Here is a 64,226-nt window from a genome sequence, read left to right as displayed (position 1 = left end):
TTCCATTCCACGCGCCGTTCCGGCTCGTGGAATGGAACAATCCATCTTTCACCTCGTGATTATATTTCGACCATCACACTCATAGACAGTTAATATTTGTATACTGATCTCTGGCTCCGAGTTTTGAGCTTTATGATAATTCATTTTAAATTGTATATTAAAAGGGAATCGGAGTCCAGAGTTATCGCGCTCTTTTTAATTATCGTATAATAATTTGCTATAAATAAAGAGTACAATATTACGGTATGATTATCTCAATCGTGCGTCGTTCCCCTACACCTGATATAACTTTGATAACACGATTACATTTCCATTTTTACCGATAAATGTCGAATTACATGCATTAAGTCAATATGTAAACCGAGATAAAGAATTACAAACGCTGTTAAATTCTTCACTTTCAACATATTCAAAGATTTGATCTTGCAATGATAAACTATCGATGTGCTGTTTCTGTTTCGATTTCAACTTTTTTTGTCTCTCTTTCCCAATTCAAGCGCTACAAATGAAACTCATTACGTCAAATATAGCTCTGTAACCATTTGCAAAATTGTATTTGGTATAGAAATTGGTACAGTAAGCGAATAAATAAGCCATCTATGATTGGCTCTAAATATTCCTATAATATGCATATAATCTGAAGTCATGGCGACCGCTGTGACAAACGGTTATTCGCTGCGATTTTCGGGTCTCCGCAGCGATTTTCGGTGCTCGGCTGCGATTTTCGCTTCTCGGCTGCGATTTTCGCTTCCCGCCAGCGATTTTCGCTTCTCAGCTGCGATTTTCGCTTCTCGGCTGCGATTTTTGCTTCTCGGCTGCTATTTTCGGTTCTCGGCTGCGATTTTCGGTTCTCGGCTGCCATTTTTGGTTCTCGGCTGCCATTTTCGGTTCTCGGCTGCCATTTTCGGTTCTCGGCTGCCATTTTCGGGCTGCCATTTTCGGTTCTCGGCTGCCATTTTCGGTTCTCGGCTGCCATTTTCGGTTCTCGGCTGCCATTTTTGGTTCTCGGCTGCCATTCTCGGTTCTCGGCTGCCATTCTCGGTTCTCGGCTGCCATTTTCGGTTCTCGGCTGCCATTTTCGGTTCTCGTCTGCCATTTTTGATTGTCGGCGGCTTTTTTCGGTTCTCGGCTGCCATTTTCGGTTGTCGGCTGCTATTTTCGGTTGCCGGCTGCCATTTTCGGGTCTCGGCTGACATTTTCGGTTCTCGTCTGCCATTTTTGATTGTCGGCTGCCATTTTCGGTTCTCGGCTGCCATTTTCGGTTGTCGGCTGCTATTTTCGGTTGTCGGCTGCTATTTTCGGTTCTCGGCTGCGATTTTCCGTTCTCAGCTGCGATTTTCGGTTCTCGTCTGCGATTTTTGATTGTCGGCTGCTTTTTTCGGTTCTCGGCTGTCATTTTTGGTTCTCGGCTGCTATTTTCGGTTGTCGGCTGCTATTTTCGGTTCTCGGCTGCCATTTTCGGTTCTCGGCTGCCATTTTCGGTTCTCGGCTGCCATTTTCGGTTCTCGGCTGCCATTTTCGGTTGTCGGCTGCCATTTTCGGTTCTCGGCTGCCATTTTCGGTTCTCGGCTGCTATTTTCGGTTGTCGGCTGCTATTTTCGGTTGTCGGCTGCCATTTTGGTTCTCGGCTGTCATTTTCGGTTCTCGGCTGCTATTTTCGGTTGTCGGCTATAGCGGCTGCAATTTACGGTTCTCGGCTGTCATTTCCGGTTCTCGGCTGCCATTTTCGGTTCTGCTGCCATTTTCGGTTCTCGGCTGTCATTTTCGGTTCTCGGCTGCCATTTTCGGTTCTCGGCTGCCATTTTCGGTTCTCGGCTGCCATTTTCGGTTCTCGGCTGCCATTTTCGGTTCTCGGCTGCCATTTTCGGTTCTCGGCTGCCATTTTCGGTTCTCGGCTGTCATTTTCGGTTCTCGGCTGCCATTTTCGGTTCTCGGCTGCCATTTTCGGTTCTCGGCTGCCATTTTCGGTTCTCGGCTGCCATTTTCGGTTCTCGGCTGCCATTTTCGGTTCTCGGCTGCCATTTTCCGGCTCAAATGGTCAGCTTTGTAATAACTCTGATCTTCTACGTTTGGAAAATATTTGCCGCAGCAGAAAACATCTTATTCTTCATTACTGAACATTCTTGTTAACATAGGCGTGCGTAGATCCCGGGAGCATGGGCCCCCAATGTTTTGCCAAGGGGGTGGTCCATACAATCACACCCCCCCCAATGTTGAAGCCTGAATATTGGTTTCTGACCAAATCAACACCATATTTGCCCATTTTAGTCCACTGTTGTACCATATTTAATCAGTTTAGCTTCAAAATAGCAAAATTTGTACAGAAACTTATTCTGTCGCCAAAAGGTGCTGGATTAACATTCACTATACTTCAAGAATTTTTTCCAACCTCACCCCCCCTATGTCTAAAAAGAAATCTACGCCACTGTTCTTGTAGATGAGTTAAGACAAGTCAAAGTAAAAAAGACAGGTCCAAAAAAGTTCGCATACTAAGTAAGTTGTCTTTGTATCGTAAAAACTACATGTAGACAATGTTCAGTTGTTTAACTCTTCCGTAAACTAATTTATAATGAATCAAACTAATGTAGAATTCACTACCAATGATTACAAATTATTTTGTAATAAGTATGTGCTTTACATATCATTGAATGTTGGCAAATATTAATCTAAATCTGGAAAGTGTAGTTGTATATCTCAATAAAGCCGATAACAAGCGCTGGTCGGTTTGTGTTCAGTGTGTGAAGGGTCATGTTCGGTGTTCAGGTAAACGTACTTTTAATTGGTAAAATACATTATTAATGAAATGAACAAACAATCACACAAATAAAAAAAAACTTTAAAAAAAAGACATTGGCGCGCGCACGGTTTCTGACATTTAGTGCTAAATTTGAATTCAACAACGGATATATTGCCAACAATTTTGCACCTTTTTTTTACTGATTTTATCAAAATATGGCAGAATTCGGCACACGTATATTTCGGCTGCATGTGATTTCGCAAAGTTTAGCACAATTTTTAATCTGCTGCGATTTACCACAATTCTCTCCTGTAGTGATTTGCACTATCTTTTGTAATTTACAGCGATTTTGTGGATTTGATTTAGCGGGATCAGGTTGCATTGGCAAATTGCAATCTTTCAATTCCACTTTTCAATCGAAAAATACCAGTGAATGCTAGAAGACGCAAGTCCGATATACTGGTCAGTGGTCATTCTAAGTCTGAGCAAGCAATCCAAGATACCTTAATAACAAAGTCAATGGCTCTTTAATCATGTCCTGTGATTGCTTCCATGAGCTATACCCAGTGGTCATGGTGGTGGCACCAGCAACAGAAAGTTTGTACACAATGGAGGCAAAGTGAAATGGGGGAGGGGGAGGGGGAGGGGGTTGAATCTCACAAATTTGGTATTTTTGCCCCCAGACGGCTTTTGATGGGCGCCACGTTTTGAGGTGGCACAGATGCCCCCCACACCACCCCCCCCCCACCCCACCCCACACACACCACTTGGTGCCACCACAGAGGAGTAACAGTGTCCATCTTTGCTGGGTCACAATATAAAGTTATGAACATTGGTGCAGCCCGTGCCGAATTTGGGCAAGATTACAACATTACTTGACATGGGTTCTATTTTAGGCCTAATAGTTGGTGGTTTTTTGTTTTTGTTTTATTATTATTTTGGGGTTTTTTGGTTGTTGTTTTGGTGTTTTTTTATCATTTAATCATTAAAGTCAGTAAGGTTCAATCCTAAAATAAATACAATATTTGAAATGAAATCATTCAAAGACTATAAAATAGGAATATCATGTATTTGCCAAAATTCGGCACGGGTAGGACGCAGGTCTCTATCGTGTCTATCGCCTAAATTTGGGATATACTTCTGTATTGCTCTGGTATTTGATTGGATTTTCACGATGTTTTATTAAAGATTTTGCAAAAAGGTACAAAGCAAAGTTCCAATGGTTGATCCATGATGACATTGAATTGATAACCATGATCTGATGATAACACACTGACAGTTTGCCAAACAATATATCTAGAAACGCCGTGTTCCGTTTGATACTGATAAACCGCCCAATCCCTGACTTTCCGACTCAGTGAGTCTGCGCATTAAAGGCAGACGTTTTATTTACCTATTGTTGTAACAAAACTATCAGTAAAGTGTCAATACTCGAGTAACCCTACAAACGTACAACAGTTTCAATACTTACACGATAATTGCTTCATCGAAAGCAATTGTAGTGGTTTTTATTGCTTTAATAGCTCTTAAATTGCAGTTTTATATTTTTAGTGGACCAAGAATGGATGGAAATAGTTCAGCTTATTACAATACCCGACCTACGGCGTATCATCATTTTGCGAGCGACCAATTTACAAGGGCCCCAATAACTGTAGGGGGTGCCGAGGGAGCCCCGGTAACTACAGCCCACCCCCGCCGGCTTGTATCTATGCGGAAAAGGCGGCGGCGGCAGCGGCAGCAGCTCAACACCAGAATGGATACGGTGGATCCCCTATGGCAGTTGTTGAATCCAGACTGGAAGACGTTGGGCTTACAGCAGGACAATATACAAGAATGCATTCGAACGTTAACATGATGGCACTTGCCAACATGACATTACCACAGGAAGGTGCAGGAAGCATGTGCAGCCCTTCGTGTGCTCAGGTATCTGCGGCAGTGTCCATGCCACAATGCGGCTCTGCTGGTGTGGTTAGTGCGGGCATGGTTACAGGAACAGGTCTCCCACACCATCCGCATTCAAGACATCTGCATCATCAACAAAGTATGGGACATCATCTGAATGGCATGAATGGGGCGTGTACAGCACAGGATATTAAACCAAAACTTGAGGATGATGAGGGGAAAGATTTACCTTTTCCCTGGATGAAAACCACCAAATCGCATGCACACATGTGGAAGGCAAACTGGCCAGGTAAATGCTCAGATAGTTATTGTATAAGCCTACATGTATACCTGCGGGTAGACATAAACTATTACGAATAAGAATGTCGATTATGTATCCATAAAGAATAAAGAATAACAGATTTTCAATATCTCCATAAAAGCATTAGACAATTCAAGATATTGCCAACAGAGAGCTCGTCACTTTTGCAATTGAAATACGTAGTTCCAAATCAAAATATACATTTTAAAATGAAACGTAACAGAAATCCACAAACATGACAAAGAAGTAAATTGCAAGCAACTTATCATCGAAAAGTTGCCATCCAGTTAGTATAGTGATGAGTTGCATGTAAATTCTTTTTATTGCCAAGAGTTTCGATTTAGAACCCCTTTCAAACTTTGCCCCTAGTGGTATTACCAATAATAATGCACTTATTTCTTCTTCGGTGTTCCCTTTTTTTTTTATAGCTTTTGCATCTGATGGTTAGATCAGATATGAGACTATTCTCATCTTCTCTGATTAGACTAACAAAAGTCCTTTTATACATGTATATTAAGTATATTTGGATTGTTTTATTGTTAAATCAATTGGGATTGGTCTTTAATATAATATGAAGGGAATACTATATGTTGAATCAATTTTAATTTTATGACCATCTCCAGTGACCAAATACATTTCCTGCTTCAATATCCCATGATAAGGTTTTAGCCACAATCAACTGATGTCCAAAATTCGTTTTGATAGCTTAATGTTGCAATTTGCGGCTATCATTTCCGTGTTGTTCCGTAACATCGACACCATTTACCCTGGCCATTGAAACCATCGTGATGATCATGATATTAGTTTCAGGCCCTTGATCCTTGATCTTTTTTGTCAGTTTGATTAAATTGCTCATCTAGTCTTGCTGTTAAAATACATAGAGTTAATTTCAAGAGTCTATCATACGTTACTCATTAAAAATAGTATACCGACACGTTACTTTTAGTGGTTACAGATTGCCGTGTTGTCAGCCGTTGTGGTATTAAATGATATTAAATCTGGCATGCAATTTGACCAAAAAAATCTATTTATGAGATGTACGGAATCAGTCGAATTTTATCGTTAAAGCTCAAAATGTTTACCTTGTTTTGTTTTGTTATACCAAGACGACGTGTATTGTTTTGATGCTAATTATTCCGACCCAGCATTGGCCCTTAATCTTAATTTTTATTGGCAACTATAGAATTCACGCAGTTGTGTCATTATTGGTATCATCATGTTTATAGACAGGCCTACCTCAAATTTGTATTTTACTCCAACTTGTTTGTCTATGTCTTAGAATATGTTTTTATGTGTTCATCCAGGTATAATAATGTTTTGCTCTAGTGGTGAAGAATACATATCACATGTAAATTCTAGATTATTATGGGTCATAAATCATGAAATTATATTTGAATTGGTCAGGCGTTTGATTGAAGGAACTCCCTTAACCCGAACTTTATTTTGTTGTTTTTATGTACTAATGATAATTTGCCAGATATCCTTGGTTTTCGATAGATGAACCAATCTGGCAATGTGCTGCATCGACTATAACAAATTTATTAATTAACTTAAAACTTAGGACATCCTTGTACAATTTTGTACAACTGCATTGACCGAGCTGCACTTGTCCCCTATCGATATTGCCGACGAAGAGATAGCAGGGATGCTCTGCGTCTTGTTCTCGGCACAGCAGCCGAGCCATTCCGTTGCACAAACACCACAATGCTAAGTATTGTGTGCAATTATGAAAAAAATATAATGAATAAGTTCACAAGCAGGCATAAATTGTTTTGAAATACCGGTATTCAAAATTAACTGTAAACACAAACAAAATCTTTTAAATTTTTTATAAAAATCAGTTATAGTGTCATGTTTGTTTTTGAGCAAAAATAATGCTTCCAATTGTTTTAATGACACCCAATACTCAAAATTAGTTTGCGCTATAATCCCTTATCATTTTTACATATTGCAAAATATTATTTTCGATTTCTGTGTCACTTTAGATAATACTAAATTATGAAAATAATTGTATAGGCCTGTAAGTTAAACCAGGCGCATGTTTATTATTTTCCGATAAATTTTGTATTCGTTTACATTGCAAAATATTGTTTTCGATTTCTATGTCACTTTTAGAGAATGCTATGAAAATAGTACAAGTTAAACCAGGCGCATGTATATTATTAGGCTCAATTTTCCGATAAATTTTGTATTCATCACGGTTTTAAATAACAGATGCGGTGGCCCTGTGCTCACCTCCCCTGGGATTTCCCTATTGTGTTTCTGATGATACAATTAGACTTTAAATCGCCTTCTTTAAATGTATTGTCGATTTCTTACGGAGATAGTCCCCCAAATAAAGGCAGTCTAGAATTCGGCAAGATATGAAAACCTCATAAAGCTATTATGTAGATTGTAAAGTGAGCAACAAAAGATGCAACACAATTGGATTTTATGTTTTGTATGTTCTTGTAAATGCTGGAGTATTTATCTGGTGCTTGCGAAAGATGTTTACCGTAAAAATACTTTTAAGAGGAATAATTATCTTTCTTTGACCATGTCGTGTCATAATTATATGAGAGGTGGGAGATCTATTTTATGTGTTGGAAAGGTTGAATTTCTCATGAATTTTGTGAATATACATTCAGCAAAAAGTTTTATGTTCTGGATGGAGTGGGAAACTATAATCACATCCCTTAAAAGAAGACAAATACAAAATTGTGAATTGGGAACTCCCAAACCATAATGTGAGTAAAAACTTTTAAAACAATTCCCATGTCTTCTTTATTACTAGGTTTATGGCTCACCAGATGGAAAGCATTGGGAATTCCCACTATAATTGAAGACCGTATTAAAAAGACTTTGCATCTGACGCAAGGCGCGGCGTGATTGGTTGCTGATCTGCGCAGTACAGCATTTTTGGTTTAGTTGACAGGACGTCATACACAAAATAGTATTTTAATTCGGTCTTCAATTATAAGAAACGATTTCTTTGCCCCATCATAAAATGGTTCAAAAATGGGAATCCCGTAGCCCATTGTGTTCTGATTCGGAGTATCTATGGCAATTGCTGGACGTAAGTGATGAACATGAACACAACATAAAATATCATATTTGATATAATTGCCAGTGGTAGCATCACGGGGGGGATTTGCCTTGACTCTCTCAACCCCACCCCTCCCTCAGTCAGGACAAAAAGATCACAGAAACTGAACTGTTTTGGGTCAAAATCGCCCTATTTTGAACAATTTTCATGACAGAAACATGGGTATGTCCGTGCTGTCAATGAACGAACTGTGTATTTTCTTTCTTTCTTCCTTCTTTCCTTCCTTCCTTCCTTCCTTCCTTCCTTCCTTTCTTTCTTTCTTTCTTTCTTTCTTTCTTTCTTTCTTTCTTTCTTTCTTTCTTTCTTTCTTTCTTTCTTTCTTTCTTTCTTTCTTTCTTTTGTGGGGGGGGGGCATACTTAAAGTTGACGCTGTCGGTAGGCCTAAGTGGGGCCTAAGTCAAAGGTTTTAGGATCTTGCTTTTTGAAAATTAACATTGGGCTATTCCAGTTGAAATCTATACACCCCTATGGAAGACATAACCTTAATCTTCCGCACAGAGGTTTAATATTTCAAATGAAGTCACCCAGGTATTTTAACCTTAAAATGTCATGTTTTCCATATAGAGGGTGTATGGATCGAAACTGGAATAGCTCATACCATAATAACGTGAAAAGTATATTCAAATAATGCAATTTAATAATAATAATAATAATAATACATTAATAATATTAATTTCCACTTAATATGTCTTGTGGTAAAAATATATGCGTCGAAATATGAAGAAAAACTTACTTCACCTTAAAACTGGATCCGCAAGACCTGCAGATACGCAGAAACTTGACATTTAAATTATTAAATGTTATAAATGTTAAAGTTTTCGTCAATGGTTTGCATGATTTGAGTTATACAAATAAACACAAACTAAGGATAATAATCCAAGAAAGGTTGCTCAACCAAGAAGGGAGCTAAATACATGATAAAACTTAGATTACCCTGCTACATTAGTTTTACAGAACTGTTTCGTAAGGGCCGTAGCCCTCACTCCTCAGAAACTTTGTGCAGAAATGTTTGTGCAAACTAAGGATATCCTGAATTAAAGCAATACCGCATGTTAATGACCATCCAATTTGTTATACATACATTTTAAAACACATTCCAATTTCAAATACGTCACTTTTATGATTTAAATATATAGGGCACTTTTGTCTTCTTATTCTCAAATGTCACTTCCTGTGATTTATTGTATTCTAGCATTCATTACCCAAGAACGTCAAAATTTTAAAGACAACATTCAGTAATTCAGTTGATTATTTTGAACCACATTAACAACATTCTTTAATTATGATATCTTTGTCAGAAATAAATCACATTTCATGTCCAACTTCGTTATTTCATTTCCATGCATCGCCGATTCACCTTTACAGCTTTACCGCCCACAACATTGAGCCCAACTCATTGGCCTTGTTCGGTGTTTCTTCATTTAAGTCACAAGCGCCATATATCTTAAGGACTAAGCAAAAGTCAGGTCATTAAGACACGTTAAGCTTTTCGATAATCCAATAAATGATTTTAAAGCTATTTAAAGTATTTCACGTTTTCATCTATAAGATGACCTTTCCTTGATTTGTTTATAAGTTGACTTATTAAAGCCTTAATGTACGATCTTTTTAAATTTTTACAGTTTTCTCTTTTTCTCCCAAAATGATAAAAATAGTTAATATGCAATCATTATGAAAGTTCCCAATACGTTTGGACGCGTAAAACATTGGAAATTTGCAAAGAAGCAACATTATAAACTTCACCTCTATCACTCAAAATATCTCGCCGAGTGCGGCCTCAGAGTTAGTCGCCTACACAAACAGTTTGGTAACGCTCCCTCCACTCATTGCATGTGGAGGGTACGTAACCAAACTGGCTTCGTAGGAGACTAAGATTTGCGATAGTTCCGACATATTATCATAATCTGAATATTATGATGAAAATCATCCCGTTTTACTACAAATATATAGGGCGAATTTGACAGTTTTTCTCATATAGTTGGAACATGCCAAAAAATCGGTTTTGAAAAAAATAAAGGTATATTCTGAAAAAAAGATCGTACATTAAGGCTTTAACATTTGAATTTTAAAAAATCGTTTAAGCTGTTTAAGTTGAGCTTCGATAGATACGAAGATGATCCAAGTTATCTCCAGTGACGACACCACGGGGGGACATGGGGGAATTAATTTCCCCTCCCCAAAACTTGGGCTTCCCGCGGTTGCCATAGGAAGAATTTTTTACATGGGGGACGTTCCCCGGCCCTAAAAATCACAACAGAAGAAAAGAAAAGCAATAATTGCATAACTTCCTTTTATATAGCTCGCAAAATGATAGGGTAAAATTGCATGTACACTGGCCCATCAAATACCAAAGTTCACCTTCATTTTGGGCTCAATAACTCTGAAATTTATTTTTGTTCATCAGCACTGATCAGAACTAAAATATCACACACAAATAAATCTAAAAATGTTTTGGGCAAAAATGCAAAAATTTTAGGCAAATTTTCTGATCATCTCTTCCCCCACACATTTTACATCCCCCATACCCTTGTGAAAAGCCTGTTGCCGCCTTTTTTTTTAACGCAATCAACTTTCCCCATCACGGTAAACCACTCTCTACTAGCTGTCTATGGGTAAACCCAACTTATTTCATGCCTCTTTAGCTAACAAAATAATATTAACTCAATATCACTAAATTGCGGTTGACTGGTCATTTTAGAATACTACTCGTATAATAACTGATTGGGATACATTCTATTTCCCTTGAGGTTTATATAGTCGCGACAAATCAATATTTTGAGCACAAAACTTAAATTTAGTCTGCTATTTGTTGGGCTATAGTCTGTTGTGACATCAAAATAATAATTTAAAAAAAACCAGAAACTTGTAGAAATATTGATAGTTTCCACATACCCCTGCTTTTTATTTTAATTTAGGGCAATATTGCATAATTTAGTCAGATTATGTAATTCATCCCCATAGGTTTATTAATAAAACAAATATATTAGCGCTGATCAATATGCAAAGTGAAAACGTTTTACTTACCGCCGGCCGGCAAAGCCAGAAATATTGATATTGAATCGATGTAAATAAATTCAAATAGAGGTATACACAATATGGTGTTTGTTGTCAAAATTATTTATACATATAAATAGGGAGCAAGAAACAAAATCACAGGAAGGAGTATAAAGTGTTCATATTGCAAATAAAATTCTTACAAAATACTTCTTATAACATATCTCACATAGTTTTGCTTGTGTTTCGTCATAGATATTCGCTTATGTGTTTCAGTTATTTTCAAAATTCCATATATTATATTATTTACTTTTTGGGTAAAAAAAAAACCCCTTTTAGGGTAAAAAGGTAAAAAAAATACTATGTTTAAGGGTTATTTGATCATGTTGATTATTGGAGATGCTAAAATGGGGACGATAAAGAAAATGACCCATGGGTCGAAAATGACTGCACTTATCGTTGGAATATTAAACTTTTAAAACTATCACTACTTTACCGATGCAAAAAGCGTGTCCATGTTGGATTGCAGCTCCAAGATCGTTACCGTTTAAAACAGTGGGATGTCAAATAACCAGTTGTTTCAGTCCTACAAAATATTTCATCTGCAAAATTGAGACCTACATTTCAAGTTTACATTAATCAAGGTCGAGGTCGTATATTCAACCAAAAGTTAATTCAAGTAAAACTTTCCTCATGAAGTCTTTTTTATCATCATATCAACATGTAACTTTCACTGTCTGCTATCACTTAAACCAGTGAGATTTTGTCATATGTGTTTTACACCACAAATTAATCAAAGTAAACCATTTATAATAATTAAAATACACTTTCAGTGATTATTGTATCTCACTCTTTCGCACTAATGGTGTCGGTGACTTTAGCGCAAGATTTGTCATTCGCGTGGTCTGCCTGACCGTTAGAAACCAGATGAAACACACACGTGTATTTCCCACAGATGATCTTGTCTTTATGTTTGCATATTTATACATGTACGAAGTTAACAAATTATTTGTTGTTATGGAATGTAAATGCAGATTTGAACTTGGTATCTTTGGATAGAAGTAATTCAGTATAAAACGAGCAAAATAAAGCTGCTGTCTTGCAATTCGCTGACAGTGGCAGCGCTCCTTTTTCGGATAATAAGCAAAACAAAAGAGTGCTTGCATTATGTACCGTACGTTCGTGACTCTATTTCTTATCGTTATTTCTCCTACAATAATTTTGTGAAAATATAGGATATACATTTATTATGAATTTAAAAGAATAAGGGGCCACGGCTGAACGCATATAACGCGGTCAAAAGGTTTAGCATTTAATGTGAAAAACATTTGCTCTATGCTATCTTCAGTAGACGAACTTATGCGACAGTCATTCGGCAAATCATCATATAGATCTCACAATTATTCGGCGAGTGTGTATGTATAATAATGGGATAGGATAGGATTAAATGACCAGGGTCATGTTATAAGGTTCTCATTTCCAATAAATGTGGCAAAAGCTGCCGTCTTGAGGTTACTGACTTAATACTATTCATCAGTTTGAGAAATATAAAAAGATAATAATGAGGGCGGTTTAAAATTCAATTATATACAGAAGGTTATGCCTATAATATATCTCATACTAGAACTGAAAGAAACCTATACCTAAACTGACGTCATGCATCCTTATTTCCTGCCCCACTGGGGCAGCTACCCCCTGTGAGAAGTCTTCCCCCCCCCCTCTTGCCCTCTCCCCTGCGAAAGGCCTTTTTTGTGATTTGTAGCAAATTTTTGACCATTTTCGTCAAAAGTTTGCCACTCGGAAATACAAAATTTGTCTTGCTAATCCCCCCCCCGCCCGAAAAAGTCCTGGCTACGCCACTGCATGTTGCATATTTTGAAATTGATTTGATGGTATAGGCCTATGGGCCAGTAGGCATGCAATTGTACCATATTTTTGCCCCAAAACACAGAATTACCAAGCTGTCTAACAGAACCCTTGGTCTGGTTGACATTATGTCGTTTGTCATCCAGTCACATTATTTAAAGTGCGTCTTTGGAAGGACTAAACAAGTAGCCACCTCCATCCGTGTTGTCGGGGTGGGACGGGATCCGTGGGACTGGATTTGTACCGCAGTGCAACACAACATATATGATAAGATTTTCTCGTCATAATTCTCTCTATAGTGTGAATTTAGCAAGTGAATATCACCCGGTACTTCCCAATCTGGTGCATACATAATCCATCTTCTATAACTATGCGTTAATTTGAAATGGTTATTTCCGTCGACTATAGTGATATCGCCTGTTATCTGTTGCTAGGTTTTGGGTCAAACCAAGGGGCTTTTCTTCGGATGTCCCCGCGATGAGAAGCAACTAATGAACCATAGAACACCTTGAAGAGTTGGTAAACATGCATGACTCGCCACTTAATAAAATTGAAGATGGTTGCTATATCAATTTGAACCGCAACAAAAATAAAGCTAAAATAAATAAAAGCTAATATATATTTAACATGCTATTTTTGTGACGATGCAGGTGGCCATTTTGATCTAGCGTATACAGGGTGTCTCAATAGAAATGGGCCTCTGAGTTGACATCTTCATTTGTCTAATGTTGCATAATATTAATACAATTCAAAGGTTTGGTGGTTTTTTTTGTAAATCCCTCCTTTTTAGGAGCACATGCTAATTCAGCTTGATATTAAAGCAAGTATGGTATGGTAAGGTAGTTCCAAAGATCTTTTAGTATACTATTCCAAGATCATTGGGTAGTTCAGTCAACGTTGGCATCAGTATACACTGTAGTAGTAAAAAAAAACATCACAATTAGCAGATGAACAAGCAGTACATGCAGGAAGGTTGTAGCAAAAAGACCCATACGTCAACAGATGAAAGGTCTATATTGTTCATGAAAACACCGTTTAAATATACGATATGGGTATGGATGTTGATCATGAAGTCTCGTATACTGGAAACCTTTTTTAAAAAACATGTTTAAAACTTTACTTTAGGGATGTTTTGCATATTGTAGATCTCGTATCATGAAAGGATTTAATATGAAGCATTTGTTATGCATCGGGCCCTTATTATTATTCAATTGATCAGTATCAGAGTTGATACGACCATGGACGTACTAAATAAGAAAGTCCTATTAAGTACGTCCACGACGAATCAATTCAAATTGTAGAGTGCATATCCAACTTGTTGTGGATGACATCATATGAAAGGTGGCTGTCATATCATACCTACACTTGAAAGTGTTCCTTTGGAGAACAATTGAAGGTTCTGCATGCAGGACAAGAACCGTAAAATGCGTTTTTACCAACACAGAATTGCATCATGTTGTAAAAAACAGTATCTGAAAGCATTATGCAAATGTTCAATTTGTTCATCAGTGCAATGTAATTAAAAGATACTATTCTCATATCAAAATGTCACATTTCAGCGGCATGACAGGACACATCAAAGAAAAACATAAATAGAATGTATCTAATAGTAAATGTGTTTGAGCTTTGTTCGACGCTTTTTCTGTTTATTTATCTGTCTGTGAAGGAGGGAATCACCCAAAACAGAGGCATATCTCATGCATTTTCTGACTTGGGACTTCGAATTTTGACCGGTCAAAGTTCGGCTTCAATTATCTGAATCACGAAGGCATGCACAAGTGCCAAGTTTGTTGTTGTTTTAAACGAGTTTTTTTTTTCGCTTTTGAGTATTGAATGGTCTTTATAAGTTTATGTATAGCCTACGAAGATTGTTTATCGCTTTAATTTTGTTGCATATAAATAGACCAAAACTTATATCTAGACAATATATAGACTTATATAGCATACATAACGAGTATGAGGTCTTAAAAGTTTCCTTAGCCGCATAAAAAGTGTGAAATTTTGCCCTCAAAATTCACATGAGATAAACATTTGATTTTGTTAAACATCAAAATGGGTCATTTTACTTCAGGGCCAACTTTCGATCCACACTTTCGATCCTTAGCTCCTTATTCCAGGTCAAATAGCTTGGCTAGACTCCGGCTTTGTGATCAGTCGCATTAAACCCTATTATACGAAATCCCCATTGTAAACGCCTAAGTCTACAAATCTCAGGGGACCTTATAGAATATACACATCGGTATCTTCAGAAGATAGCACAAAAGACCAGGGAGGACAAGCTAAATTGAATCCCAATCCTTATATGCTATTCAAACTTTTCAATCGTAGAAATGGTATATTGATTCATTATGATCTATCAATGATCATTCAATAAGAGAAAGTCGGATTAGAGATGTATAAACCCTTGACTTATTAAATTGATACCTCTTGAAAATATTGTTAGTTTTGTATTTTTAAAAAAGAATTTTCTTCCGATTTGATGTATTGTGATAAAGTCAACATAGGTAACTATTATAGTAATGTACTTAACATGCACAAAAATGATTCAGGCAACCTGAATGCAGTTTCAGTAACATGAATTATTTTTGCTATATGTTTTGATATTAATATTGGCCATTATTGGGCTGTTCTGTTCTGTTCTGTTCTGTCATGTCATGTTATGCTATGTTATGAAGGCGAGATGCGTTTCTTTTCTCGTTTGTAAAATAATTTTTATGTCAGGATTTATTTTAAAAATTATGGTAAAATATGAATCAAATCCAAAATATATTAGGCCTATGGTCGAGTTAATTGCAAAGTAGGTTAGATTTGATATTTTCATGGACTTATCACGCTTGTAAACAATTTGAAACGAAATTCTTTTGAAAACGTGTCTTCGGCAGTGCATAAATATAATATATATATTTCGGTTTTCTGAAAAAAAAAATCAAACAACGAATTGTGCGCTATATACATAAAACAACTTTGTTTGTGTTTAGCTCAAATGGGGAACTTTATAATTTCAATTAAAAGAGAAATCAATTTTAAAAAGCTTATGCTTCACTTTCTGAAGAAGACTTGAAATGATACTGAAAGTTTAACAAAATAAACTTTCTGAAACAACTTTTATGATCGCTTAATGTTTGTTTTCTCGTATTCCCAATGATTCACTCTGTAAAATAATGAATTCACAGAAGCTTAAATTCAACGTTTGTTTAGCGCGGTGAAAACACTTTGCTTTGAGGAACTTGAGAGTGCGTTCTTGGTTGAAAATTAAGTGGAGATGAACTAGGCACTTCATCAATGTCATAATTGTAATATTTGGTGGGATACGTATTTGGTTGTGGCCTGTCGCTGGCACACACGCAAACTTAATTGTGATTATATTATATTCATGTATAAGCAAATCCCTTGGGAATTCATAGTTTTGTTAAATATTAGCAAGTTAACCACGTTAAAAGAACACCCAATTTGTTCATGTGTGACTGAATTAATATCTTGTACATTCTAGTTCCGTCGTATTGTAGAAAACCAACAAGGCGTTATTGATTAATTTGTCTAAAAATGTATATAGAACAGGAGTGGAACCGAATGTTTCAAATGTTCCGCTTTTAAATATTTTCCGTGATTTTCATTACCACTGATACTGAAATATGCGTTTCATGTGCCGTAGATGTGCCGTACTGTATTTAACAAATTAAAATACAATAGGGCCTAAACATAATTATCCTAAAGTACATAATTCCGAAGGCCGGTGAGATTTTGGAATCATGAACCTTCGAAGTTACTAAACTACGACGCCTAATAGTCGTAATTAAGGCCACATTTTGAATGTTCTATATAAGTTTGGTTTACCATATAGCCTATTATTCATGAGCCCACCCCGTGTCCCTACGACACTACGTCAGTGGGCCTAGTCGCGTCCTATGCCCCTATGACACTACTCCACTGGACCTATAGGTCCGTATGCACAAAAGAGTTAGACCGGGTCTAAAGTTAGACCTGGTCTAAGTGGATTTTAGTTCCATCAGGAAATGGTCCTTTACTCCTATTTCCTTCCTAAAGTAGCTAGCAAATTCTAAAGATTTAAATGCAAAGTTAAAAAATAATACAAAATAACTTAAGCAAATGTAAAGGAAAATGTCCTTTCTCCTGGGACTAAATTCCACTTAGACCAGGTCTAACTTTAGATCCGGTCTAACTCTTTTGTGTATACGGACCATAGTGTTTTTTAAAAGTACTACCTTAATCTAATTCTATGTTTTTAATGCTTTGTGACCTGTGCAATTTCAGTCACTTGTGTTTGGGGTATAGTAGTTTTTAAGTTTGTAATGGTAGTTTTTGTAATGTAGTTTATATACTTTGTGTACTCCACTCATGTGTTTTTATAATGTTTTTATCCTTTGTATAACAGCGCTAAGAGGCTTTCTTGCATACTAGCGCTTTATAAATGTCTTGTATTATTATTATGATTAATATAGCCTACGTCTGATAAAATGCATATGGCACTACTCCACTGGCATGACTGGCCTACTCACGATTACACTACTCCACTGGGCTTACCGTCCCCGGCCTACTCACGTCATATGGCTTATATAATAGGTATAAATTGAATATTATAGCAATCAATATCTACACTAGATCAGATTGGAGGCGTTTTTGGGACACAGTTTTAGGGGAAGGCACATTTCTTCTGAAAATAAGAGAGGAAGGTTTGCGCGAAATTTTAGAATTTCCCCAATTCCCCTTTTATTGTGTCGTTTCTATGCCTAAATTGAAAATATTGATCAGTCCCTAACTCTCATAAAGATAAAAACCTTATTACGCTGACAAAATATTTTTGTTGTGTACTATTTATGCGAATCGTGTGTCACGTAGTCCTATCGCAAAAGCGTGAGTTACAACATGCTCGAAAAGTACATATGTGCGCTCGTCCACTACTTCATCAACGCTCTCATCAGCAGTAGATGGATGCATTGAATGTGTTAGCTCATGTGCTATCTCTCATAAAGATAAAAACCTTATCACGCTGACAAAATATTTTTGTTGTGTACTATTTATGCGAATCGTGTGTCACGTAGTCCTATCGCAAAAGCGTGAGTTACACATGCTCGAAAAGTACATCCATGCTGCGATGCTGTGCGCTCGTCCACTACTTCATCAACGCTCTCATCAGCAGTAGATGGATGCATTGAATGTGTTAGCTCATGTGATATCTTCTCTATCTATAGTGCGGCCACTGTCAATAGTGAACAAAATAAATGACTTTACTTTATATAATGCGACACTCTGATTTGATAAATGTCCTCTACTCCTCATACATCATCTGCAGGTTTGTTGCTTCTTTACACCAAAGTTAGTAAGGAATATAGTTGAAAGTGTACTACTTGACAAGTCAAGAATTTCGCACCTCGGTTTCCGGGGATTCTACCCCGACCACTATATACACGGGTGAATCACCCTCGAGACTGATTAGCTTTTTCCCGCCTAGCTGAGTCGTTTTTTATCGCGCAGATGCGGACTTTTCGAAATCTTTAGTGCGCGGTTTTAGATACAAAAGTGCTTCTCTGTTTACTATTGTTACTGTGCAAATGGTTCCATCGCTTGAATTCAAGTATAGTGATTGAATACTTCAGATGTGGATCATTTTTTGCGCGAATTCACGTCTAAAAATGAACTTGGGTGTGGTGAAAACACAACTTTAGCAGACGTGTAAAAAGACAAGATAAAAAATACCCGCACGGGGCAATGATTTCCGCGCTTTATATTTGTATTTCTCGCTTCTATGGCGCCGATATCCTGACAGCTCATTTCAGGTGCATGATAGAAACTCGGTATCGAAACACGATGCAAGCACATCGTGCACTTTTAATGACCAAAATTGAGTCTGGAAATTACTTGATTGGTATTCATAACCATCTTGTATCATGCATATTATTTGCGGATAATAATTTTCCCTTTTCTTTTCTCTGTTTTTTATATACTTAACAGGAGCTTCTTTTGCCGATTTTGATGAAAACAAACGCACAAGAACAGCATACACAAGAGGACAACTGCTGGAATTAGAAAAAGAATTTCACTACAATAAATACATCTCTCGACCAAGAAGAATCGAACTGGCAGCCTTATTGAACCTGACTGAACGTCATATTAAAATATGGTTTCAGAACAGAAGGATGAAATGGAAGAAGGAAGAAGCTAAACGAAAACCTGATCAAGACAATAAAAATGAAGAACAATCAGACATAAAGACTAACGGTGGCGATTCAGACGGAGCAGACGACAGCGTGTCAGAGAGTAGTCCGTCGGCTGCTACGGCTGCTGATGATACGAAGCAAAATGGACCCCCTCAAAATGGTATCAATTCTGGTTACCATGCAGTAACGTCACCATTGTCAGCCAAATTAACGGGAAACTCGTCTATTTCGACGAATGTTTGTGACACACAGACTGCAAAGTTATTGCTTCAAAAATCATATTGAGAAGTCGAGGACAGGAGTTTTTGTACATGATGTAAAATTATCAAGACTTCAAATAAACTGGCGTTCTGAGGCCAGGAAGTTTTTTTTTAAAGGAGCGATTGATGAGTTCGTGCAAGAACTCGTAACTGTAACTTATTTGCGGGCACAAAATGGGAGCAAGAACTATGACTGGGATCATTTCTATTATGAATAGCTCCCAGTAAACTCACTGATTGAAAATTCCTTTAAAATGTTCATACATTTCCCATGCACATTTGTGGTGTTTTGGAAAAAGTGCCGAATTTTGGCATGTAGATTCTGCATCAATCACGCCCTTCGAAAAATGTAGCATTGATCGATTGATTTTGGCTGGTCGGGTAAAAGAAGTAAAAATACAGGTAATAACGTTTTCTCATGATCGTTGAATGATAAACTTACACAACTCTGTGAGTGGAGTGCACCAAATCGGATGAGTTACCGCGTAAGATCATCAGGCGATGCAAATTATATTAGCCCTATACATTTTACGCTTTGGTGCACTCCGCACATTATTTTAAGTCCATGTATTGATTGATTAAGATGATTGCAAAAACATGTTGATATAAACAATACGAACTAATCACCGTAATTTTTCTGTTATATTTCTTTGCAAAAACAAAACACGAATTAAAAATAAAACAATAATTGAAAAACAAAAAATAACATTTGACAGATAACAATTTATAGTGTTAATATTTAATACATGTTCCGGGGCCAAAACAGACCTTTCACAACCTTTCATAAGGTTTTGGCCCCTGAACATGTATTACACATTATCAACCCCTAAGAAACTATACGTAACTTTAGTGTAGGCCTATACATGTTCAGGGGCCAAGTGGAATCAAGGGTTTCTTGCGCCCAGGTCTTCATTTAGAGAGTATAGGTCCTACTATGCCCTACATTTTAACATTTATAATACACTGCAAAAAGCGTGTTTAGGAATTAAACACTTTTCTTGCACCACATTCTAAACATGCTTGATTCCTAAACCCTATAGTGGCAGCCAGCCCTGATTTATAGCTACTAACCGCTCCATCTCGGGGGCACTTGACGTGATGGGGGTGTGCAGACAGCGCACTGCAAAAAGTGTGTTTAGGAATTAAACACTTTTCTAAACACTATCTTGCACCATGTTTTTAAACATGTTTAAATGCTACACATGTTTAGGAATTTGATGGGTATGTGTTTAGGAATTTAACACATGATGTTTTGGAATTTGACATTGGTTTTAGGAATAAAACACTTTTCTTGCACCACATTTCTAAACATGTTTGATTCCTAAACACCAATGTCTAAACACATTTCTAAACATGTTTGATTCCTAAACACCAATGTCAAATTTCCTAAACACAGCCCATCAAATTCCTAAACATGTGTAGCATTTAAACAAGTTTAAAAACATGGTGCAAGATAGTGTTTAGAAAAGTGTTTAATTCCTAAACACACTTTTTGCAGTGTAACATTTTGTAGGTTTGGTACAAAATGTGAATGGCTAAACATCCGTTAAAAAGAAATGTCTACTTTTCGAAAACAGGGACAAACCTTTTGAGGTGAATTTTATTCGCTAAAGAGTGATATTCATGTATTCCCGACCCCGCACTCTAGTGCATTCGCGGGTACTCGTTGGCTAAACACCCCCTTTTGCATCCTATTTCGCAAACGTTTTAGAGGGAAAACACACCTTTTTTTTAGCGATTTAGCAAAGTTTTTGGCGGGCTCAACAATGCTCCTTAAAAACACGAACTATATATATGTCAAAGATACTTTTTTACAGGATGCTTACGACAAGTTCCAAACTGAACAAGGTTTGCACATTTTTGTTTCCCAAAATAAGAATTTGTACCCCAGGATACATACTTTTCAAAGTTGTTGAGGGTTCCCTTTATACATTTATGGACCTCCAAACATCGTCTTTCGCGTTGCGACACATTTTTTACGCTGACCCCCCTAAATTTCAAATTGTTGCCACGGGAAAACGAAATGGCGTATGAAGCTCAAATTTGCAGGATTTTACTTTCTCATTAATATCTACCACCACACAGAAAAAGAAAAATATTGAAGAGGTGCTGCGGTGCACATCCCTGGAGTTGACATGGAATGGCTCAGCAATATTATTAGCATGATGAATAATTGAATATGCACACTTATTTTGCTTGATTCATTGATGAAGAACACTTTCTTTTTTACAATTTCGCGCATATGTTTTCAAAAATGACCCCTTGCAGCATCACCCATATTTCGCGAAATTTCCGACGAGCGTGATGAGTACCCACTGATACACGAAATGCGGGATCCGGGAGTCACTCTACTCTTCGATTTTGTTCTATCTTTACTCTTTTAGAGGAAATATCACCCAGGCCTTAATGGCTTCAAAAGAATGCATGTATAAATTTATTTTCAGGGTCTTTCAGATCAATGTTAATTCCATTCCAGAAAAGAAATTTTCCGCAACTGAAAGTTGCTGAATTTTTCGAACCCGGAAGTCCAGATTTTGGCTGTAGGTTTTACCCACGAGCTGCGTTTTCACGCCACTTATTCGCCGTTTTAAAAATGATCAGAGGGCGTATGCAGGAATGCCAGAGTGCCAGATTGATTCTAAAGTTGCGCCCAGATATTTTGCGTCTTTTGATCATGATGCGGTCAAGTCCGGGTGTATGAATTACTTGGGAGCATGTTATTAAGAAAATTCCAACTTTTTTTGTATTTGTCTCTCAATATTCTTACCTGCAATTCCAGGCTTTTAAGTAGGCCTATGTATACCACACTGTAAAAAATATTTTACTCAATACTGAGTAAAAAGGTCACAGCTCAACAGATGAGTAAAAAATTACCCAACATTGAGTTCATATAGGTCACAACTCATCAAATGAGTACAAAATTACTCAACATTGAATATTGTCAAAATGTTATTGTAAACTATTTTTCGGCAAACATATTTGCAAAATATTTTGTAAACACTTGAAAACATAATAATGTTTTGCAGTAAGTTGAATGTTTTTGAATGTTATTAAAACGTTTTATACCTTTTATATACCATTCAAATATTTGTGTGTGTTTGCTGCCCGGGGTTTGCTGGGTATGCCGTGGAATTCCACACAGACATATTTGTAGAAATTTTCTGTATGAATGGGTTGAGATTGTTTCTGGAATGGGCCATATTATTAAATGATTAGTTTAGTTTCTGTTCTCATAGTAGTGTCTAATGACCCATTCCAGAAACAATCTCTACCCATTCATACAGAAAATTTCTACAAATATGTGTGTTTGGAATTCTACGGCATACCCAGCAAACACACACAAATATTTGAATGGTATATAAAAGGTATAAAACGTTTTAATAACATTCAAAAACATTAAACTTAATTTAGTACTCGGCAGTGCAAGTGTTCTTTTGCCTGGACATCATTGAATGAAATGACACTCATTTGATTTACAATGTAAATTATGTTTCTGAAAAATGCAAATAAATAAGTATGAATGATCCTTTTTTTTGGAGTAGCAATGGGTGCATCTTAAAGAAAACACTGGACTACATCCGACAACGCAACGCCCAATCGCTGTACCAATAACTTCTGTTATTTCCTTCTATTTCATCAATGAGTGAAACAAATTTCTTTCAATGAATGAAAACAATGACCATGACACAAACTGATATCATTTTTTGTATAGTTTTGTACAAATAGTATTTTTACCGTCCGAATCTAAAGCCATTTCATTTTTTACTGTGTATAGACTAAAATGACCCTCAATTGGGTAGGGCATTGAAGCAAACCCTCCTCAAAAATAATTTTCAGTACCCCCGGTATATGGCGTTCCACATTACGCGTCATTTTGCCGAAAAAGAGCTGCAACTATTATAGTTAATTAATTTTTCAGTCGGTAAGACCGTTTTCAAAATAAATTACCACGATTACTCAATAGCCAATTCCTAATCCCTCTGGGGAAGACCTTCGCTAAACCTTCCACAGGGGTATCGCAGATATCAAATGGTACAGCCCATTGATGTGCTAAAAATTAGCAAAATCTTTAGTTGGTCTGATTTTTGGTTCACGATACGACAACTGACTTTATTTTTGAAATGTAAAGTAATGGATTCGGAATCAATGAACCACGTTTATGACGGGCGTTTATGGTACCAAAAAGCTGTGAATATGAGATAAAAATCTAGATTTATTTTGAAAATAAGTTGGTTTCGGCCAAAAGTCCATCGGGGTAGTTCATCAATCCGCTTGCAATACCTATAAGTCTATATACGTAAATACAACTCCCACTTTTGTGTTCAAGTGTTGTACACGTCCTACATAATTGTAACGTGTTTGTACAATATTTTATAGAGTGTAAATGGTGTTATTTATTGTCATTAATGAATCTGGTAATGTTATTTTCAAGTATTATGGCCCTTTAATGGCGGTCATAACGCTGATAAATCGTCTATAATGTACTTCAAATATCAAAATAATTATGATTAAACTGTTCGTTTTAGACTCAAATGACTCAAGTGTGTATTTTATGGTGTACAGCATTGTGCTGTTGAATAGTAGTGCTAAGTTGTGCAGAGTATATAAGACCATCTCATTTTTCTTCATCCTGCCAAATTTCGGAAACGTCAGCCTGGTTGCAGTTTTCAAGACCTAGATAGGAGTCACAAATTAATAAATTTTCTAAATTGAAAGTGCATTTTGAAGTGCTACCACTTATCACGGATGTTGACCATTTAAATGTTCACGTTGCCATGTGAACAGAGCTTACAATACGCTACCTAAAATCGGGAAAATCAAATATGGTTTTCTTATCTTTTTGTCACATCATGAGGGAGATGGCTGGTGGTAATGCGGGCCGTCTCCTCAACCCATTTCAGAAATTGAAGACCAGTGGTCATACCAGTGGCAATGTCATTCAAAAACTTCGCTTACATTTCTCCTATAGTTAATGGTATACCTCTGTACATGTTTCCACAATTATTGGGTCATATCTACTTTGTGAGAGAAAGTAAAAACGAAATAAGATTCAGTGCACTGATGGGACCGTATGGTTTGAGGTACAAAATGAAATCAATTATGAGATTTAAGAAGAACTTTTTTTATATAAAACGAAAACTGTGCATGTGATTATACCATATACTGAAGACAGCACTCAATATCGTACGTGATTAAATGCTATCTACTGTAGACAGCACACAGTGCAATAATTACATGCTATCTACTGAAGGCAGCACAAAATGTCATACGTGATTAAATGTTATCTACTGAAGAAATCACACAATGCCATATGTGATTAAATGCCATATACTGTAGACATCACACAGTGCAATAATTAAATGCTATCTACTGAAGACAGCACACACTGCCATATGTGATTAAATGCTACCTACTGTAGACAGTACATAATGCCATATGTGATTAAATGCTATCTACTGCAGACAGCACACAATGCCATATGTGATTAAATGCTATATACGGTAGACAGCACACAATGACATATTTGATTAAATGCTATCTACTGTAGACAGCACACAATGCCATATGTGATTAAATGCTATATACGGTAGACAGCACACAATGACATATTTGATTAAATTCTATCTACTGCAGACAGCGCACAATGCAATATGTGATTAAATGCTATCTACTGCAGACAGCACACAATGCAATATGTGTTTAAATGCTATCTACTGTAGGCAGCACACAATGCCATATTTGATTAAATCCTATCTACTGAAGACAGCACATAATGCCATATGTGATTAAATGCTATCTACTTAAGACAGAACACAATGCCGTATGTGATTTAATGCTATCTACTTAAGACAGCACACAATGACATATTTGATTAAATGCTATCTACTGCAGACAGCACACAATGCCATATGTGATTAAATGCTATCTACTGCAGACAGCACACAATGCCATATGTGATTAAATGCTATCTACTGCAGTCAGCACACAATGCCATATGTGATTAAATGCTATCTACGGTAGACAGCATACAATTCCATATGTGATTAAATGATATCTGTCGTAGAGAGCACACAATTCCATATGTGATTAAATGCTATCTACTGCAGACATCACACAATGCCATATATGATTAAATGCTATATACGGTAGACAGCACACAATGCCATATGTGATTAAATGATATCTACTGTAGACAGCACACAATGTCATATGTGATTAAATGCTATCTATTGTAGACAGCACACAATGCCATATGTGATTATATGCTACCTGTCAATGAATTGCATTTTAAATAAGAGGAATGTCCTTCTGATATCAAATAATATTGCTATTTTGAAATTCGCGATAAAATACACATGTTATGGCAAACATTTTAATATCGCGAAATAGTACCCATGTTTTTTATTTATCTATTTACTTACCCAGCCGACGTTGTATCAATGTCGAAATCCTAACCTGTCCCAGTGGGTACAGATCTATCACTCGATTCGTTAGTTATAGGAGTACATTGCAAAACCTCTGGTTAAAATTCTGAATGGCAATCAACCATGGCATGGCACTGTTATGTTTGAGTAATTTAATATTTGAATTTTATTTGCATTGTGTGCTGTCTACAGTAGATAGTATTTAAACATATATGGCATTATGTGCTGTCTACAGTAGATAGCATTTAATCACATATGAAATTGTGTGCTGTCTTCAGCAGATAGCATTTAATCACATATGGCATTGTGTGCTGTCTACAGTAGATAGCATTTAATCACACATTGCATTGTGTGATGTCTTCAGTATATAGCATTTAATCACATAACATTGTGTGCTGTCTACAGTAGATAGCATTTAATCACATGACTTTGTCTGCTGTCTGCAGTAGATAACATTTAATCACATATGGCATTGTGTGCTGTCTACAGTAGATAGCATTTAATTTTTATTTATTTATTTATTTGGATTTAGAATGAAAAACATATCACACGTGTAGAATTATTTGTCAAATTACATATACGGCGACGTCAAAACTTAAGATATGGCCGAAAATATTCATACGAAAAACATAGATTCTGATTTCAATGCGAAAAAATAAAAACACTCCCCTCATCGGCAAATTGATGCCAATGATGCCAAACGACAAAATTATCATCTGAACCACGCTTTTCGGGACCTTCAGGATTTTGTGTACAATATCGTCGATTCATACGTCAAAAACGTATGAATGGCATTGACGTATGAATGGCACTGTAAGTTATGACGACTGGAGGAGCTTCGTCTCAAAGTGTCAAGTGATAAACATGCCGAGGATTATTTATTTATTTATTTATTTATTTATTTATTTATTTATTTATTTATTTATTTATTTATTTATTTATTTATTTATTTATTTATTTATTTATTTATTTATTTGTTTGTTTGTTTGTTTGTTTGTTTATTTATTTATTTATTTCACGGCAAGCTTATGTTTATGTTACTGGTCATGACGTGTTTGAAATTGGTTTACTAAGTTACGAGCAGTTTCAGTATTGTTATAAGAAATTTGAAAAAATCTATCAAGATTGCGTACCAACAAAATATGTAAGTGCAGACATCAATGTCTTTATGAGTGCGTTGTTTGAGTGTTTCGTTTTTGTTTGTTTGAATTGGGGAAGGGCAAGGGGTGTTTTCTAACCCAGCCGACGTTGTATCAATGTTGAAATAACGTCGAAATCCTAACCTGTCCTAGTGGGTCAAAGATCTATCACTCGATTCGTTAGTTATAGGAGTACATTACAAAACCTCTGGTTAAAATTCTGAATGGCAATCAACCAAGGCATGGCACTGTTATGTATGAGTAATTTAATATTTGAATTTTATTTGCATTTTGTGCTGTCAACAGTAGATAGCATTTAAACATATATGGCATTATGTGCTGTCTACAGTAGATAGCATTTAATCACATATGGCATTATGTGCTGTCTTCAGTAGTTAGTATTTAATCACATATTGCATTGTGTGCTGTCTGCAGTAGATAGCATTTAAACACATATGTCATTGTGTGCTGTCTACCGTATATAGCATTTAAACACATATGGCATTATGTGCTGTCTACCGTAGATAGCATTTAATCACATATGGCATTGCGTGCTGTCTACCGTAGATAGTATTTAATCACATATGGCATTGTGTGCTGTCTACCGTAGATAGCATTTAATCACATATGGCATTGTGTGCTGTCTACCGTAGATAGTATTTAATTTATTTCTACGCAATTTTATGACAGAAAAATATATTTTTACGATGTTTGCAGCAGTAAAATAATGATAGACAAAAGATTGCCGTCACCAGGATTCGAACCTGGGTTATTGCGGCCACAACGCAATGTCCTAACCACTAGACTATCACAGCGCCTTGGTAAAGCGTGACTTCATATTGGCGTCATAAAGGCATTGTTGTCGTGTTAAAACCATGTTCGTGACTGTGAAACAATTTGATATCGCGATATACCACCCGTGTTTTTATTTATTTATTTATTTATTTATTTATTTATTTATTTATTTATTTATTTATTTATTTATTTATTTATTTATTTATTTATTTACTTATTTATTTATTTATTTATTTATTTATTTATTTATTTATTTATTTATTTATTTATTTATTTATTTATTGCTTAATCACATGGATCACATGGCATCGTGTGGTGTCTACAGTAGATAGCATTTAATCACATATGGCACTGTGTCCTGTCTTCAGTAGATAGCATTTAATCACATATGGCATTGTGTGCTGTCTACAGTAGATAGCATTTAATTTTTATTTATTTATTTATTTGGATTTAGAATGAAAAACATATCACACGTGTAGAATTATTTGTCAAATTACATATACGGCGACGTCAAAACTTAAGACATGGCCGAAAATATTCATACGAAAAACATAGATTCCGATTTCAATGCGAAAAAATAAAAACACTCCCCTCATCGGCAAATTGATGCCAATGATGCCAAACGACAAAATTATCATCTGAACCACGCTTTTCGGGACCTTCAGGATTTTGTGTACAATATCGTCGATTCATACGTCAATAACGTATGAATGGCATTGACGTATGAATGACACTGTAAGTTATGACGACTGGAGGAGCTTCGTCTCAAAGTGTCAAGTGATAAACATGCCGAGGATTATTTATTTATTTATTTATTTATTTATTTATTTATTTATTTATTTATTTGTTTGTTTGTTTGTTTGTTTGTTTGTTTGTTTATTTATTTATTTATTTCACGGCAAGCTTATGTTTATGTTACTGGTCATGACGTGTTTGAAATTGGTTACTAAGTTACGAGCAGTTTCAGTATTGTTATAAGAAATTTGAAAAAATCTATCAAGATTGCGTACCAACAAAATATATAAGTGCGGACATCAATGTCTTTATGAGTGCGTTGTTTGAGTGTTTCGTTTTTGTTTGTTTGAATTGGGGAAGGGCAAGGGGTGTTTTCTAACCCAGCCGACGTTGTATCAATGTTGAAATAACGTCGAAATCCTAACCTGTCCTAGTGGGTCAAAGATCTATCACTCGATTCGTTAGTTATAGGAGTACATTACAAAACCTCTGGTTAAAATTCTGAATGGCAATCAACCAAGGCATGGCACTGTTATGTATGAGTAATTTAATATTTGAATTTTATTTGCATTTTGTGCTGTCAACAGTAGATAGCATTTAAACATATATGGCATTATGTGCTGTCTACAGTAGATAGCATTTAATCACATATGGCATTATGTGCTGTCTTCAGTAGTTAGTATTTAATCACATATTGCATTGTGTGCTGTCTGCAGTAGATAGCATTTAAACACATATGGCATTGTGTGCTGTCTACCGTATATAGCATTTAAACACATATGGCATTATGTGCTGTCTACCGTAGATAGCATTTAATCACATATGGCATTGCGTGCTGTCTACCGTAGATAGTATTTAATCACATATGGCATTGTGTGCTGTCTACCGTAGATAGCATTTAATCACATATGGCATTGTGTGCTGTCTACCGTAGATAGTATTTAATTTATTTCTACGCAATTTTATGACAGAAAAATATATTTTTACGATGTTTGCAGCAGTAAAATAATGATAGACAAAAGATTGCCGTGACCAGGATTCGAACCTGGGTTATTGCGGCCACAACGCAATGTCCTAACCACTAGACTATCACAGCGCCTTGGTAAAGCGTGACTTCATAATTATTGGCGTCATAAAGGCATTGTTGTCGTGTTAAAACCATGTTCGTGACTGTGAAACAATTTGATATCGCGATATACCACCCGTGTTTTTATTTATTTATTTATTTATTTATTTATTTATTTATTTATTTATTTATTTATTTATTTATTTATTTATTTATTTATTTACTTATTTACTTATTTACTTATTTATTTATTTCTTTATTTATTTATTTATTTATTTATTTATTTATTTGTTTCTTTTTTTATTTATTTATTGCTTAATCACATGGATCACATGGCATTGTGTGGTGTCTACAGTAGATAGCATTTAATCACATATGGCACTGTGTCCTGTCTTCAGTAGATAGCATTTAATCACATATGGCATTGTGTGCTGTCTACAGTAGATAGCATTAAATTTTTATTTATTTATTTATTTGGATTTAGAATGAAAAACATATCACACGTGTAGAATTATTTGTCAAATTACATATACGGCGACGTCAAAACTTAAGACATGGCCGAAAATATTCATACGAAAAACATAGATTCCGATTTCAATGCGAAAAAATAAAAACACTCCCCTCATCGGCAAATTGATGCCAATGATGCCAAACGACAAAATTATCATCTGAACCACGCTTTTCGGGACCTTCAGGATTTTGTGTAGAATATCGTCGATTCATACGTCAATAACGTATGAATGGCATTGACGTATGAATGGCACTGTAAGTTATGACGACTGGAGGAGCTTCGTCTCAAAGTGTCAAGTGATAAACATGCCGAGGATTATTTATTTATTTATTTATTTATTTATTTATTTATTTATTTATTTATTTATTTATTTATTTATTTATTTATTTGTTTGTTTGTTTGTTTGTTTGTTTGTTTGTTTGTTTGTTTGTTTATTTATTTATTTATTTCACGGCAAGCTTATGTTTATGTTACTGGTCATGACGTGTTTGAAATTGGTTACTAAGTTACGAGCAGTTTCAGTATTGTTATAAGAAATTTGAAAAAATCTATCAAGATTGCGTACCAACAAAATGTTGTTTGAGTGTTTCGTTTTTGTTTGTTTGAATTGGGGAAGGGCAAGGGGTGTTTTCTAACCCAGCCGACGTTGTATCAATGTTGAAATAACGTCGAAATCCTAACCTGTCCTAGTGGGTCAAAGATCTATCACTCGATTCGTTAGTTATAGGAGTACATTACAAAACCTCTGGTTAAAATTCTGAATGGCAATCAACCAAGGCATGGCACTGTTATGTATGAGTAATTTAATATTTGAATTTTATTTGCATTTTGTGCTGTCAACAGTAGATAGCATTTAAACATATATGGCATTATGTGCTGTCTACAGTAGATAGCATTTAATCACATATGGCATTATGTGCTGTCTTCAGTAGTTAGTATTTAATCACATATTGCATTGTGTGCTGTCTGCAGTAGATAGCATTTAAACACATATGGCATTGTGTGCTGTCTACCGTATATAGCATTTAAACACATATGGCATTATGTGCTGTCTACCGTAGATAGCATTTAATCACATATGGCATTGCGTGCTGTCTACCGTAGATAGTATTTAATCACATATGGCATTGTGTGCTGTCTACCGTAGATAGCATTTAATCACATATGGCATTGTGTGCTGTCTACCGCAGATAGTATTTAATTTATTTCTACGCAATTTTATGACAGAAAAATATATTTTTAAGATGTTTGCAGCAGTAAAATAATGATAGACAAAAGATTGCCGTGACCAGGATTCGAACCTGGGTTATTGCGGCCACAACGCAATGTCCTAACCACTAGACTATCACAGCGCCTTGGTAAAGCGTGACTTCATATTGGCGTCATAAAGGCATTGTTGTCGTGTTAAAACCATGTTCGTGACTGTGAAACAATTTGATATCGCGAAATACCACCCGTGTTTTTATTTATTTATTTATTTATTTATTTATTTATTTATTTATTTATTTATTTATTTATTTATTTATTTATTTATTTATTTATTTATTTATTTATTTACTTATTTATTTATTTATTTATTTATTTATTTATTTATTTATTTATTTATTTATTTATTTATTTATTTATTTATTGCTTAATCACATGGATTACATGGCATTGTGTGGTGTCTACAGTAGATAGCATTTAATCACATATGGCACTGTGTCCTGTCTTCAGTAGATAGCATTTAATCACATATGGCATTGTGTGCTGTCTACAGTAGATAGCATTTAATTTTTATTTATTTATTTATTTGGATTTAGAATGAAAAACATATCACACGTGTAGAATTATTTGTCAAATTACATAATTATACGGCGACGTCAAAACTTAAGACATGGCCGAAAATATTCATACGAAAAACATAGATTCCGATTTTAATGCGAAAAAATAAAAACACTCCCCTCATCGGCAAATTGATGCCAATGATGCCAAACGACAAAATTATCATCTGAACCACGCTTTTCGGGACCTTCAGGATTTTGTGTACAATATCGTCGATTCATACGTCAATAACGTATGAATGGCATTGACGTATGAATGGCATTGTAAGTTATGACGACTGGAGGAGCTTCGTCTCAAAGTGTCAAGTGATAAACATGCCGAGGATTATTTATTTATTTATTTATTTATTTATTTATTTATTTATTTATTTATTTATTTATTTATTTATTCATTCATTTATTTATTTATTTATTTATTTATTTATTTATTTATTTATTTGTTTGTTTGTTTGTTTGTTTGTTTGTTTGTTTGTTTGTTTGTTTATTTATTTATTTCACGGCAAGCTTATGTTTATGTTACTGGTCATGACGTGTTTGAAATTGGTTACTAAGTTACGAGCAGTTTCAGTATTGTTATAAGAAATTTGAAAAAATCTATCAAGATTGCGTACCAACAAAATATGAAGTGCGGACATCAATGTCTTTATGAGTGCGTTGTTTGAGTGTTTCGTTTTTGTTTGTTTGAATTGGGGAAGGACAAGGGGTGTTTTCTAACCCAGCCGACGTTGTATCAATGTTGAAATAACGTCGAATCCTAACCTGTCCCAGTGGGTAAAGATCTATCACTCGATTTTTTTGTCAAAAAATATCTATATCTGCAATACGAAAGGTCAAAATTTCCAATTGATGACCAACAATCCTAGCCACGCCTTCGGACCAATTCATTATCTCCGGTACGGATCTGTAGACCGGACTAGACCCTCTTCCTTAAAAAATAATAACAATAATAATACAAATTACAACAAGAACAACAAAATGCAACAACAACACACACAAAAGGACAGATGTCCATATTTTATCAAAGTTTATTTCTACGCAATTTTATGACAGAAAAATATATTTTTACGATCATGATGTAACTGTTTGCAGCAGTAAAATAATGATAGACAAAAGATTGCCGTGACCAGGATTCGAACCTGGGTTATTGCGGCCACAACGCAATGTCCTAACCACTAGACTATCACAGCGACTTGGTAAAGCGTGACTTCATATTGGCGTCATAAAGGCATTGTTGTCTTGTTAAAACCATGTTCGTGACTGTGAAACAATTTGATATCGCGAAATACCACCCGTGTTTTTATTTATTTATTTATTTATTTATTTATTTATTTATTTATTTATTTATTTATTTATTTATTTATTTATTTATTTATTTATTTATTTATTTATTTATTTATTTATTTATTTATTTATTTATTTATTTATTTATTTATTTATTTATTTATTTATTTATTTATTTATAGCTTAATCACATGGCATTGTGTGGTGTCTACAGTAGATAGCATTTAATCACATATGGCACCGTGTCCTGTCTTCAGTAGATAGCATTTAATCACATATGGCATTGCGTGCTGTCTACAGCAGATAGCATTTAATCACATATGGCATTGTGTGCTGTCTACAGTAGATAGCATTTAATCACATAATGGCATTGTGTGATATCTTCAGTAGCTAGCATTTAACCACATATGGCATTGTGTGCTGTCTTCAGTAGATAGCATTTAATCACATACGGCATTGTGTGCTGTCTTCAGTAGATATAATTTAATCACATATGGCATTGTGTGCTGTCTACAGTAGATGGCATTTAATCACATATGGCATTATGTGCTGTCTACAGTAGATATTATTGAAAGTGTACATACTGCAGTTACTGTCCGTTTTCCTATACACAATACACAGAGCTCTCTCAATTGACGCGTGACCTCTACAAGTAGTGTATGTTAGAAGTATGGGCAATTGCCTAGTTAACGTCACTGTGTGAAAAATAACCGGCCAATATTTAAAGTATTCTCTGAAATTCTAGAAAATATAGTTTTGTAACATGTCCTAAATTTTTAGCTAATTTAGGTGTTTGGAAATATTCGCACTTTTGTGTTTTAGGAAGGATATGTAAACGACAGATAACACCAAAAAATATGAAGAAATTATTTCCAAACAGTGTTAAGTCTGCAAACCATTATGCTTCTCATTTTCAAGAACGCTGGTTAACAATAGGCCTAAGCAGACTATTGTCTCATTTCGTAAACAAAAGCCCATACAGAATTGTTACCTTGCGTTCGCTTTATAATCGTTCACCCAACTGAAACTATAATACCAGCTCATTGCTCATTGCACAGGTAAAACAGAAACATGTGTAGTGTGGATTTAACCAGAGAAGATCTGATTTAATCAGTTGAGCTGTTTTCAATGAGTGTTATCTTGGTTTAATAGCTTTTAATGGGGTTTAAGTCCTGCAAAGGTCGTGGTGAATTCTACTGTATACATGACTGCATCATGATGTAGCTGGGGTGAAAAGCCGACGATCAGTTGAAAATTTTGACCTTTGAAATTGAAGATAAACATTTTTTTCCCCAAAAGACCTAAATATTTGTGATGTTTTTATCAAAACCTGGTTATTGCGGCCACAACGCAATGTCCTAACCACTAGACTATCACAGCGCCTTGGTAAAGCGTGACTTCATTTTGGCGTCATAGAGGCAACGTTGTCTTGTTAAAACAATTTTCGTGACTGCGAAATAGCACCCATGTTTTTTATTTATCTATTTACTTATTTATTTATTTTCATTATTTATTTTAGCTTAAGGGCTCGGATAGCGACGTTTTCACCTATTTTTTGTGGGACCTGAGAGCATATTGGGTCAATCCATATGAAATCAAGGAGGCGTCCCACCTGACCCCTTCAGATTTGCTTTATATTGTAGTCATATGTTGTACCTGTAAAAATCTTAACTACCTGCAAATCTGCGGCCTGTAGCTCTTACGGATTTTCTGTGGCAGCCATTTAAAGTTGGAGTAGGGGGGTCTAAATTTGGACCCAAAAGTTGCCCTTTAAATAAATTTCATCTTTGGGAGTCTGTGCCTTCTTTATAAAAAGAAAGAGAGGTCTTAAACTTTGTATACACACTAACTGCATGCCCAATTTGTCAAAATATAAAAAAAAAAAAAATTCTGTAATTGCGCGTTGTGTCACGGGGTCATTAAATATGCAAGAAAAATGTAATGTTTTGTAAACTGGCAAGTTTAGCCCCCTAAATTCACATTTTTGTCAGATTAATTATTTTTGTTATCACTGATGCTATGTATAGGATAAATACAATGCATATCAAAACATTGAGGTCACAACTCATTTACATTTCGAATAGCGCCTCACGAAGATGAAATTTATTGCAAATTCAACATTTTCAGGGGGCCCAAAGTCGATGTGGTCCACCTTCAAAATTTATAAAACATCACTTTTATATAACTACTAGTCTTAAATTACAACTTTGGTAAGTCCCAGTAATTGTATAGGTTGACTTCATATAAAATGACAAGCCCAAAGTTGACCATTTTCTTATGATTGCATGTAGTGCAAATGTGCCGAATTCGGAAGGCTTGAAAGTCAGATTGGCCATAATATTAAAAATAAATGATTAGATGAGTAGTTATTGGTCCTATTTACTTTTATTTCCATTTCATTTTCAATATATACAGATTTTCTATGGTAGCCATTTAAAGTTGGTGTAGATGAAAATTAATGCAAATTCACCATTTTCAGTGGGCCCAAAGTCGATGTGGTCAACCTACAAAATTTATAAAACATCACTTTTATATGACTACTAGTCTCAAATTACAACTTTGCTCAATCCCAGTAATTTTATAGGTTGACTTCATATAAAACGACAAGCCCAAAATTGACCATTTTCTTATGATTGCATGTACTGCAAATGTGCCGAATTCGGAAGGTTTAAAAGTCAAAATGGCCACAAGATTGAAAATAAATGACTAGATGCGTAGTTATTGGCCCTATTTACTTTTATTTCATTTTATTTTCAATATTGGGGCCAATTTGACTTTCAAGCCTTCCGAATTCGGCACATTTACACTACATGCAATCATAAGAAAATGGTCAACTTTGGGCTTGTTGTTTTATATGAAGTCAACCTATACAATTACTGGGACTTAGCAAAGTTTTAATTTAAGACTAGTAGTTATATAAAAGTGATGTTTTATCAATTTTGAAGGTGGACCACATCGACTTTAGGGCCCCTGAAAATGTTGAATTTACAATAAATGTCATCTTCGTGAGGGCGCTGTTCGAAATGTAAATGAGTTGTGACCTCAATTTTTTGGATATGCATTGTATTTATCCTATATATAGCATCAGTGATAACAAAAAATAATTAATCTGACAAAAAATGTGAGTTTAAGGGAGCTAAACTTGCCAGTTTACAAAACCTTACATTTTTTTTTGCATATTTAATGACCCCGTGACACAACGCGCAATTACAGAATTTTTTTATTTTTTATTTGTTGACAAATTGGGCATGCAGTTAGTGTATATACAAAGTCTCAGACCTCTCTCTCTTTTTATAAAGAAGGCACAGACTCCCAAAGATGAAATTTATTTAAAGGGCAACTTTTGGGTCCAAATTTAGACCCCCCTACTCCAACTTTAAATGGCTGCCACAGAAAATCCGTAAGAGCTACAAACCTCAAATTTGCAGGTTTTTAATATTTTTACAGGTACAACATATGACTAAAATATAAAGCAAATCTGAGGGGGTCAGGTGGGGCGCCTCCTTGATTTCATATGGAGTAACCCTATTATGACAGAAGAATATATTTTTACGTTGCTGTAACTGCTTGCAGCAGTAAAATAATGATAGACAAAAGATTGCCGTGACCAGGATTCGAACCTGGGTTATTGCGGCCACAACGCAATGTCCTAACCACTAGACTATCACAGCGACTTGGTAAAGCGTGACTTCATATTGGCGTCATAAAGGCATTTTTGTCTTGTTAAAACCATGTTCGTGACTGTGAAACAATTTGATATCGCGAAATACCACCCGTGTTTTTATTTATTTATTTATTTATTTATTTATTTATTTATTTATTTATTTATTTTTATATTTATTTATTTATTTATTTATTTATTTATTTATTGATATTTTTGAAATTTAACAGTCCTCAAAGTAAACTGTATAAACCTAATGGCAATAAAGGTGTATGATCTGTGATGACGATCAATTGGAAATTTTGTCCTTTGAAATTGAAGATAAACATTTTTTCCCAAAAACACATAAATATTTTTGATGTTTTTGTCAAAAAAATATCTATATCTTCAACACAAAAGTTCAAAATTTCCAATTGATGACCAACAATCCTAGCCACGCCTTCGGATCCTATAATTCATTATTTCCGGTACGGATCTGTAGACCGGACTAGACCCTCTTCCTTAAAAAATAATAACAATAATAATAAAAATTACAACAAGAACAACAAAATGCAACAACAACACACACAAAAGGACAGCTGTCCATATTTTATGAAAGTTTATTTCTACGCAATTTTATGACAGAAGAATATATATTTACGAAAGAGAAGAATATATTTTTACGTTGCTGTAACTGCTTGCAGCAGTAAAATAATGATAGACAAAAAATTGCCGTGACCAGGATTCGAACCTGGGTTATTGCGGCCACAACGCAATGTCCTAACCACTAGACTATCACAGCGCCTTGGTAAAGCGTGACTTTATATTGGCGTCATAAAGGCATTGTTGTCTTGTTAAAACAATGTTCGTGACTGTGAAACAATTTGATATCGCGAAATGGCACCCGTGTTTTTATTTATTTATTTATTCATTTATTTATTTATTTATTTATTTATTTATTTATTTATTTATTTATTTATTTATTTATTTATTTATTTATTTATTTATTTATTTATTTATTTATTTATTTATTTATTTATTTATTTATTTATTTATTTATTTATTTATTTATTTATTTATTTATTTATTTATTTATTTATTTATTTATTTCACGGCAAGCTTATTTTATGTTACTGGTCATGACGTATTTGAAATTGGTTTACTAAGTTACGAGCAGTTTCAGTATTGTTATAAGAAATTAGACAAAAATCTATCAAGATTGCGTACCAACAAAATATGTAAGTGCAGACATCAATGTCTTTATGAGTGCGTTGTTTGAGTGTTTCGTTTTTGTTTGTTTGAATTGGGGAAGGGCAAGGGGCGTTTTCTAACCCAGCCGACGTTGTATCAATGTTGAAATAACGTCGAAATCCTAACCTGACCCAGTGGGTAAAGATCTATCACTCGATTCGTTAGTTATAGGAGTACATTGCAAAACCTCTGGTTAAAATTCTGAATGGCAATCAACCAAGGCATGGCAATGTTATGTTTGAGTAATTTAATATTTGAATTTTATTTGCATTGTGTGCTGTCTACAGTAGATTGCATTTAATCACATATGGCATTATGTGTTGCCTACAGTAGATAGCATTTAATCACATATGGCATTGTGTGTTGCCTACAGTAGATAGCATTTAATCACACATGGCATTGTGTGTTGCCTACAGTAGATAGCATTTAATCACATATGGCATTGTGTGCTGTCTACCGTATATAGCTTTTAATCACATATGGCATTGTGTGCTGTCTACAGTAGAGGGCATTTAATCACATATGGTATTGTGTGCTGTCTACCCTAGATGGCATTTAATCACATATGGCATTGTGTGCTGTCTTCAGTAGATATCATTTAATCACATATGGCATTGTGTGCTGTCTACCGTAGATAGCATTTAATCACATATTACATTGTGTGCTGTCTGCAGTAGATAGCATTTAATCAAATATGTCATTGTGTGCTGTCTGCAGTAGACAGCATTTAATCACATATGGCATTGTGTGCTGTCTACCGTAGATAGCATTTAATCACATATGGCATTGTGTGCTGTCAACAGTAGACAGCATTTAATCACATATGGCATTATGTGCTGTCTACCGTAGATAGCATTTAATCACATATGGCATTGTGTGCTGTCTGCAGTAGACAGCATTTAATCAAATATGTCATTATGTGCCGTCTACCGTAGATAGCATTTAATCACATATGGCATTGCGTGCTGTCTGCAGTAGACAGCATTTAATCACATATGACATTATGTGCTGTCTACCGTAGATAGCATTTAATCATATATGGCATTGTGTGCTGTCTGCAGTAGATAGCATTTAAACACATATGGCATTATGTGCTGTCTACCGTATATAGCATGTAATCACATATGGCATTATGTGCTGTCTACAGTAGATAGCATTTAATCACATATGGCATTGTGTGCTGTCTACCGTTAATAGCATTTAAACACATATGTCATTGTGTGCTGTCTGCAGTAGATAGCATTTAATCACATATTGCATTGTGTGCTGTCTGCCGTAGATAGCATTTAATCACATATGGCATTGTGTGCTGTCTACCGTAGATAGTATTTAAACACATATGACACTGTGTGCTGTCTACCGTATATAGCATTTAATCACATATTGCATTGTGTGCTGTCTGCAGTAGATAGCATTTAATCAAATATGTCATTGTGTGCTCTCTACCGTAGATAGTATTTAATCACATATGGCATTGTGTGCTGTCTACCGTAGATAGCATTTAATCACATATTGCATTGTGTGCTGTCTGCATTAGATAGCATTTAATCATATATGTCATTGTGTGCTGTCTACCGTAGATAGTATTTAATCACATATGGCATTGTGTGCTGTCTACCGTAGATAGCATTTAATCACATATGGCATTGTGTGCTGTCTGCAGTAGACAGCATTTAATCACATATGGCATTATGTGCTGTCTACCGTAGATAGAATTTAAACACATATGGCATTATGTGCTGTCTACCGTAGATAGCATTTAATCACATATGGCACTGTGTGCTGTCTGCAGTAGACAGCATTTAATCACATATGACATTATGTGCTGTCTACCGTAGATAGCATTTAAACACATATGTCATTGTGTGTTGTCTGCAGTAGATAGCATTTAATCACATATGGCATTGTGTGCTGTCTACCGTTAATAGCATTTAATCACATATGGCATTGTGTGCTGTCTACCGTAGATAGCATTTAATCACATATGGCATTGTGTGCTGTCTGCAGTAGATAGCATTTAATCAAATATGTCATTGTGTGCTGTCTACCGTAGATAGTATTTAATCACATATGGCATTGTGTGCTGTCTACCGTAGATAGCATTTAATCACATATTGCATTGTGTGCTGTCTACAGTATATAGCATTTAATCAAATATGTCATTGTGTGCTGTCTACCGTAGATAGTATTTAATCACATATGGCATTGTGTGCTGTCTACCGTAGATAGCATTTAATCACATATGGCATTGTGTGCTGTCTACAGTAGATAGCATTTAATCACGTATTGCATTGTGTGCTGTCTGCAGTAGATAGCATTTAATCACATGTGGCATTGTGTGCTGTCTACCGTAGATAACATTTAATCAAATATGGCATTGCGTGTTACCTACAGTAGATAGCATTTAAACATATATGGCATTATGTGCTGTGTACAGTAGATAGCATTTAATCACACATGTCATTGTGTGTTACCTACAGTAGATAACATTTAATCACACATGGCATTGTGTGCTGTCTACTGTAGATAGCATTTAATCACATGTGGCATTGTGTGCTGTCTACCGTAGATAACATTTAATCAAATATGGCATTGCGTGTTACGTACAGTAGATAGCATTTAAACACATATGGCATTATGTGCTGTGTACAGTAGATAGCATTTAATCACACATGGCATTGTGTGTTACCTACAGTAGATAACATTTAATCACATATGGCATTGTGTGCTGTCTACCGTAGATAGCATTTAATCACATATGGCATTGTGTGCTGTCTGCAGTAGATAGTATTTAAACACATATGGCATTGTGTGTTACCTACAGTAGATAGCATTTAATCAAATATGGCATTGTGTGCTGCCTACAGTAGATAGCATTTAATCACATATGGCATTTTTGCTGCCTACAGTAGATAGCATTTAATCATATATGGCATTGTGTGTTACCTACAGAAGATAGCTTTTAATCAAATATGGCATTGTGCGCTGCCTACAGTAGATAGCATTTAATCACATATGGCATCGTGTGCTGCCTACAGTAGATAGCATTTAATCACATATGGCATTGTGTGCTGTCTACAGTAGATAGCATTTATTCACATATGGCATTGTGTGCTGTCTGCAGTAGATAGCGTTTATTCACATATGGCATTGTGTGCTGTCTGCAGTAGATACCATTTAATCACATATGGAATCGTGTGCTGCCTACAGTAGATAGCATTTAATCACACATTGCATTGTGTGCTGTCTACAGTAGATAGCATTTAATCACATATTGCATTGTGTGCTGTCTACAGTAGATAGCATTTATTCACATATGGCATTGTGTGCTGTCTACCGTAGATAGCATTTAAACACATATGTCATTGTGTGTTGTCTGCAGTAGATAGCATTTAATCACATATGGCATTGTGTGCTGTCTACCGTTAATAGCATTTAATCACATATGGCATTGTGTGCTGTCTACCGTAGATAGCATTTAATCACATATGGCATTGTGTGCTGTCTGCAGTAGATAGCATTTAATCAAATATGTCATTGTGTGCTGTCTACCGTAGATAGTATTTAATCACATATGGCATTGTGTGCTGTCTACCGTAGATAGCATTTAATCACATATTGCATTGTGTGCTGTCTACAGTAGATAGCATTTAATCAAATATGTCATTGTGTGCTGTCTACCGTAGATAGTATTTAATCACATATGGCATTGTGTGCTGTCTACAGTAGATAGCATTTAATCACATATGGCATTTTTGCTGCCTACAGTAGATAGCTTTTAATCAAATATGGCATTGTGCGCTGCCTACAGTAGATAGCATTTAATCACATATGGCATCGTATGCTGCCTACAGTAGATAGCATTTAATCACACATGGCATTGTGTGCTGTCTACCGTAGATAGCATTTAATCACATATGGCATTGTGTGCTGTCTGCAGTAGATAGCATTTAATCAAATATGTCATTGTGTGCTGTCTACCGTAGATAGTATTTAATCACATATGGCATTGTGTGCTGTCTACCGTAGATAGCATTTAATCACATATTGCATTGGGTGCTGTCTACAGTAGATAGCATTTAATCAAATATGTCATTGTGTGCTGTCTACCGTAGATAGTATTTAATCACATATGGCATTGTGTGCTGTCTACCGTAGATAGCATTTAATCACATATGGCATTGTGTGCTGTCTACAGTAGATAGCATTTAATCACGTATTGCATTGTGTGCTGTCTGCAGTAGATAGCATTTAATCACATGTGGCATTGTGTGCTGTCTACCGTAGATAACATTTAATCAAATATGGCATTGCGTGTTACCTACAGTAGATAGCATTTAAACATATATGGCATTATGTGCTGTGTACAGTAGATAGCATTTAATCACACATGTCATTGTGTGTTACCTACAGTAGATAACATTTAATCACACATGGCATTGTGTGCTGTCTACCGTAGATAGCATTTAATCACATGTGGCATTGTGTGCTGTCTACCGTAGATAACATTTAATCAAATATGGCATTGCGTGTTACGTACAGTAGATAGCATTTAAACACATATGGCATTATGTGCTGTGTACAGTAGATAGCATTTAATCACACATGGCATTGTGTGTTACCTACAGTAGATAACACTTAATCACATATGGCATTGTGTGCTGTCTACCGTAGATAGCATTTAATCACATATGGCATTGTGTGCTGTCTGCAGTAGATAGTATTTAAACACATATGGCATTGTGTGTTACCTACAGTAGATAGCATTTAATCAAATATGGCATTGTGTGCTGCCTACAGTAGATAGCATTTAATCACATATGGCATTTTTGCTGCCTACAGTAGATAGCATTTAATCATATATGGCATTGTGTGTTACCTACAGAAGATAGCTTTTAATCAAATATGGCATTGTGCGCTGCCTACAGTAGATAGCATTTAATCACATATGGCATCGTGTGCTGCCTACAGTAGATAACATTTAATCACATATGGCATTGTGTGCTGTCTACAGTAGATAGCATTTATTCACATATGGCATTGTGTGCTGTCTGCAGTAGATAGCGTTTATTCACATATGGCATTGTGTGCTATCTGCAGTAGATAGCATTTAATCACATATGGAATCGTGTGCTGCCTACAGTAGATAGCATTTAATCACACATTGCATTGTGTGCTGTCTACAGTAGATAGCATTTAATCACATATGGCATTGTGTGCTGTCTACAGTAGATAGCATTTAATCACGTATTGCATTGTGTGCTGTCTGCAGTAGATAGCATTTAATCACATGTGGCATTGTGTGCTGTCTACCGTAGATAACATTTAATCAAATATGGCATTGCGTGTTACCTACAGTAGATAGCATTTAAACATATATGGCATTATGTGCTGTGTACAGTAGATAGCATTTAATCACACATGTCATTGTGTGTTACCTACAGTAGATAACATTTAATCACACATGGCATTGTGTGCTGTCTACCGTAGATAGCATTTAATCACATGTGGCATTGTGTGCTGTCTACCGTAGATAACATTTAATCAAATATGGCATTGCGTGTTACGTACAGTAGATAGCATTTAAACACATATGGCATTATGTGCTGTGTACAGTAGATAGCATTTAATCACACATGGCATTGTGTGTTACCTACAGTAGATAACATTTAATCACATATGGCATTGTGTGCTGTCTACCGTAGATAGCATTTAATCACATATGGCATTGTGTGCTGTCTGCAGTAGATAGTATTTAAACACATATGGCATTGTGTGTTACCTACAGTAGATAGCATTTAATCAAATATGGCATTGTGTGCTGCCTACAGTAGATAGCATTTAATCACATATGGCATTTTTGCTGCCTACAGTAGATAGCATTTAATCATATATGGCATTGTGTGTTACCTACAGAAGATAGCTTTTAATCAAATATGGCATTGTGCGCTGCCTACAGTAGATAGCATTTAATCACATATGGCATCGTGTGCTGCCTACAGTAGATAGCATTTAATCACATATGGCATTGTGTGCTGTCTACAGTAGATAGCATTTATTCACATATGGCATTGTGTGCTGTCTGCAGTAGATAGCGTTTATTCACATATGGCATTGTGTGCTGTCTGCAGTAGATACCATTTAATCACATATGGAATCGTGTGCTGCCTACAGTAGATAGCATTTAATCACACATTGCATTGTGTGCTGTCTACAGTAGATAGCATTTAATCACATATTGCATTGTGTGCTGTCTACAGTAGATAGCATTTATTCACATATGGCATTGTGTGCTGTCTACCGTAGATAGCATTTAAACACATATGTCATTGTGTGTTGTCTGCAGTAGATAGCATTTAATCACATATGGCATTGTGTGCTGTCTACCGTTAATAGCATTTAATCACATATGGCATTGTGTGCTGTCTACCGTAGATAGCATTTAATCACATATGGCATTGTGTGCTGTCTGCAGTAGATAGCATTTAATCAAATATGTCATTGTGTGCTGTCTACCGTAGATAGTATTTAATCACATATGGCATTGTGTGCTGTCTACCGTAGATAGCATTTAATCACATATTGCATTGTGTGCTGTCTACAGTAGATAGCATTTAATCAAATATGTCATTGTGTGCTGTCTACCGTAGATAGTATTTAATCACATATGGCATTGTGTGCTGTCTACAGTAGATAGCATTTAATCACATATGGCATTTTTGCTGCCTACAGTAGATAGCTTTTAATCAAATATGGCATTGTGCGCTGCCTACAGTAGATAGCATTTAATCACACATGGCATTGTGTGCTGTCTACCGTAGATAGCATTTAATCACATATGGCATTGTGTGCTGTCTGCAGTAGATAGCATTTAATCAAATATGTCATTGTGTGCTGTCTACCGTAGATAGTATTTAATCACATATGGCATTGTGTGCTGTCTACCGTAGATAGCATTTAATCACATATTGCATTGGGTGCTGTCTACAGTAGATAGCATTTAATCAAATATGTCATTGTGTGCTGTCTACCGTAGATAGTATTTAATCACATATGGCATTGTGTGCTGTCTACCGTAGATAGCATTTAATCACATATGGCATTGTGTGCTGTCTACAGTAGATAGCATTTAATCACGTATTGCATTGTGTGCTGTCTGCAGTAGATAGCATTTAATCACATGTGGCATTGTGTGCTGTCTACCGTAGATAACATTTAATCAAATATGGCATTGCGTGTTACCTACAGTAGATAGCATTTAAACATATATGGCATTATGTGCTGTGTACAGTAGATAGCATTTAATCACACATGTCATTGTGTGTTACCTACAGTAGATAACATTTAATCACACATGGCATTGTGTGCTGTCTACCGTAGATAGCATTTAATCACATGTGGCATTGTGTGCTGTCTACCGTAGATAACATTTAATCAAATATGGCATTGCGTGTTACGTACAGTAGATAGCATTTAAACACATATGGCATTATGTGCTGTGTACAGTAGATAGCATTTAATCACACATGGCATTGTGTGTTACCTACAGTAGATAACACTTAATCACATATGGCATTGTGTGCTGTCTACCGTAGATAGCATTTAATCACATATGGCATTGTGTGCTGTCTGCAGTAGATAGTATTTAAACACATATGGCATTGTGTGTTACCTACAGTAGATAGCATTTAATCAAATATGGCATTGTGTGCTGCCTACAGTAGATAGCATTTAATCACATATGGCATTACAGTAGATAGCATTTAATCATATATGGCATTGTGTGTTACCTACAGAAGATAGCTTTTAATCAAATATGGCATTGTGCGCTGCCTACAGTAGATAGCATTTAATCACATATGGCATCGTGTGCTGCCTACAGTAGATAACATTTAATCACATATGGCATTGTGTGCTGTCTACAGTAGATAGCATTTATTCACATATGGCATTGTGTGCTGTCTGCAGTAGATAGCGTTTATTCACATATGGCATTGTGTGCTATCTGCAGTAGATAGCATTTAATCACATATGGAATCGTGTGCTGCCTACAGTAGATAGCATTTAATCACACATTGCATTGTGTGCTGTCTACAGTAGATAGCATTTAATCACATATTGCATTGTGTGCTGTCTACAGTAGATAGCATTTATTCACATATGGCATTGTGTGCTGTCTACCGTAGATAGCATTTAAACACATATGTCATTGTGTGTTGTCTGCAGTAGATAGCATTTAATCACATATGGCATTGTGTGCTGTCTACCGTTAATAGCATTTAATCACATATGGCATTGTGTGCGGTCTACCGTAGATAGCATTTAATCACATATGGCATTGTGTGCTGTCTGCAGTAGATAGCATTTAATCAAATATGTCATTGTGTGCTGTCTACCGTAGATAGTATTTAATCACATATGGCATTGTGTGCTGTCTACCGTAGATAGCATTTAATCACATATTGCATTGTGTGCTGTCTACAGTAGATAGCATTTAATCAAATATGTCATTGTGTGCTGTCAACAGTAGACAGCAGTTAATCACATATGGCATTATGTGCTGTCTACCGTAGATAGCATTTAATCACATATGGCATTGTGTGCTGTCTGCAGTAGACAGCATTTAATCAAATATGTCATTATGTGCCGTCTACCGTAGATAGCATTTAATCACATATGGCATTGCGTGCTGTCTGCAGTAGACAGCATTTAATCACATATGACATTATGTGCTGTCTACCGTAGATAGCATTTAATCATATATGGCATTGTGTGCTGTCTGCAGTAGATAGCATTTAAACACATATGGCATTATGTGCTGTCTACCGTATATAGCATGTAATCACATATGGCATTATGTGCTGTCTACAGTAGATAGCATTTAATCACATATGGCATTGTGTGCTGTCTACCGTTAATAGCATTTAAACACATATGTCATTGTGTGCTGTCTGCAGTAGATAGCATTTAATCACATATTGCATTGTGTGCTGTCTGCCGTAGATAGCATTTAATCACATATGGCATTGTGTGCTGTCTACCGTAGATAGTATTTAATCACATATGACACTGTGTGCTGTCTACCGTATATAGCATTTAATCACATATTGCATTGTGTGCTGTCTGCAGTAGATAGCATTTAATCAAATATGTCATTGTGTGCTCTCTACCGTAGATAGTATTTAATCACATATGGCATTGTGTGCTGTCTACCGTAGATAGCATTTAATCACATATTGCATTGTGTGCTGTCTGCATTAGATAGCATTTAATCATATATGTCATTGTGTGCTGTCTACCGTAGATAGTATTTAATCACATATGGCATTGTGTGCTGTCTACCGTAGATAGCATTTAATCACATATGGCATTGTGTGCTGTCTGCAGTAGACAGCATTTAATCACATATGGCATTATGTGCTGTCTACCGTAGATAGAATTTAAACACATATGGCATTATGTGCTGTCTACCGTAGATAGCATTTAATCACATATGGCACTGTGTGCTGTCTGCAGTAGACAGCATTTAATCACATATGACATTATGTGCTGTCTACCGTAGATAGCATTTAAACACATATGTCATTGTGTGTTGTCTGCAGTAGATAGCATTTAATCACATATGGCATTGTGTGCTGTCTACCGTTAATAGCATTTAATCACATATGGCATTGTGTGCTGTCTACCGTAGATAGCATTTAATCACATATGGCATTGTGTGCTGTCTGCAGTAGATAGCATTTAATCAAATATGTCATTGTGTGCTGTCTACCGTAGATAGTATTTAATCACATATGGCATTGTGTGCTGTCTACCGTAGATAGCATTTAATCACATATTGCATTGTGTGCTGTCTACAGTAGATAGCATTTAATCAAATATGTCATTGTGTGCTGTCTACCGTAGATAGTATTTAATCACATATGGCATTGTGTGCTGTCTACCGTAGATAGCATTTAATCACATAGGGCATTGTGTGCTGTCTACAGTAGATAGCATTTAATCACGTATTGCATTGTGTGCTGTCTGCAGTAGATAGCATTTAATCACATGTGGCATTGTGTGCTGTCTACCGTAGATAACATTTAATCAAATATGGCATTGCGTGTTACCTACAGTAGATAGCATTTAAACATATATGGCATTATGTGCTGTGTACAGTAGATAGCATTTAATCACACATGTCATTGTGTGTTACCTACAGTAGATAACATTTAATCACACATGGCATTGTGTGCTGTCTACCGTAGATAGCATTTAATCACATGTGGCATTGTGTGCTGTCTACCGTAGATAACATTTAATCAAATATGGCATTGCGTGTTACGTACAGTAGATAGCATTTAAACACATATGGCATTATGTGCTGTGTACAGTAGATAGCATTTAATCACACATGGCATTGTGTGTTACCTACAGTAGATAACATTTAATCACATATGGCATTGTGTGCTGTCTACCGTAGATAGCATTTAATCACATATGGCATTGTGTGCTGTCTGCAGTAGATAGTATTTAAACACATATGGCATTGTGTGTTACCTACAGTAGATAGCATTTAATCAAATATGGCATTGTGTGCTGCCTACAGTAGATAGCATTTAATCACATATGGCATTTTTGCTGCCTACAGTAGATAGCATTTAATCATATATGGCATTGTGTGTTACCTACAGAAGATAGCTTTTAATCAAATATGGCATTGTGCGCTGCCTACAGTAGATAGCATTTAATCACATATGGCATCGTGTGCTGCCTACAGTAGATAGCATTTAATCACATATGGCATTGTGTGCGGTCTACAGTAGATAGCATTTATTCACATATGGCATTGTGTGCTGTCTGCAGTAGATAGCGTTTATTCACATATGGCATTGTGTGCTGTCTGCAGTAGATACCATTTAATCACATATGGAATCGTGTGCTGCCTACAGTAGATAGCATTTAATCACACATTGCATTGTGTGCTGTCTACAGTAGATAGCATTTAATCACATATTGCATTGTGTGCTGTCTACAGTAGATAGCATTTATTCACATATGGCATTGTGTGCTGTCTACCGTAGATAGCATTTAAACACATATGTCATTGTGTGTTGTCTGCAGTAGATAGCATTTAATCACATATGGCATTGTGTGCTGTCTACCGTTAATAGCATTTAATCACATATGGCATTGTGTGCTGTCTACCGTAGATAGCATTTAATCACATATGGCATTGTGTGCTGTCTGCAGTAGATAGCATTTAATCAAATATGTCATTGTGTGCTGTCTACCGTAGATAGTATTTAATCACATATGGCATTGTGTGCTGTCTACCGTAGATAGCATTTAATCACATATTGCATTGTGTGCTGTCTACAGTAGATAGCATTTAATCAAATATGTCATTGTGTGCTGTCTACCGTAGATAGTATTTAATCACATATGGCATTGTGTGCTGTCTACAGTAGATAGCATTTAATCACATATGGCATTTTGCTGCCTACAGTAGATAGCTTTTAATCAAATATGGCATTGTGCGCTGCCTACAGTAGATAGCATTTAATCACATATGGCATCGTATGCTGCCTACAGTAGATAGCATTTAATCACATATGGCATTGTGTGCTGTCTACCGTAGATAGCATTTAATCACATATGGCATTGTGTGCTGTCTGCAGTAGATAGCATTTAATCAAATATGTCATTGTGTGCTGTCTACCGTAGATAGTATTTAATCACATATGGCATTGTGTGCTGTCTACCGTAGATAGCATTTAATCACATATTGCATTTGGTGCTGTCTACAGTAGATAGCATTTAATCAAATATGTCATTGTGTGCTGTCTACCGTAGATAGTATTTAATCACATATGGCATTGTGTGCTGTCTACCGTAGATAGCATTTAATCACATATGGCATTGTGTGCTGTCTACAGTAGATAGCATTTAATCACGTATTGCATTGTGTGCTGTCTGCAGTAGATAGCATTTAATCACATGTGGCATTGTGTGCTGTCTACCGTAGATAACATTTAATCAAATATGGCATTGCGTGTTACCTACAGTAGATAGCATTTAAACATATATGGCATTATGTGCTGTGTACAGTAGATAGCATTTAATCACACATGTCATTGTGTGTTACCTACAGTAGATAACATTTAATCACACATGGCATTGTGTGCTGTCTACCGTAGATAGCATTTAATCACATGTGGCATTGTGTGCTGTCTACCGTAGATAACATTTAATCAAATATGGCATTGCGTGTTACGTACAGTAGATAGCATTTAAACACATATGGCATTATGTGCTGTGTACAGTAGATAGCATTTAATCACACATGGCATTGTGTGTTACCTACAGTAGATAACATTTAATCACATATGGCATTGTGTGCTGTCTACCGTAGATAGCATTTAATCACATATGGCATTGTGTGCTGTCTGCAGTAGATAGTATTTAAACACATATGGCATTGTGTGTTACCTACAGTAGATAGCATTTAATCAAATATGGCATTGTGTGCTGCCTACAGTAGATAGCATTTAATCACATATGGCATTTTTGCTGCCTACAGTAGATAGCATTTAATCATATATGGCATTGTGTGTTACCTACAGAAGATAGCTTTTAATCAAATATGGCATTGTGCGCTGCCTACAGTAGATAGCATTTAATCACATATGGCATCGTGTGCTGCCTACAGTAGATAACATTTAATCACATATGGCATTGTGTGCTGTCTACAGTAGATAGCATTTATTCACATATGGCATTGTGTGCTGTCTGCAGTAGATAGCGTTTATTCACATATGGCATTGTGTGCTATCTGCAGTAGATAGCATTTAATCACATATGGAATCGTGTGCTGCCTACAGTAGATAGCATTTAATCACACATTGCATTGTGTGCTGTCTACAGTAGATAGCATTTAATCACATATTGCATTGTGTGCTGTCTACAGTAGATAGCATTTATTCACATATGGCATTGTGTGCTGTCTACCGTAGATAGCATTTAAACACATATGTCATTGTGTGTTGTCTGCAGTAGATAGCATTTAATCACATATGGCATTGTGTGCTGTCTACCGTTAATAGCATTTAATCACATATGGCATTGTGTGCGGTCTACCGTAGATAGCATTTAATCACATATGGCATTGTGTGCTGTCTGCAGTAGATAGCATTTAATCAAATATGTCATTGTGTGCTGTCTACCGTAGATAGTATTTAATCACATATGGCATTGTGTGCTGTCTACCGTAGATAGCATTTAATCACATATTGCATTGTGTGCTGTCTACAGTAGATAGCATTTAATCAAATATGTCATTGTGTGCTGTCTACCGTAGATAGTATTTAATCACATATGGCATTGTGTGCTGTCTACAGTAGATAGCATTTAATCACATATGGCATTTTTGCTGCCTACAGTAGATAGCTTTTAATCAAATATGGCATTGTGCGCTGCCTACAGTAGATAGCATTTAATCACATATGGCATCGTATGCTGCCTACAGTAGATAGCATTTAATCACATATGGCATCATGTGCTGCCTACAGTAGATAGCATTTAATCAAATATGGCATTGTGTGCTGTCTACAGTAGATAGCATTTATTCACATATGGCATTGTGTGCTGTCTGCAGTAGATAGCGTTTATTCACATATGGCATTGTGTGCTGTCTACAGTAGATAGCATTTATTCACATATGGCATTGTGTGCTGTCTGCAGTAGATAGCGTTTATTCACATATGGCATTGTGTGCTGTCTGCAGTAGATAGCATTTAATCACATATGGAATCGTGTGCTGCCTACAGTAGATAGCATTTAATCACACATTGCATTGTGTGCTGTCTACAGTAGATAGCATTTAATCACATATTGCATTGTGTGCTGTCTACAGTAGATAGCATTTATTCACATATGGCATTGTGTGCTGTCTACAGTAGATAGCATTTAATCACATACGGCATCGTGTGCTGCCTACAGTAGATAGCAACTAATCACCTATTGCATTTTGTGCAGTCTACAGTAGATAGCATTTAATCACATATGACATTGTGTGCTGTCTACAGTAGATAGCATTTAATCACATATGACATTATGTGCTGTCTACCGTAGATAGCATTTAAACACATATGTCATTGTGTGTTGTCTGCAGTAGATAGCATTTAATCACATATGGCATTGTGTGCTGTCTACCGTTAATAGCATTTAATCACATATTGCATTGTGTGCTGTCTACAGTAGATATCATTTAATCACATATAGCATTGTGTGCTGTCTACAGTAGATAGTATTTAATCACATATGACATTGTGTGCTGTCTACAGTAGATAGCATTTAATCACATATGACATTGTGTGCTGTCTACAGTAGATAGCATTTAATCACATATTGCATTGTGTGCTGTCTACAGTAGATAGCATTTAATCACATATGACATTATGTGCTGTCTACAGTAGATAGCATTTAATCACATATTGCATTGTGCGCTGTCTACAGTAGATAGCATTTAATCACATATAGCATTGTGTGCTGTCTACAGTAGATAGCATTTAATCACATATGACATTGTGTGCTGTCTACAGTAGATAGCATTTAATCACACATTGCATTGTGTGCTGTCTACAGTAGATAGCATTTAATCACATATTGCATTGTGTGCTGTCTACAGTAGATAGCATTTATTCACATATGGCATTGTGTGCTGTCTACAGTAGATAGCATTTAATCACATACGGCATCGTGTGCTGCCTACAGTAGATAGCAACTAATCACCTATTGCATTGTGTGCTGTCTACAGTAGATAGCATTTAATCACATATGACATTGTGTGCTGTCTACAGTAGATAGCATTTAATCACATGTTGCATTGTGTGCTGTCTACAGTAGATAGCATTTAATCACATATTGCATTGTGTGCTGTCTACAGTAGATAGCATTTAATCACATATGACATTGTGTGCTGTCTACAGTAGATAGCATTTAATCACATATTGCATTGTGTGCTGTCTACAGTAGATAGCATTTAATCACATATGACATTGTGTGCTGTATACAGTAGATAGCATTTAATCACATATTGCATTGTGTACTGTCTACAGTAGATAGCATTTAATCACATATAGCATTGTGTGCTGTCTACAGTAGATAGCATTTAATCACATATGACATTGTGTGCTGTCTACAGTAGATAGCATTTAATCACACATTGCATTGTGTGCTGTCTACAGTAGATAGCATTTATTCATATATGGCATCGTGTGCTGTCTGCAGTATATAGCATTTAATCACATATTGCATTGTGTGCTGTCTACAGTAGATAGCATTTAATCACATATGACGTTGTGTGCTGTCACATATGGCATCGTGTGCTGCCTACAGTAAATAGCATTTAATCACATATGACATTGTGTGCTGTCTACAGTAGATAGCATTTAATCACATATTGCATTGTGCGCTGTCTACAGTAGATAGCATTTAATCGCATATTGCATTGTGTGCTGTCTACAATAGATAGCATTTAATCACATATGGTATTGTGTGCTGTCTACAGTAGATAACATTTAATCACATGTTGCATTGTGTGCTGTCTACAGTAGATGGCATTTAATCACATATGGCATTATGTGCTGTCTACAGTATAAATTATTGAAAGTATATGTAGCTGGGGTGAAAAGCCGACGATCAATTGAAAAGTTTGTCCTTTGAAATTGAAGATAAACATTTTTTCCCAAAAATACCTAAATATTTTTTGATGTTTTTGTGAAAAAAATATCTATATCTTCAATACGAAAGGGCAAAATTTCCAATTGATGACCAACAATCCTAACCACGCCATCGGACCCTATAATTCATTATCTCCGGATCTATAGACCGGACTAGACCCTCTTCCTTAAAAATATTAACAATAATAATAAAAATTACAACAAGAACAACAAAATGAAACAACAACACACACAAAATGACAGATGTCCATATTTTTTGAAAGTTTATTTCTACACAATTCTATGACAGAAGAATATATTTTTACGATAGAGAAGAATATATTTTTACGATGCTGTAACTGTTTGCAGCAGTAAAATAATGATAGACAAAAGATTGCCGTGACCAGGCTTCGAACCTGGGTTATTGCGGCCACAACGCAATGTCCTAACCACTAGACTATCACAGCGCCTTGGTAAAGCGTGACTTTATATTGGGCTCATAAAGGCATTGTTGTCTTGTAGATACAGTAGATAACATTTAATCACATATTGCATTGTGTGCTGTCTACAGTAGATAGCATTTAATCACATATAGCATTGTGTGCTGTCTACAGTAGATAGAATTTAATCACATATGGCATTATGTGCTGTCTACAGTAGATATTATACCAAAAAAACGTTGCATTCGCTACTTGCACGGTTCCGCCATTATGCACTATGTGCGGGAGAGCCTCGAACTGGCAGCATACATGAATGGGAATTGAACTAGTCATAACGTTCTGTGTAAGGTTACATAATTCTTCCTTTCATGTATGCTGCCAGTTCGAGGCTCTCCCGCACATAGTACATAATGGCGGAACCATGCTAAGTAGCGAATAAAGGGCCTACACTTTGGCTCGTTTTTTGCAGGTTTACATGGTCCAATAATCACAAGATGACTGACATGTGGTAACAAAGGAAGCAGTCACTGCAATTTGATTATGTCCCATATGATTGGCCATTCAAGACACCCCTGTGAATATACTATAGCGGCCTTTTCAAAATATAATACCTGTTTGCTTGACTGCCGGTGGACGCCGTGGCAACAAAAAAAACAGTATATGCATTGGACAAACTTTTACAATAAGCATGATAAGTGATGATGTGACCTCCAGATTTATACATCGTTCGTCACGCACACTGACAACATTTGATTGAATGGACTGTAGGCTACTGCGCCGTGATTACGGTGAAGGACACCGGTTCAAATCCTTTGTTTGGAGCCTATCGATAAAAGCATGCAGGGCTTCTATACCCATGTACAGTTTATCCCTACATAACCTATGTCTTGGCAAAGTTATGTAATAATCGGATTAATACTCTATATAGCAGTAGGTAAAAACAAGTTTTGAATAATCCGCGCTATAAAGTCCCATTCAGTGATCCCAGCGAAAGTGAAAAAAAAAATCAAATTGTTACGTTTATAAATCAAAACAGGAAAACGACAGTATTGACGAAGTTGAAGCCCCATTCAAATACCATGAATACATGTAGCTAATTTATATACTGTCAGTACCGGTATATAAATTACAGACTCACGTAAATGCATTATTTTTTGTCTTAGACACACGGTTTTCGGCTGAACCACTGCACTAGCAAGCTATGTTAGCACATCTATGCCAATGACGAAAGGTACAAAATCAGCCATAGGCCTTTAGATAGCAGAAGACACAAAAGTGGTGTTTTATGACCTTTGACATTCTTTTGTGGCAAGTGACATGGTCTTTCAATTCACGCCGAGTGTCCTTGACAGGTTTGACTATGCTTCAGTGGTCATGAAAGAATTCAAAAGATAACCTCTGCCCCAATAATCCCAAGCAATTGTCTGAAACTGCTCCTCGGATCATAAGAACTCAGTCCTCAAATGATAGTCATAATAATGTCCAAAATTTTGATGATTTTTACGATCGTCGGGATGAAAAAAAATAAAAAAATCACTGAATGGGCCTTTAGTTCCCTCTCCTTACCCTGGCAATATAAATCAAAGAAAAATAAAGAAAGAAAACAAGAAAAGAAAATTAACCAAATTAAGGGATCTGGAATGAGCGTTTTGAGCGTTTCGATAGTATTTTTTGTGGGACATGAGAGCACATCAGACATATCGAATTGCATTCTGAATACGAAGAATGTCTTTCTGATATCAAATAAATTTCATTGTTTGAAATTCACGATATAATACAAATTTTATGACAAATTATTAAAATTTGATATTTTTCACATTTTTGATAAATAACAGTCCTCGAAGTAAATATCATAAATCTAATGTTATATTCTTAAACAGTCCCTGGCATGATACCATACATGTATAGGCCTATGTATAGTAAATTTGTCTGCTTTATCTGTTTTGTGCTGTTTAAGCAAATAGTTAAACATAATTTCCATAAAATGTAAGCTTTTACTGTCAGCTAGATATGTCCCCTTTTAATTTTGAGCAGAACAAGTGAGGTAAAGCAAAGAAAATTGAAATTTACTACTACTAGCGCCAATGAATGTTATACGATTGTAAAACGGTACGATCCTCTGGGTGTGTGTGTGCGTATGTGTGTCCTGCACGCGTATTTTTTTTTCTGCAACTATAACGGGACGCAATACGATACCGGTATGTTATAAGAATCAAACTTACAAGAAAGATGGCTCTTGTCAAATCCTACAATTCTGTCACAGAAAATATGCATATTTGCATTAAATTTTTAATTAATTGACATAATTGATTAATTAATAAATATTTTATTTAATGATTTACCATAATTCCAAATATGTCAAACAATATGTCAAATTAAAGCTAATGAAATGCTTTATAAATTGGTCAGAGCGCATTTTGCAGAATGCATTTAGTACTTTAGTTACATGATTCCAAACATTCTATTCCAATTTTTTGCTATACACGCATAGGAGCTGTACTTTTAAAATCCGCGCCTAATCAATAATAATAGTCTTTCACTCCATTGTCAAAGTACTGTGCTCCCTGTAGCTGTAGCATTATGGAGTGACCAGGTCCTAGAGTGTGATGGTTTTGTAGCAGATGACAGTGCTCATTCAAGCCTGTCAAGGTCAGTTAGTAGCCACTTGCTGAATGGATGGCCATGATCAGCTATCAAAGAGATGCCTTGTGCAGCTGCCAATCACAGTAGAGGTTTGATAACATTTTGTTAAAACCCAAATGTGATATAAGGACAAAGCTGTGCATGTTGGTACTTAATTGTTTGGACTCTTACGTTGAAATTCCCTTGTATTAGTATTTTTATGTGTAGTGTATAGTGGTCATAAATTATATAGCTTTTAAATTTTGGGCATTTTTGCTCTGTTGCACTGTACCATTATGGAATTTGAGCAAATCAATTACCGACACAAGCAGGTATACAGTGTATTATTTTATTTTTATTTCGTATCTCAGGAGCACAGCTCACTTGGTAAAGCATCAGAATTTGGTACACTAGCGCTTCGAACTTTAAATCGGAAGGTGGTGAGTTCGAGCCTCATCACGGTCACATTAATTTTATAAACCAAATATTGTTCGAACTTTTCATATTTGTTTTTCTTTTATTGTTTCTTTTCTTTGTCTTTTTTTTTCTTGTTTTCTTTATTTTTTCTTTATTTTCTTTGATCCATATTGCCAGTGTAAGGAGAGGAGGGAACTAACGGCCCATTCAGTGATTTTTTCATCCGGACGATCGTAAAAATCATCAAAATTCAGATTTTGTACAAGACTGCGGAACTCAGTCTTCAATGATATAGTCAGTAATAATCTTTTGGTCATTATATGACTATCATCATTTGACGACTGAGTTCTTATGATACATCATCCGAAGAGCAGTTTCAGACAATTGCTTGGGATTGTTGGGGCAGAGGTTATCTTTTGAATTCTTTCATGACCACCGAAGCAGAGTTAAACCTGTCAAGGACACTCGGCGTGAATTGAACTGACCATGTCACTCGCCACAAAAGAATGTCAAAGGTCATAAAACATCAACTTGGTGTCTTCTGCTAGTGGTTCAGCCCTAAGCCGTGTAGGCCTATTTAAGACAAAAATAATGCATTTACGTGAATCTGTAATTTATATACTAACAGTATATATAAATTAGCTACATGTATTTGAATGGGGCTTCAACTTCGTCAATACTGCCGTTTTCTTGGGTTTTGTGCCAATTTTTTTCATTAAATTTTTTTATAAAAGTAACAATTTGATTTTTTTCATTTTCGCTGGGATCACTGAATGGGGCTTTGCAACGCGATATATTCAAAACTTGTATTCACCTACTGTTATAGCATTAATCCGATTATTACACAACCTCGCCAGCGTATTCAAGACATCCAATGCAAATAATCACCTAGATTATGACGTATCATACCGTAAATATGGCGGAGTACTCAAATTAATTCAACAAAAGCATGATTACAAGCTATTGCAATCTACCGCGACAGCTCGTCTCACACACATAACAAATGCACAAATACGATCAAATAGGTTGACGACAACGTTTGATTGAATGCACTGCATTGTGCCATGATCATGGTGAAGGACACCGGTTCAATTCCTTTGTATGGAGCCAATCAATAATTTCACGCACATCCTCTATTATTGCCCAATTATTGCCCGGGATGATTGCACACTGAGCGTGTTTATAGTGGTGTACGGTATTTATACGGTATCTTTATACGCATATGGGATTAGGCTGGAATGTGACATATCCGTTATCTCGGCTGTCTATAGTGGCGACCAATAGCGCTATTCTGAATCCGAGGTGGTTGAACTCAGCGTGTTCGAGGTCACCGCAATGCAATGTGGGAGACACAAATATGGTGCCAGTTTCAAATAGTGTGCCGTCGAAACGATACCGGCCTACTTTTTAACATTATTGCTACAGTACCGTACCATATTTGTAGCTGATGTGTTATTACCATGATTACAGTGACAAATTTGAGCTCGGAGAGTTATATGACCCTACTCCACTTCCTTGAATAACGGTATCGTTAATCCTTGTCTGTTTATAGTGGCCGTATACGGAATGAATATACTGCAATATCCATCGATTTCGAAGGATATCAGTTCCGTATAATATGTGCGGCAAATAGCGCTATTGGTCTGTTTATAGTGGCGACCAATACCGTATAAGATGTACTTATACGCTAAATACCGGATAATCTGGCTCACTATAAACACGCTCACAGTAAAAGAGCTATTGTTATAATGTTTGATGAAATCGTGTTTAACTACCGTATTTGCTTAAGAACGGCACAATACAGATAAAGCAGACAGATTGACTACATGTGGTACATGTATATACATATTAATATAGGGAATGTGTGTGAGTCGAGTATTACCTAATTATAATAGGGGCGTATCCAAAAATGAATTCACGCCCCTTTCAAATGTCGAGCCAAAGTGCAGGCCCTATGACAACGTAAAGAAAGCAGCAAGTTTAAAAAGCCCCCACCTCGGCTCACTTTTTGAAACTTGGTCCCATTTGAATATCAACAGCAATAGCATCATTGCCATTAACATGCCTACTTGTTATTCGTTTAATTCAATCATTGATCATGAACTTAATAATTATTATAAAACAAAACATATATAGGATATTGGCCAAGAACAACCTTTCTGATCGTTCCAGAATGCTGACAACTTAATATCGCATCGGCAAATTAAAGATACATAACACTTCTGCAAATGTTTTAAGTTGATAATTATGACAAAGTTTAAATCAGTATCTTTTACAAATGGGACCAAGTTTCAAAAAGTGAGCCGAGGTGGGGGCTTTTTAAACTTGCTGCTTTCTTTACGTTGTCAACGTTTTTTTGGTAGATTTGCTTTCTTTTTATGAATGAAGCCGAGTAGCTCCAAGCTTGAAAAGTCATCCGGTTACGAAGTACTCCATAAGACGAATAAAGCGAAAAATAGAAGTTTGAATAATATTATCCTTGATTTATGATAATAAAAAATACGAGTATATGTAGCTATACCTATAACTAAAATGTAAGTGGTTCTTTGTAGCCCTGGGGCAATCTAGTTGGATATCCAAATGTCGCCGTTTGTGGTTCTTTGTAGCCCTGCAGGCAATCTAGTTGGATATCTCTATTGAGCGGCGGTTGTTGGCGGTCTTTCGCGGTTCGTGGTATTCCTTTATTCTTCAAACCCTGTCCTCTATCGTGGCTGATTTATTGTTTAAGCTTGTTGGATATCCATATTTCGCGGTGTGTGGTTCTTTTGTAGCCCTGCGGGTAATCTAGTTGGATTTCCAAATCTCGCCGTTTGTGGTTCTTTGTAGCCCTGCAAATCAATCTAATTGAATATCTCTATTGAGGTGGTTGTTGGAGGTCTTTCGCGGTTCGTGGTTATAATGTTCCTTATCCTTCAAGCCTTGCCCTTTATCGAGGGCTAATTTATAGTTAAAACTTGTTGGACATCCATATTTCGCGGTGTGGGGTTCTTTATAGCCCTGCGGGGCAATCTAGTTGGATATTTCTATTGAGCGGCAGTTGTTGGCGGTTTTTCGCGGTTTGTGGTTTTAATTGGTAGGATATCCATATTTCAAGATTTGTGGTTCCTGATTCATGCGGGGCAATCTAGCTGGATATCCAAATTTCGCGGTTTGTGGTTCTTTGTAGCCCTGCGGGACAATCTAGTTGGATATCCCTATTGAGCGGTGGTTGTTGGCGGTCTTTTGAGATTTAATTTTCCCTTTAATTTCGGGCCGCCCTCCTCTACATCCGAGGATGCTTTTCAAAATTGTAATTATACGGTGTCAAAAATTACTATTACTTGGTATGGTAATTTATCTTACTATGTTGACTTATATTGTTTGTTAAGGCAACTTTCGCGGTTCGTGGTTATAATTTCCCTAATCCTTCAAGCTTTGCCCTCTATCGAGGGCTAATTTATAGTTAAAACTTGTTGGACATCCCTATTTCGCGGTTTATGGTTCTTTATAGCCCTGCGGGGCAATCTAGTTGGATATCCAAATTTCACGGTTTGCGGTTCTTTGTAGCCCTGCGGGGCAATATAGTTGAAAATTTCTATTAAGCGGCAGTTGTTGGCGGTTTTTCGCTGTTTGTGGTTTTAATTTGTAGGATATCCATATTTCAAGATTTGTGGTTCCTGAGTCCTGCGGGGCAATCTAGCTGGATATCCAAATTTCGCGGTTTGTGGTTCTTTGTAGCCCTGCAGGGCAATCTAGTTGGATATCCCGATTGAGCGGCGGTTGTCGGCGGTCTTTTGAGATTTAATTTTCCTTTAATTTCGGGCCGCCCCTCCTCTACATCCCGAGGATGCTTTTCAATAATTTAAATTCTACGGTGTCAAAAATTACTATTCCTTGGTATGATAATTTAATCTTACCATGTTGACTTATATTGTTTGTTAAGTCAACTGGACGTGACAAAATATCCTGCTATGTAGACATTAATTTGTTGCAAAATTGACTTGGCATAATAATTTATTTCGCGAAGACGATATCCATTTTTGGTATGTCGACTTAGCATGACAATTTATCTTGCCATGTTGATTTGTTTGTTCAGTTGTCTTGGCGAGATATTTTATATCGTCATGTTGACATAATGTTGATAATAAGTCGACATGGCAAGATAATTATCTTGTCAAGTTGTGTCACATAGAGGCTTCCGTACTATATATGCTTGATAAATGTTATTTGGGTTTTTTTTTTCCTGCTGGCCTTCCATATTAGCGGAACAATTTTCCACACCTACAGAGTGTTTGTAATCAACCTACCGGGACGGTATGACAATTGTCATGTTCTACGATAGCTGAAGATGACAGAGAGTCAGGTCTCTGAATCGATTCAACAACCATTCATACATATCACAATCATGTTTTATTGTCCAATTATCATGCGAATTTGCCCGTGGTATGACAAAATATATTTAAATTAGAATAACAATGAGTAACGTCGTATTGCATACCCTATAATACCTGATCTAGTTTCTTGGTTATTCAGATTTCTTTTGATCCTTGATGGTGTTGTATCTCATTATGCTGTGTTTTAAATAGGCCCTTAACACAATAAACAATTTCCATGAGAATCAAACAACTTGCTTTAATAAAAAAATAATATCACAATAGCACTGGATGTTTAAAATTATGTTATCCTTGATTAATGACAATAAATTGTTTAATAAAACATTGAAGAAAAAAATCAGTTGGTCACCGGGTTTCGAACTCGGGATAGCGTATGTGGAGTCAAGCGCCCTAACCATTAGACCACGGGCCTCTGCTATAAATTACTGTGTCGAAATACAGCATTTATTATATAAATGGATGCGTCGTCCGATATGAACAAAAGAATGGTGAAAAACTTGATTTTTTGGCGAATGTGGCTCAGAATTTGTATATAGGGTCGGGGATCGATATAATGGGATAGGCATCGTAGTATTACGTAACACACCGAAAGATGTAGTTTAACTCTAGACAATAGGCGCCATATTGCAGGAGGGTTAGAGTTCATAGAGGAAACGTTAAAGGTTAGTAGATTAGGTCACCCAGGCACCGGGCCAGGCACATCACTAATGTGTTTCACGAGTTGTAATACCGACAGGTAAAAACATTGATTTTGTAAAATTCTCCCGATTTTTAAAATTACTAAATAAGGTTAGTACTTCAAACCATTCTTTGATGAATCTATGCAATATGACGGTAATTTTTGAAACATCTAAGAATCAATCTTAAACATCTTCATGATATTCATTTGTTTGCGCATGGTCAAAGCATGCTCTTGCGCTATCCACAGACTATCCGGTGGAAACTTCAAAGCAACGATCATGCGTTAATATTTACAAAATAGCGAATGATGTAGTTTAACTCGAACAATAGCGTGACCGGCGTGACGTAGTTTTTGGCATTGTTCCTATATGCACTTTCACCCTCCTGATAGGTGTAATGTTGTAGTATCCCTTTAATCTCAGAGTGATACGCATTCAGTAATGTCAGCCTTAAGATAAACTACCTGTGCGTGTGTTTGTTGGATGAATGTTTACTCGTGAAATACACCATCAACGAAAGTAATGTCCGAGTCACTTCAGTCATCATTAATGTCTGATTTTATCTAATACGTAACCCCCAAAGTTACTTCAATGGCGACGAGGATGGGATCCTACAGTTGTAGCACCACCAGCACCACAACCCCAAGTGCCAGCTAGACAACGACCACAAAGAAACAGAAGATTGCCAGGACATCTGCAAGATTTTGTTGTGTGATTGATATAGTGCATCTTAGGGATCCAGGACTTGAGTTTTTAGAACATGACTGCAACTTAGCTTTTTTTTTTGATAGTTTACGCGTATAGCTAGCTAGGTTATAGCTTAAGCGTACTTTAGCACGCATTTAGCACAGTTTGCACGAATTGCATTTCTTTTTTCACATTTTTTTTTTTCATGTTAAATTCCGAAATCAGTCAAATCAAAGCGAGAAAATTCTTATTTTAGGCTGCCAAGTGATCCACAGTTCTAAAAGTTGAATTGCAGTCCACAGTGTATTTTTACGTGTTGAAACGCAATTGAGTTATACTGTACTATGCTCACTTGTAAGAAGCATTATGATGCACAATGCTTAGCCCCTAACACTGATACAGTTGTCAACTTGTATCAAATACACAGCACACATATTGAAATAATACACATTTACATCACATGGTGTGATTCCATTTCATCTCATCACTGCCAAGTCAACAAGACCAGATATGGAGTCTGCAGTCTTCAATCTACTTTGCATTGATCACACCAGTAATTTTAGATAACGATGACCAAAAGATCTAATTTTTTTTTCTCATGTTAGGCAAATCCAGTAGTAATTTTTGCCAAAACAATTTTATTTTTGTCAGAAACAATGTGATTTATTTCAGTGCAAAATTTTTTTCTTTCATTTCAAGTCAAGGAAAATTCCACCATTTTTTCTGTATTATTTTTTTTTGTTCAAAACAAAGGAAAAAAAATTGTTTTGAAATTGTTGTTATTTCCAATTTCATAATATGATCACATCTTCACCGCGTTAATCTCTTGGTCATCATCAAAGTGTTAAAAATTTGTATGATTCAATGAAACTGGTTAATGATGTTTAAATTTCACATATTTCATATGTTTGAACTTTTCAAAAACAATCAGAAAAAATCCTACATAATGTTTCAATCGAAAATTGTTGTTTTCATCCAGATTCTTTTTCAGAACTTGTTCAACAATTAAAATCGAACTGTTTTGTGTTACTTTTGAAAAAAAAAAAGGAAAGGTGAAAGGAATGAGACATGTAACCATACTGTATTAATTAACAGACTAGAACTAAGTAACCATGTATTGTGTTCACATTGGATTGTGAAAGGACATTGAACTGTGAAAGGACACTTTAACTCTGAAACACAAACCACTGTTTCAAAAGTATGTTGACACAATGTCACATCATCAGTCAGTCTGCAAAAGAAAACAATGGACACTCAGAATTGTTTTCATGGTAATGATTTATTTATCATTCACTGAGTACACAGAGATGTAGTTC

At 35.9% G+C, this 64,226-nt stretch overlaps 1 protein-coding gene and 7 non-coding genes across 8 annotated transcripts; 1 reads left to right on the top strand and 7 right to left on the bottom strand.

Annotated features, from left to right (window-relative positions):
• Positions 1-4,398: 4,398 nt before the first annotated feature.
• LOC140160591 (uncharacterized) lies at positions 4,399-20,276 on the top strand. The gene is made up of 2 exons (XM_072183832.1): positions 4,399-4,928; positions 18,856-20,276. Exons 1-2 carry the CDS (start codon positions 4,511-4,513, stop codon positions 19,344-19,346), a joined length of 909 nt encoding a protein of 302 aa, XP_072039933.1. The 5' UTR covers positions 4,399-4,510; the 3' UTR covers positions 19,347-20,276.
• A 7,352-nt stretch (positions 20,277-27,628) lies between these two features.
• Positions 27,629-27,700, bottom strand: Trnah-gug (transfer RNA histidin (anticodon GUG)). Its single transcript has one exon. It is a non-coding gene; the product is annotated as a tRNA-His (tRNA).
• Positions 27,701-29,439: 1,739 nt separating this feature from the next.
• Trnah-gug (transfer RNA histidin (anticodon GUG)) lies at positions 29,440-29,511 on the bottom strand. Its single transcript has one exon. It is a non-coding gene; the product is annotated as a tRNA-His (tRNA).
• Positions 29,512-31,272: 1,761 nt separating this feature from the next.
• On the bottom strand, positions 31,273-31,344 carry Trnah-gug (transfer RNA histidin (anticodon GUG)). The gene has a single exon. It is a non-coding gene; the product is annotated as a tRNA-His (tRNA).
• A 1,586-nt stretch (positions 31,345-32,930) lies between these two features.
• On the bottom strand, positions 32,931-33,002 carry Trnah-gug (transfer RNA histidin (anticodon GUG)). The gene has a single exon. It is a non-coding gene; the product is annotated as a tRNA-His (tRNA).
• Positions 33,003-36,695: 3,693 nt separating this feature from the next.
• Trnah-gug (transfer RNA histidin (anticodon GUG)) lies at positions 36,696-36,767 on the bottom strand. Its single transcript has one exon. It is a non-coding gene; the product is annotated as a tRNA-His (tRNA).
• Positions 36,768-37,466: 699 nt separating this feature from the next.
• Trnah-gug (transfer RNA histidin (anticodon GUG)) lies at positions 37,467-37,538 on the bottom strand. Its single transcript has one exon. It is a non-coding gene; the product is annotated as a tRNA-His (tRNA).
• Positions 37,539-54,086: 16,548 nt separating this feature from the next.
• On the bottom strand, positions 54,087-54,158 carry Trnah-gug (transfer RNA histidin (anticodon GUG)). Its single transcript has one exon. It is a non-coding gene; the product is annotated as a tRNA-His (tRNA).
• Between the last annotated feature and the right edge of the window lie 10,068 nt (positions 54,159-64,226).

The sequence above is a fragment of the Amphiura filiformis genome, chromosome 9 (genome assembly GCF_039555335.1).
Source record: "Amphiura filiformis chromosome 9, Afil_fr2py, whole genome shotgun sequence".
Lineage (NCBI taxonomy): Eukaryota > Metazoa > Echinodermata > Ophiuroidea > Amphilepidida > Amphiuridae > Amphiura > Amphiura filiformis.
Note: the sequence above shows the minus strand (reverse complement) of the source record. Positions and strands in the feature narration are given on the sequence as shown.

What these genes read in the sequence shown, in the direction of transcription:
- LOC140160591 (XM_072183832.1), top strand. Translation starts at nt 4,511, where the DNA reads ATGGCAGTTGTTGAATCCAGACTGGAAGACGTTGGGCTTACAGCAGGA. An exon ending in GTGGAAGGCAAACTGGCCAG is followed by an intron (nt 4,929 to 18,855) that starts GTAAATGCTCAG and finishes TATACTTAACAG; the next exon opens with GAGCTTCTTTTGCCGATTTT.